Below are 72,089 nucleotides of genomic sequence, written 5' to 3' on the forward strand. Positions count from 1 at the left end.
CTAAAAGTACACTTTCAACTGTTCAGGATTTTGTGTTTATACAACTGTATAAAAGTATATGACATATAAACATAACGGTCGCATCAATGTTATGTGAAGGTGAAACAGTGACGTGTTTAGGTTTTTATCCTGGGGGGATGTGAATTTATCTAGTGGTTACTCTATATAGGGTTCTTTTCTGCTCACCCCTTAAGTTAGGTGAGTTATTATATAATTATAACAGTGTCTACATGACTATATTAATTTTACGTAACAATAAATAGTATAAAATATAAAGAAAAATTATGTTAATATTTCAGAATCAACATTGACCATTAATTATTGTTGTAGCTATTGACGCAATCATTCGTCGTTTTGCAATACTTATTTACGAACATACATCTTTCGTGAGTGACAAAATAGTAAAAAAAAAAAATGTTATGTGAGGGGTAAGATTTATCTCCTATTGCCTATGTATCCCCCTTTTTAAATACGTCACGGGTGTTACTATGTTACTACTAAAATTCTTTTTCAGTAAACATTTTAAATTGTAATTTGTAGCTATTTATGTTTTTCTTTAGGCTAAATGACGTATACTATGTATGCATAATATTTTAGTTTTTGACTTTTTTGTTACCTTTTTTTTGTCAAGAAACAGGATATTATGCATAAGGAGGGTTTCTTCTACTATGTTCTCTTGACGTGTAAAATGAAATTCATGTTCGTTTTGGACACACTGCACGTTTCATAATGATTTTACATTATATACAGTAATACGGGTTTGGGGTTAAATGGTGATAAACTACACGTACTTACTACTTATATAATAACCGATATAATCTAAATAAATAATGCTTCAATATCATACAAAACTGTGTGTCTCTGTGCACAAAATTGATGAACTGATCGCAACCACATAGCGGAAATTCGGTAGTGGTAAACGTTGAAAACATATATAGTTAACACCATCATAATGAAGCTTTTTTAAGTTTAAGTAGTCTTAAAATAGGTTCGATGTACACAAAATTATTTCCTCTCAGTTCACCTTTCGCATTGAAAACAGATACAATAATTGTTATCAGTTTCAATATTCTGATACTAGAAAATTGTCTATTTCCGAAGATTTTGTAGCAATTTCGTAATAAAATTTGTATACCTATTTCTAGACGTTTGAACGAAGTCTCAAAGCCCGGTATTGATAGTATGTTTGTTTCCGGTATAGCAAAAACAAGCAAGTTGCAAATTTTGAAATTGCGTGGTATAACGTAGGAAATTATTGATGTGTGTTTTAAGTTTGTAGCATTAAGTGCTGATGTGCCGTTGCCAACTTGATGGATATATAGGACAGTATTGTTTATTAATACATATATTTGATTTATCTGTTTATCGGAAATAATAGATATTTTTTTTTAGACCACTGAAATTGCAGTTTGATTCTCGAATCAATTTTTTATCGTTTGACTCTCTCTCCTAACTATGTTTAGAGCCTTGTTCTGTATTTATTTGTAAAATAATAATACGATATAAAACTGACCGCTGGGTCTCACTCCAAATGTTAAAATTTTTTCTGATCACACAATAGGATATCATAAGTAGTATTATTCTGTTTAGACTACAGTTTAGATGCATATGGGCTCCCCACCAAAAAAATCTGTCCACGACACTACTCTATTATATAAATATAATATAATGTCCTAAAAATACGCGATAAACCGCCAATGTACGCATATTTTAACGTATTCTTATCAAACGAACAATAAACAAACATTTTATTGCCGTCGCAGATTATATTCTTTGGTCGTAAAAATACTCTTATGGTCCGCTTACATGTATATATAATATATTTTGTGATTTTATTACGCACATACTAACAATGAAATCATTTATATTATACATAATACCTTGTGTGTGTGTGTGTGAGTATGTGTGTGACTATAGTGCGACAGTATGTGTTCACATTTTCATAAGGTACTTCGGGGAGAAAATTTGTTTTAGGGCGAATTTAAACGATTTATGTCGGGGATATACATTATTATTTTTATAGTGAAACTGCTCATAACATTACAGTACGTTAAAGAAACGATGATAATAATAATATATCATATACACACAAAGATTGAAAATTTAATGGGATTTTCTGACATTGTTAAAGGTTAGATGGGAATGAATTTTTATTTGTTTTTTCTTTACGGTCACTGTGTCTTTCAGCAAATGCATTTCCATGGAAACATTTTTCTACATTATATATGATTGATTAACCCCTTAAATATTTGAACTTGAAATTGTGTACCAAACGTTTGTGCGTAGTATTTAAAATTAACTATTTAACATTTAATTTGTATATTAAATAATTATATTTCATGTCTATTTTATACTATATAATATGTACTATTGTAGTTGGCTATTATGTATAATTTATTTATTATCAATCCAAAGTATCTTTCAAATCAAATATGTACGTACTATGTATGAATATCTAAATCAGCTATGTAAATTAGTTATTATTATAAATTATTAAAGCAAAATTCTGATTCTTCAAAAGTATACCCGGTACGGGTAAACAGTAATTCAAGTACGTATTTGTATACCTACTACCTATTTTTGATTTTAGTTTAGTATAGTTCTTGAATATTAATGAACTTTCTAAAAATATATATGGTTTTTTTTTTATTGCCTTCTGTTTGTCTCTATAGTAAAATAAAAATAATATTAGGTAGCAGTGAGCTCCCGCCTTCCACCCCTCTATGCCTATATGACCATGACATCTGTACCGGTACATACGATAAAAATATAAAATACTATTATAATATATTATATTACATATATTTTGTGTAGTCACCTAGCCATCGATGATGTGCAAAATACAATTCGTCTCGAGGGTCAACATCATGATTTTATCTGAAAGTTGAACGTTTTATATAATTTGTTTTACGTGAGAATAAATAATTTTTGGAATATACATTTTCATAAACTATTTAATTCTCTGAACACAAACACTAACCCACGCAATAAAAACATTTTTGAAGTTCCAAACAAAGATTTATGCTACTCATGGTTCTATATACTGCTAAATAAAATAGCTATAATTTATGCAAAGCAAAATTATTTGATCAACAATAATAAAAAAGTGTATTTTTAGAAATTTTTAGATCATTTTAATGGTATAGTTATCATCTCTTTTTTGTTCTATTTATTACAGTATTATAATATTTAAAATATTCAAAAGTGTTTGTTAATACGAAATTTGTTTAAAGTTTTAAATTATTTAGTGTACCTATATTTTGTATGTATCAAAGCAGTAAATAAAATATATTACAAGTTTTTAGAATAGATACCGGAAATACATAACATATGGAGTGTAGTTTATTGTTTTAGATTCTGGTAGAGCTATAAATGTACTGGCTATACACAATAATGTATTGATTTGCGTCTGTGTGTGTGTGTGTTTTAGTGTCTTTTGTTTTTCGTGTCTGAAGACACTTTTTCAGCAAAATAAAAGGTTTCTGGTAGCATATTGGATCTTGTTTTTATGGGGATCAATTCACAAAATATTAAAACTACAGTTTTTTAGACATTTTATAAATAATTTTCAAAATACTTCAGCACATTTTAATTAAATAAAATAAACATTTCCTTTTACATCCTTTCGAGATGTCTCCAGGCCAAAAACCTATAAAAAAAAAAAATAATAATAATTAACTTAGAATTTTCTACTTTTTAGTTTATTTGTTATGTATGTTGATAATTATGTAATTATGTTTCTTTCTATCATACAGTTCAACAATGTATTATAAGCTTCCTGCTCATAATCTAATCTTATAGAGCTAGAGAATTTTATATTTTTTATATTACGCTAAATATCTAATCAATAAAATGGAATATTACTCACAAATGAAAAGACAATTCTTTATTTTTTTAGAAGAACTACTATACAAGTAATTGCTTATCATTTTCATAAATAATAGCAATAATAATAATATAGAATATAACATTAGAACAAATATTACAATATTACAAATTTATAATTAAAGTAAGTATAATATCTAGTAATATAATGATATAATAAAATTAAAATTAATGTTACTAAATTAAGAAATTGATCGATTAAAATATGATAAAAATATCAGATACTTTGGTGTATTGTACGCTTTTAATTTGTCTGCAGTTGTGGTTAAACTGCATAAATCAATTATATTAACTTGTGTTCTATTCAATCACATAGTTTTTTAAGGAATCCTATTCTCAAGCATAGAATATAATATTATCTATGAAGCAGAATTGGCATGGGCGGCCACCAGCTGTCAGGTCGTTCGATTATATTTCTGCGGCGATGACTGTGATAAGTGATGAGTGATGACTGATAATTTAAAATATACTATAGTAATATGTCTAATTATCTATAATCTATATTATATACTTTTTAACATTTTCAACCACGTGAATGCTGCAATTGCTAATCAATAATTATACGCATTTTTTGATTATTTGTCTTTGTATACAAATCTGAAATCATTTATATTATGAATTAAAAATTGTAAATTGTTGTTGAATGATAAATATGTGAAAAATATATACCTACATATATATTTATAGATAAAAAATGAAAAACATTTAATTTTTAAAAAAAATTCTGCTATCAAAATGAATGATGAACTTATATTATTTAGTTTTTAATAAAAGGTTTAAAAATACTCTTAGTAGGCATTATGTAACGTATTTACGTTACGTATTTGTAATAATTTACATAAATTTACATTTAAAAACTACGAAACTCCTAAATGAAATTGAAATTAAAATGTACTTGTATTTTCGTATAGGTTCCTATTTGGTAACTTTTCATAAATGTAATATACTTTGCGTTTTTAATAATCAAATTTGATGTATTTTGTATTTTATGTATGTGAAGAGATGTTACTGTCCACATTTACTTGTTATTAAAGCAATTTAAAAACATAAAAATACTTATAGATATTTACACAATTTTGTTTTATAGGTATTTGAAGATCAAATGTTGCTGAAATTATTGATTATTGGATTTTTAAATGAGAAATAAGTAATAACGTTTTTTAGTTATTTTATTGTGGTTCATAAAATATCAAATGACGAATTTGAAACTTTTCGCCATTAAATATTATTATTTTCTATATTACATGAAATTTTTCAAAAGTTTCAACTAATTTCTAGCTATAAACTTATTTACATCGTTCTAACAGTATATGAAATAATATTTTAATATATATATATATATTAATAGGTACCATATGATTTTTTATCAGGAATGTATTCAAATATATCTGTCTTCATTCAATATAATTTTTGGTTTGTGCAATAATTAATTAAATTAAATTTTAACACATCATTTACACTTTTTACAATGATCTCAGTAAAGATAGATAGACAAAATATTTACAATTGAAACATATAACTATAAATGAAAAAATAATGGAGCTATAATATTTCTTATTTAATTTTAAATTATATATAAATTGTAGATATCCTCTGGGACTATAGTTATTTATAATGAAACTAAATATTTTAAGTTAAAACTTTTCAGAGTCTCTAATAAAATATAATAAAAACGTATGATGAAAGTCCATATGTTTTATTAAACAATATTTTTCTATGATTTTAAAGTTATAAAAACATAATAAAATGTACTGCCTTAACACTGATGTAGTGATGTAGTTACTAGTTTTCCTTGAATCAATCGAAAATATGATTAATTTTTATTGATAAACGAACTTTATTTTCGTTCCTGAGAAGAATATGCATTAGGTAATATGTTCACAAGAGATGTAGTCCTACAGTAATAAAAAACACTCAACTCAAAATAAATTTTAAAATAAAATAGTCACCTTTTTATATGACTCTGTACAATATATTTACTTTGGTTTCCAGTATATTATTACACACTGTAATATCTATCGTAAGTACTTTTGATATCCAAAGCATTTAAAAAATATATATATAATTTCATAGATTTTATTTTAACTGAAGGTCACGCGTAACCCACCATATAGACTTCGGCTTTTTTAATTCTAAAAATCAATTTTTCAAACCGTCTGGCGATAATAATAGGTAGAAAAGAAATCATCATCTCATGATCACGCTTAGAACCTCACGATAAAACTAACTCGTTCTCATGGCCATCCATAACATATTTTCCCCTCCTGGCCACGGATATCTGTGGTGCCACACGATATTCATTTAAATAAAAATATTAATTGTTAACCCGTTCAGAATAGTCATGTCTTAAAAGCCATAAACCTTATTTAAAGATTTTTGTCATCTCTTTGCTGTATAGACATAATATTATTACTGTATATTACTGTAAGAATAATTATATATACTACTGCAGTCTAATATCTATTATACATTTTATGTGAATAAAAATGATTAAGCCTTTTTTCATGACAGTCGAGTATTATAATAAGGATCCTCTGGTAAGTACAGGTTTAATAAAAAAAAAAAAAAAAAACACACATTTTAGGCGACGTGGGTTTACAATACTTTTTTGAAAATGTACCTACCTATAGTTATAGTTTTGTACAACTAAGCTAACGTAAACCAGTTTGTGTTACTTTCCAACTACGGATGGAGCTACACTTTGTTATGATGACGGTCATCTGGGTGCAGCCCCACGAGACCGGTTTTCGGGCGTTATTATTTTTTCGAAGCCGTTGCCAAATTTCAATACAAAATATTATAAAATGTTGCCATGTTCCATCAATAGACAATAGTATATTATGAACTCTTTATAAGAAAATTTAGAAAGAAAAAACAAATGTTTGCGAATTTTATCACTTTGTATTTCTTTAAATGATTTGACAGTCCAGGTATACAGTGTATATATACGAGATATGCATATTCATAGTTCATAATTTTTAAGCTCTAGCATTAGGTCTATAGGACGTCTAGGTACTTAATTACTGTGAAATTACATTTTGAAAATGTTATTCAATTATTAAGACTATGCATGACGTCTGAATACTCTAAGTTATAATTCAAATAGCTGGACAGTATACGTTCAAACATTGTAAATTTTTGTAACGAAACCGTTCTTGTAATGACGTACGGATATTGTATCATGTCAAACAGCTGTACGAGCGCTCACACAATTTCGCGTTTCCAACATATAAGTGCAATCGACGTGATTTGGAAATGCGTTTTTTGTTTGTACTTAGTTCTCACGTGTGTTCTATTCTATTGTTCCAACAATCGTTACTAGCGTAATACGGAACTTGTATCACAAATACATGTATAGACAAAGAGCAGTATATTATATAATTGGCCAATTGTATTGTATAGGTATATAATATATATTACCTATACACTATAATTTCAATTACCTACTTTTTTGTTGTTGTCGGATGATTAAATTATAAACATAAAAATCTTCTTTTTGTAGTAGATGCGAAGTGTGTGGTACACTTGAAAACTTTATGGTTTATATAATATTGTAATAATATAATTTAAGAATTAACATTAAAAAATAATAATAAATAAAATATTAAAACAACAAAACTAACGTGTTTCAGAGTATTGGCCTAGAGAAATCGGGAAATGAACTGGTTGGAAGTATTTGATTATGATATTACACTCGAATTTTAACTATAGGTACACGCTGGTTTAAGATGTCAACAATATTAATTTTTTAAAAAGCCTTGGTTTGCATTGACTTTTTGTCACTTACTACATTGTACTCGTATTTATAATTTAGATAATTTAGAAGTATAATTTTATTTAAACAGCACTGAATTATATTTATTAAAAACTCTTTAGCAAGTCTGGTTGAATATTGAAGATACTTTGTTCGATCATATGCCTACACAATATTAACATCTATGTTATGTATTTATTTCTAAGTAGGGCATAAATAATAAGTACAATTAAAAAACCTAATAATGCAACAAAATTTTAAACTCACTTTTATAATTTTTGTAGAACATTATTTGTTGTTTAAATTTTTAGTGTAACAAAAATGTGGACTGTATAATCAATTTATATGACTTCATTTAATCGTTTAATGTTATTTACTTTTTATTTTTACAAAATAAATTATTTCAGTATTTAAACTATATTACATAACTATAAAAGCGTTTGATTCGATGAGGATAATATGATTCGTAAATAATAATATAAATCTTTTACCTAGTAGGTACTTATATAATAATGAAATAAAACGCAATAAATGTGCATGCTAAAAAATATGAAATTAATAAATAATTTTTATACTTTGGTATATTATATATATGTATTCAAAAATTTCAACATCAATACTAGTAATTAATGAGTATTAAATAATATTTTAAAACAAAATTAAATAAATAAGTATATATACATTCGTTAAAAATTATTTTGAAAATAATAATAATAAAATACCTATAATTTATTATGCTATATTATATTTTGGTTTTTTGTTAATTATTGAGTGGTCGATTTAAAACAATTCCTAATTCCGATACATTTTAAACGTATGTCCATATATTTTTTCAATAGAAGTGACAGTGTTAATTTTTAATTGTATTATGACGATGAAGAGTGTAATTAATTACATTTTATGTATTATTATGTAAACACTTTATAATACTGATATTAAAAACTATGAAATAGGTAATTTTTTTTATTGTTTAAAGTCTAAAATGTATAAATGTTAAGTACTTGTACTTATTTTATTATCAGTTAAGATTTAAGAAAAGAAATATAAAATTGATTTGTTATTATTATTTTAGAATTTAGAATGATTATTCTTCTGCATATGAATAATTAAATATAGGTACCACAGATAACTATAGAACGATAGACTATTGTAATTCATTATATTTCATAAAAAATAATTTCAAATAATCAGCATATTTAACTAATATTTATAAATAGTAATAAATGTGTCGTCCGAAGTATTGATATTTTAAAAAATACTTTTAATTAAATATTAAACAATGTATAGTTGAAAAATTAAACGGATAGATGTTCGAGTGAAAATTAAAACTAAAATTATCCTTGAAATGCTATCTGTTATTGATCGATATTTTATAACGTTCAGTATGTAGGAAATGGCTTTAAATTCAATATACCAATTTATAGTTTTTACATAATTTTTTTTTTCAATACAAATAATTATCATAATGAATTTTAAAATTATTACTAGATTTACCTATAGTTGCTGAAATCCAGAAATAACTTGTATAGAATAGTAATAAAAATATATTTTAGTTAAAACTTAAAAATCATACGACCACAAAATGTTTTTGTGAAATTCATAAATTTAAATTACTCAGTTAATAGATGATAGAAATATAATTATAATTTACATTCTAGACGTTTTTTAGGCTTTGTCTCGGTTCAAGAAAAACCTCGACGTTGACTTATCGTTTAATTCAAAACTATACCATAAAATAAAATCAACTAAAACATTATTTAATAATATTAACAATAATAATAATAATAGTAATGTTTATTACTATAGATTATTTAGGACCTAGAATCATTTTTTAAATATTCCTAATTTTAGGGTCTATATATTAATTAATTGTCATTTTTTATTTTATTTTCCATCAAGAAATTTTTTAGTCATGGAAAGCAATCATATTAATACAATTATTTTCAACATTAATTATAATATTTATTTTTTTATATACGATAACAAAAAGCTATTGATAAATTCAATTGCAACTAATAAAATAAAATAACTTGTTTCCCAACTATTATTTATATGATAGACGATGCCACGATGCTGTTTGGTTATTCGACAAGGGCAATAAGGAAATTACTTTCAAGATTAAAATTGCGTTTTCTTTAAAATGCATGTTTGTCTTTGTTGTCTAAATATAGTTATTGTAAAATAATATCACGATTATAGTACCTATGTATCATTTAATACTTATTGTTTGTGAATCATAAATACCTATAACACTGAATTATTGAACAGCGTAAAACGTAAATAACAATTGTTAGAAGCAGTCGAATCCAAATAATATTACTCTGTATTTAAGCATATAACTGTTTTCTATGAAGCTCGACAAGTGATTGTATTGAACTATTCTTTATAAAAATTAAGCACTACTGCAGATGTCTTAACATTTAGACGATTAATTAGTATAATCGTGTTCATATTATATAATAACAAAGGTCAAGACCCCTCTAAAATTAATGCTTTGATTCGGTGCAAGGTTCCAAAAAAGTTTATACTCAATAATTGATGTCGATTGAATTAAATTTTAGTTCAAGTGTTTAGCAATACATGCAATAAAGTCATAAAATGTTGTTATAATTACTTTGATTTTTCGGAAATCGTTTAAAAACCGTTTCGCGTAGGTTTCGTAATTCTTGATTGTAATTTTTATTCCCAGAAAAATATTTACTTTCTATTGGAAGGACGATGATAAGAAATTATGATTTTTTGCACGTGTTATAATGGGTTAAATAATGATGATTAATGATAATTGATCAGAACCTCGTCAGAACTATATAATATGTATATGTATAATGTATATATAACAAGTGCATGATTACGCACTTATAACCTGTACAGATGAGAGGTAGTACAACTACTATATGATAATATTATTTACGAGTATGGCCAACACGCTATATCAAATTTTAAAATATTCTACTCGCGTTTAGTTTGTTTGTATAGTTTTAATTATTATTTTTTGTTTTTTAAACCAGTGTTTTCCTCTGTCGGAACGGACGCGGCTGTACGGCGGGGTCGTCACAGTACACTGACACAATATATGACGACGGTGACAATTCATTCGAGACTTAACAGTTAACGGCTACCGCATTTTCTTCCAGGACGACGTTCTGACACAACAACGTCTCTTGGCATAACACGACAGCAGCGAAATATCCCGTCAATATATTTTTTTACTATAATATCGTATGGTGTATTCGTTATACACCAATTATTATCATATAAATTCAACACACACACACACACACACACACACACACAGAGACGTACATCGATATGATATACCTAAAAAGCAGTCATACGTGGCAAGCCAATATATATTTATTACTTATTATACTCTATCCAGGCACACAAAATATTATGTCTGTGTCAACGATATCGTGTTGCACGATCATCGTGCCTATGCGTCATATTATTAATATTGTATTATAATATTAGTCATATTATAATCATCGACACAATTTTGCGTTAAACGATTGTTTACTTATACACGCTCTGGTACTAAATAATAATTGTAATTTTCCGTAGCGTTTCGTGTAATTAAACAACATCGCTCTCCGTGAAATTTTATTGTTGATCATAACCGACGACAACCAATTATTGTAAACTAAAACATTGCACACCCATATCGTTGTATAAAATGTTCAATATTTTATTCTTTACGTCTCCAAATCGAAGTCGACTAGCCTGTACAATTTAAATGGTTTTTCTAAAACGTTATGCATGACTATTATACAAATCGCGAAGAGTTAAGAACCCGTGTTCAACATTACGTTTATTAATGAGTAAAACAAATAAATTATGTTTTTATTTTTTTAATAGGCCTTCAGTCAATGTCTGAGGGCTATTTTAGTATTATAATATAGAAAATTTAAGATGTATATTAATATGTTTATACCAAATAGGTTGTTTTTTCATCGTTATCCCGTTGCGAGTCCGTTACATACACGGACGACGATAATAATAATCATCGTGGAAATGGCACTCTAATAGAAACGACTCGCGCGCGAGATACATCCAAGCAACCGGTTTACGGCGCCAACACATTTTGCAAAATCAAAACATGTTTTGTACTTTTTTTTTTTACTATTATTTAGATAACGGTCTGTTTGTGTTGTTTACAACTTTCATTTCTGGAGCCTATTTAATGTACCCGTGCGCTTCCAAATCCTATAGCCCACGATTACTGGCTGTGGTTGTATAGCTAAGTCATCCAGTACGTCTAATATGATATTTTATTAGTTATATACTTATATATTATAATAATATGTATATATATATTAGGTTAAATAATGCACGCGCTTGCATAACATAATATTATCATGACTATACGGCTCTCGGGGGGGAGGGGTCAAAGGTGTTAGTTTGCCCGTTCAGTGGTCGTGTGCGTGCACTTGCAGTGTTCTACATTATTAGAAGAACGTTATCAAACACAATAATAGTTGCGAAGACGCTAACTAAGTCTGATACTTCAACAGCGGTTTTGGTGTGTGCGTGTGCACAATGCACATCTATAGGTAGATAATATATATTATTATAACAGTGTATTGTGTATAATGTACATAATAATATTATGTAGGTAAAAGGTGGTATAATAATATGTATACTCATTACCCGGTGTCGGTGTGCCGGTATCGTCTGTTGAATAAACAACGACAGCCGATTTCTATATGCATCTCGCGCGCGTCGATGTCTTTTGATACGGTAAATACTAAATAGACTGTTGTCGCGTACCTCGTACAAATGGTTATAGGTTATTGTACAAGGAAGGAGTTCTTTCTTTCTTCGTTGCGATTTGCGTGGCTACGCGCCTTATTTGCCCAGTTCTATCAATACCTGTTGTTATTATTATTATTATTTTTTTTTTACCATTGAAAGAGCCATTATCGTCGTGGACGTATTATTGTAAAGTACAAACGTTTAAAGAAATTTTCTTAACCGACTATGCTCCCAAAACCCGCTTTTCTCTATATACCCAAGCAGTATATAATAGTTATTCTTAAGCGCGATTATGGTAATAAATAATAATATAAGCGAAGGTATCAATGGTTTTCACACAAATAAAAGATTATTTAAATAATTAGATCAAATGTATACTAACACACTAAGTGATTATTTTAACAGTGAAAACTCTTGTTTTTTTAATTATAAACATATTTAAAAATTATTTTTTTTTTTTTTACATAATTTAGAGTCTTTAAAGAAGTTCAAAACTAATAGAAGTATTATAATAATAATATGACTTTTACAAAGTTTTTGTTTTTTAGTAAGTAATTGTATATTATTTTAACTTTTTTTTCATATATATAATGACATAGTATTAAGTACCCTGTACCTATTATATTTGTTTGTTAAAATATAAATCATAGTTAAAAATTCATCATATTTTTTAACTATCTTATGCCAATTTGAATCTGTTCCAAATGTTATAAAACTGAGTCTTATAATCTATAGTATGTTCAATTATTACACATAGCAATTTGCAAGTTTAGTACTGCATAAGAGCAAACTACAGATTCTTATCGAATCTAAGTATGATAACTGCTCATAACGATATTATTTTTCAAAAAATATTTGTTCTAAATTTCAAACGGCTAGCACCAATGAAGTGTATTTTTTATTCTCGTATGTTATTTAGTTTTATTTTATCATTCAATTGATTGTACCTATTATTATTTATTATACAATGAAGTGCAATATTATATTAATTGTCATTGATGTAAATGTGTAATCATAAAATCATTTTTAAGCGTAATGTCAATATATCACCAAATATTCGCTATTGATTTTGTACAGACAAAATAGTTACATATTTTATTTTTATAGTAAAATATTATGACACCTTTTTTCCCATTTTTCCAGAAAAACTTAAAATACATATAAATATAGAAAATGTAGGGCTTATTAAAACATACAAGGTTTTAATATGTAGCAAATTATAAATATTTTTTTAAAATTTTCTTTTTCTTTTAAGAAATAGGTAATATTTTAGGTATGTCATATAAATGTACATCATGGGTATACTGTGTTGTAGTAAAATAGAATATTCTTATAAGTATGAATATTGGTCAACGGTCAATATTTGTTAACATAATAATATTGTGTATAGACAAAATAACACCCATCATTCATTATAAAAAAATGTATTGAATCCACAATAAATATTAGTAAATGTAATAGATTATCATAATATTATATGTGTGCGGTATGTATAGTATACACAATATTATTAAAAAAAAACTAAAACATATTATTATGCTGAGAAACGACATTTACTAGAAAAAACGTTCTCTAGAACGTTCTATGTTCTATAGTTAGATCTATAGCACTCTACATTGTAATATATGTGTACACTGAAGTATACACATATACACACATTGATTACCGCGTTTTGGCGATGGGTTAGACTGCACGTATCACCGCGTATATACGAAATCGTATTACACGAAATTACGATGTAGCCGTGTAAAGGTCGTGATTAATACGAAAAAGTAATTTAAAAATTTCATCCTTGGATTTATTAGCCGCCGGGCTTTGAGCCCGTTCGCAACATTAAATACAACACACCTGTAATGCATCGTGTATATACCGCGGTGTATCCGTAGGGTAAATAAAATATATTTTAGGCTCGCGTCGTTATACTTATGTATAATCGAGAGGTTGTGAGATTTAAAACGCATCAACACCATCACCCTGTATACATAATATATACCTACACTCACTCAGAAGGACATACAATCTAGGTATATAGTATAATATAGGTACACGGAGGTTTATATTAAAGTATTAACATCGGGTTTAATTACACACGCACCTTATGAAACACTGTATACTGCTATAATATGTGCCGATTAACACAATCGCCGTTATAATATTATGATTTTCTTTTTGTTGTATCATTTATATGTATATATAGTTACCTACACTCATATATATAATATATATATATATGTTATGATAAGGTCGAACGCGCGCCGATGAGTCATCTCGTACACCGACACACGCACAACACTATAATAATATAATATATTAATATATACATAATGTGTGTGTGTACAACGTCGGCGGCGGCAGCAGCAGGTGTGTGCACGAGGCGACAATAGGTCTGGCCGGGTTCGTTCTCGCGCTGCGTTATTATTATTATTATTATCATCATCATTATGTATTATTATTTTTTATTGCCGCCGACGACCAACTCGACGTCATTGCTGCTGATGTTGATGATGATGCTGTGAACAGGAATGACGGAGCGGTGTGGTCGAAGAAACTCCGTCTTAAGAAATTGCACAAACACACACACACACTCGAGCATCCACCCCATCTGCAGCACAACCAATGTCGTATTGAAATTTGTGAGCGCTCTAACACACACACACACACTATACATTGACGAGAGAATATATTTTTATAAGACGCGAATACGGATATTATACACAGAGAAAAACAGCTGGTGTCTTGAGTCGTTCTCACGGTTTATATGCGTATTTATTATTTTGACGACGATGAAAAAAAAAAAAAAAAAACGACCGTTTTGCCTTGCACGCGATTAGGGGATGTATGTGATGACGGCCGGTCGAACCTGTATGTATATATTATATACATAAATAGATCCACATCAGCTCTACATAATATCATAATAGCGTTGTTAGATTTAATATAATACGACATAATAATAATAAAAAAAAAATTTCTCTAAATTTCTATGTAAGACTTTTTCTTACGCAATAATAGATCGTTGACCGTCGTCACCGCCACCGTACTCATAGGTGTATGTATACTGTACGTCTTACTTCACATCTCTCTCCGTCTTCCTTCCTTCCTGTACGTGTTATTATATACGCACGCACTGTCAAGCAACCACAAACGCTCGTCGTATCGTCATTAACGCGAACATTTTTGTCCAACTAAATTCGCCGTACGTACACGCGACGCGTTGGTTATACGCAATGCAGTAATCTGCAATTCACCGCATTACATATTGTGTATTTCACACACGATTTTTCTAACACGATTTTCCGAACTTAATAATAATGATATATAATATCATATTGTTCATAGTATATGAATATCCGCCTTAGAATAGTTAAAAAAAATTTAAAAAGGCATATTTTTTTGTAATTAAACAACACGATGATGGCGATGGTGTTAAAACAAACCATATCAACGAACATAATCTAGTGTTAGATCTGGGGGAAGGAGGAAATGGGAATATACATGCCCTTGGTCGACATTGGTAGGTAAAGGACGGAGCCCTTATATTTGTAAAAAAAAACAAACAAAAAAAAAAAGCTAGAAATTATTTTATTTTTAATACGGATTCAATAAATTATTAAAAAAAATTAATTTATGGTTTTTAATTGTAATTGTTTTTATATTTTAAATGTTTTTAAGTATGGTATTATGTAGTATGTACATTATATACCGAGACAAAGGTTATTTATATTATCATGTCTCTTTTTTTCATATGTGATTTTTTAACATTGTTGGTATAGCAGCAATGTTCCGCACGAAGGTTACTTAGTTATCACTTTTCGAATATAGACCTGGTAAAAAGGATAAAAATATAAAATATATATCTCCGAAACTTGATCGTGATTAGTCAGCAGATTTGGCATTACTACACTCGTTTTCCTCACACGCATTTAAAACTCACTGTTCACGTTGAAGATGGCGTGTAACTTAAACAAACTTTAGAAAACAGGTTGTACAAAAGCCGATAAGAAAACATGAAATCTTTACGCATGAATATACCCATCTGGTATCAAATGATATTATATATATTTATGTATAAATGAATATATACGTACTTATAAATAAATAAATACGTTTCATGGGTATAATATATTCAATGTTGTGTAAGAAAAAGAGGTCATAAATTTATAACGTTTCAAGAAACGTGTAAACTTCTACAGATTAATTAAATCATTTTCTGACACGTGCTTCCACGAGGAAAAAACAAATGAATTTAGATAAGACATTACAATATTATTAATTTATTACTATATTGTATTACATATAATTTTATTGAGAAATACTTTTATAATTATTGATTGATTATTTACCTATATAAATATTTAAAAAATGAAAAACGTATATAATATTTTTCTTTAAGATTTTTAAACTGATATTTGTACTATATTAATATATGCATTATAGATAGGAAATGTTCGTTGTTTTATTTTCATAAAATATGAACACGTGCAAACTTAGATATGAAAATGACGAGAATATTTTATTACGACAGATTTACTTTCAGATAAAAGTGAATAAAATATGACGCTTATCTATATGCTGTTATAATTAAAGTAGTGGGTAATTGGTTGTCGTTATAATATGTAGTAATATATAATTTTTTTATTTTATTTGTTGTCTTTTATTTAAATAATCTATATTGTACAATAAACTTAATTGATTACAAGAGGGTTTTTACTGAAAACTTGATAGGAGAATCGCTAACTAGATTGAAGCTTGAGCGGTAGATTAGACACCATTTTCTTCTGAATCTTTTTGCGGATTACCAGTCATTGATTTGGTTTTGTTTCATGCTAAACTATTTGGGTGGTTAAAAGTAAATTGTGGTTTATGTTATGGTGATAGGATTTGATAGCAGTTACATAAAAAAGGCATTTTATTATAATAAATTGAAAATGTTATTTTGGGTTTTTTGTATTTTTCTTAGGTTTGATTTTTTGCTATACAACCAAATTGGGTTTGAAAAGGTTTTGTAAAGATTTATTTTAGACTTAGTGTGAGATTAAGTTTCGATTTTGTGCTAAGAAAATATTTATGTATAAATTATTAAGAGTTTAACTCGAGTTAGGAGTTATGGGTATGATGGTCAAATTTAATATTTTGTCAAAATATATTTTGAAGTATTTCATGTTAAATGAGGTTGGAATTTTGGTATTGTTGAATGTAATTAATAAATAAAAAAATAATTATTGTCCTTGATTTACTTGAATTAATTTTAATTTTCCAGCTTTGAGGCCAAATTTCCATACGAGAATGATGAGATTGTAATTGGTAAATAGATTTTCATTAACTGAAAAAATTGAGTTATCATCGGTCTTATTCAGTTGCAAAAGAGTTTAGAGAAGGTTAATATGCAATATAGATGTTGTATTAAAAATATAGGTTAGACGCATTAAAGGTTTTTTTTTAGGGAGATAAAACCTACTTATATTCTATATTCTTAGATAAAATCCTGGAAACTTTAATATTGGGACTGTAGAGATAAGTGTTTAACTTCGGTTGGAGGGAATGTTTTTGGAGATAGTTGTCTTTGTAAAGCGACGGAAAAAAATTTTCAATTTCTTTAGAAAATACTTGGTTGTTAATATAATTTTTATGTGGCTTGAAGACTTGGCTAAATAGGACTTAAAAAGTTCTGCTTTTTTTAGATAGTCATTAGCCCACATGTTTTTGGATTTTTTAAAAAGGTTTTTGTTTAGGAGATTTTTTGCGGCTTTATCTTCCAGATTGAATCATCTTGGACGGAGAGTGATACTATATAGTTTGCGAAGTTCTTTTCTATAAGTATATTCAGAGAGTAAACATTTTAAATATGTAGTTAGATTAGGTAGATGGATTTTGTATGAGTGATATTTAGTGTATTCCAATACTGTTATTGCCCTTCATTTGTCGTTAATTGGAGATCGTATATGAGCAGGAATGTTTAAAAAGAAAGTTGATGTCCGGTAGTTAATAAGTTGTGTTAAGAAGTTGGATCTGCGGGGTAAGTGAATTTTTTATATCTCAGACGATATATTATGTAGTAGATTGTTATCACAAGAATGATTATGATTGGAACAAAAGATTCAGTAAGAATGTTATGCGTTTATGTCCTATCTTACTATGAAGTTATAGTCTAGGTAATCAAAAAATGTTTTCTGTTTTTATGTAATATCTTAGAGGGCAAAAGACAGCAGTTATAGAGAAGAGAGAATGATTTTTGTTTTAGAGATTGTATAAGATTGAAGATTTGAATTTTTATTCAGTTAAAGATGAGGTTGGGGTAATATAATTGAATAAGAGTACAAATAAAAATCGCAAAGCCGTACTTAACCATTGAGGTAATTGAACGCGATTAGTTAATAATCAGGAATATTAAGCATTGAGTAATTTGTGAGGTGAAATTCTCAGATAAGGGCTATATCAATTTTTTTTCGTGAAATATTGTAATTAGTTCATTGATATGATTAGAGTGCCATTGCAGTTTTCACGGGGTACAACAGCAGAGTTTTGTGGCAGATTATTTATTATTGTTGTTTTTAATTAATTGTATGATGATTGAAAAGAGCAGTGATTGTATAGGCCATAGGGTATATCGTGGATTTAAGTTCTGCATTGAAAGAATTATGTTCTGAGCTAATATCCATTTATTGGTTAGAGAATGAAATCGTGTGATTTAGTTAATCACCAGATGTGGTTTGAGAGTAATATTTATTATATTTTATCGGTAGTAGCTGACATAAAGGTCTCCTGTAGACTTACTTCTTGTCGGTGAAGGTTTATATTTTGGGGAAAGGTGTTGAAGTGAGCCTGTTGTTATTTGGGAGTTGCTTATGAATTTTACAGCTTCTGTAGTTGTGAGTTAACTTGTCATAGCGCATAGGCAAATCAACCGGTTTGTTATATATGGACGATTCGTTATCTTTGCCTCAATGGGCATAAAGTTGAGGGTGGCCGTAATTTTGAATTTGAGCCGTCTATACGTCTAGTACGTAGCTATACTGAAAGTTATACGTATACTTATGCGTTTTTTCAGGCTTTCGCATATTCTATAAATATTTTAGACTTTTCCAAATATTAACCTGATGTTTGGTTGGTGAATCGAGTGAAAATCGTAGTGAGAGAGTGTGTTTTAAATCGGATTTTTCTTTGTCGACAATTTTTCCACATCCGGGCTTAGTGGTGTGTCGCATTTAAACGAGCCAAAAGCCCATATTGCCACAAAAAAAACATTATGCGTTCACGCAGTCACTGCGGGAGATTTCCCAAGACTATAATAATATTATTATGTATATATCGATTAATAGTCATTTTTTTGTCCTACGCGTATGTTATTGTTTATGCCAAAATATAAGTTTGCCAAGTGCCGACAATGGCCAATATGGCCGTTCTGAGGATGTAATGTGTTTTTTGTGAACTTTCCATTTACAGTTGATATTTTATATATGTTGGGTAAAATTGATTGCTAAATGTCTTTAGAAATTTTAAACGTTCTCAAATTTCAACTTATATATTACATATTTTTGGTAATGATTCTGGATTGAAATATACAGCGTGCCATTTGTGCCATATTGTGTGAATAGTAAATACTGCAAATCAATGGACTGAAGTCCGTTTTAGGTCTGCGGAAGTATAAATTACTGTACATAAGTATATAGTATAGTGTGTATTCTATATACCTTGAGCATATTCAAGCCGTTTCGAATATCATTTATACATTATATATACTATCAAGTCTTACAGGAATACAAGAATACGTGTTATATGAGCGTTGTGCAGATATGCCATAAGTAAATCGAGTTTTTATTTTGTCGGTTTATGGTAAATTATTAAATACCACATCACTACGTACAGGTGCAATAGCAATAATACATGATAATATCGCATTATTGTACAACAATATTTCCGGTTTTTGAAGGGAAAATAATGGGCAAAATCGATGAAAAGATGCGACCCAAACCTAGCATTGGTATTTACGGTAGTATTCAGATTCCTGCGGCTCACCGGTTGCTTATTGTACAACAATAAGGGGTCAAGTGTTCAAAAATGTATGTTATATACCTACCTTTTTGTTTATTGAATTTTTCTCCGAAAACGTTACTATTATATCAATATTATAAATATCTCAAATAAAAACATTTTTAGGATTATAACCTACATAATATTGTTCAACATTAATACAAAAACTTTCTAGATTATTTCAAAATTAACTCAAAATAGATTAACCATTTCTTCTTTGTAAAATACCTATAGATATCCAAGTATATATAAATTTATAACTGTGATTTAAGATATTATACTAAAAGAGAATAATGAAAGAACAATGGGAATATGTATACATTAAAATTTCTAAAAAAATTTAAGATTCCAGAAAACAACATGATGTACGAATTAAAAGTACCCATAACTCTAAAATATAAAAAATAATACATTAAAGAATATGATATTTTTTATATTTAATTTTTTTAAATAAAATTTAATCAATAATTAATTTAAACAAATTATTATTTGAATATTCATATTTTCAAACACATTTCATTCGAACACATGATCTGCCTTCCCCTTCTGTCCTCGTCAATCGTCATGTGCCTATATATCTAATCTAATGAAAATAAAACAAACACTATAACTGCAGTATAGGACACAAATGAATAAGCGTGTGATATATTATATTTATTATTATCATACTATTATATAATGCGTTTTAATATTATGTGTTTCTATATTTCATATTATAATACTATATGGTTCATATAATCCAAGAGTATTGTACACTGTTGTCTTGACTGGGGAATACGCGTCATTTTGAACTAAAATCAGCAATTTGTGTGTTTTACTCGACAGTTTTTAATTTTTAACGACATCGCGTTTTAACCTCCAGTACTTGGAACCGAAAGGTAGGTATTCAATATCAATATAATATCATATTATTGATATTTATAATACGCAATTTTACGTAGATCTTATATGAATGACGGCTGACTAGGGTCTATAATGATTTATTTTTTCCACTCATCACAATATATTATATAAAACCGTCGTATGCCGACAAACAGTAGATATATATTATATTATATAAGTAGGTATACACCGTTCCGTTTAGGTTCTACTTTATTTATGGTGTTGTTGTTTTTAATTAGAAAAATTGTTGACTCAACGTAAATTTTGAATGTCATAATGGCTGTGCGTGATAAGTATGTCAGCAATAATTGTCGCATGTTAGGATGAGTGATAACGCCACGCACAAAGCCGTCCCAACAGAATTAAAAAAATTCCATCTGTTGATGTTTCGAATCATTAATGTTGGCGGTAAAAAATAATTAAAGCCGAGTACCGGATAGATTAAATCGTACTGATAGCGATCATGGCTTATATATATATTATTTTATTGTGATTTAAATTACAAATGAATAATATATATGTTTATAACGTACGTGTAGACGACTGTTTGGCGTTCGGTTGTGACGTGGGCGTTGGTGCAGCGGCGTCAGAAGGTCTACGTGTATAATATTATATTGTGCTGTTGGCGGCCGGTTAAAACAGATTATTATGGAATTTTTAAAATGAAATTAAATAAGATTCACAACTTAGAAAATGCCGTGATAATTATCCGAGACCGGAAGTCGACGTAGATACATATTATTATACTTATTCAGTAAGAATAACACGGTTAATTATACACGAAAATTTCTACAGAGTTTCTTTGAATATGCCGTGTAAAAGAAATCGTTGGAAATAAAACATATTGGCTGAATCGTATCTTTAACTTAAATTTCACTACGACATTATAAAATCCGAGTGCATTTGGTACCTATATAATTTGTTCTAGGTTGCAGCTGATTCGCATAAGTTTCATAAACCATATACCGACCGTGTTTGACATTTGTAGATATGTGAGTCGTAATATGTATACATATAAATAAAGAACTGAACTAATGAATATAACTGTCGACGAAAGAATAATAATACAATATTATAATTTAGAGAATCTTTACAGATTCTATACAGAAATTAAATTGATCACGATTGTATCAAATTACTTCGAATTACATTATAATGTCTCACATATTTTTGGTTATATTACATAATATATACCTAATATTAATTCGCAACTAAAATAGTTTGAGAACCACTGTTCTATAATATAGTGCGTATTTATGCCAGGAAAGACCATTATATTAGGACAAAAAATGCAGATAACAGGGTAAATAAAAATCCATTCCGAATATTTAAGTAACTGTGTAAAGTATATATGAGTACTTTGAGCGATTGGCACTATAAGTGGGAAATATCTACCTGTTTTAATTTAAATATTGTAGTAGGAGGACGTGTTACTACCAAATGACGTGAAAAATGATTTGATCGTCACAAATTTATGTATATGATATACAATATACATAGGTACAAAAATAACATAATGGATGATAGGTGGGACACAGCACCTACCTCATAATTGTTGCATATGGTTATGATTTATGTGGCTATCTTAAACGTCAACATAGATGTAATAATTCCAGTTAAATCAATTTTGTTTTGTTAATTAGTAGATGATTGTATACAGTATAAATAATAATTATGTATTATCATTTTTTGAAAAATAATTTAATTTATGTACATTGACATAACGATTAAAACGTCTTAGTCGGAAGTGTACGTTAAAAACAAATATATTTTCTTTTTAAACATATTATAATATTATCATTGATAAAAATATTAAAAAGTATGATTTTACCATAAGCCACTAATGTAACACGCATAATCAATGTGGTAACCTATATTCTTTATAAGCACAATATTTCGTGTGTATTAGGCATAGGGATATCCTATACTATATTATCCATGAATATATTATTATCTATGCAAGAGTTACGACCTTTGATTTCCGCTCTGTTGCAGCAGCCCGATAAGAGCTTATATAATTTATGGGTGATTGGGAGTCGAGAGAGTCCGACTTTTAAGCGATCGTTGATACAGAAGTTCATGCAATCTGTGCCTCATCTCTTTATTGCGCTATTCTGCAGTGGCGTGCGGTCGGGGCAAGCTATATGGAAAGAGCAGCATGCCGGCTTTAAAAGAAGAAAAATAAATACATTTGATTAATCGTGTCAATTGGCAATGTGTCATGTTTTGATAGAGGTTTTAATTTTAATTTTAGATATAATATACACTATAATCTGTTTTATTATTATTATTATTATAGTATACTGAAAATTAGAAAAAATAATTGATTTTGTTATTTAGCAGGTATTGACAAAAACGCTCGGGATTTCGATTAGCTGGTTTGTATCATTTTATTTTACAGTTGTTGTGTCCGGGTGTGGTATAGGGCGGGGTGACCATGGTTTTACGCAGCAGTTGAAAACGCTGCACTGAATGATTATAAATGCTTTTAGAAACGGATTTTCGGATACCAAACATTCGATAATTGGATTGTATTTTTTTTTTGTACTCATTAAGCTTCAATTACAACCACACGCATCTGCACTGTATAGATAAATTCTGTTAGATAAAGCGGAACAAGTATCTAAATTTCGTCTCAAAAAAGGTCACAGTCATAATTATGTAAATTGTAGTTAGAGTATTTTGAAACAATATAAATTGTTCTCTAGAATATTTTGTTTATTTTTATTGGGTAAAACAATTTAAAATAAGTAATAATCTGTGATTGAAAAACAAACGTAGGTACCTATACGAGTACCTATGCGAGTACTAGAAAAAATAGATTACAAACAATGTTTGATTATTCACTTAGACTTTTTGTGGAAATTATCATGCACATTTTTACTATAGTTACTTATTTACTATTCATTTAACACATTTTTTAATCAATAACAACAAGCTGTAACATAACAAAGTAATTTTTACTAAACTAATTACGAGGATATTCCCAGTCCTAAATCTGAAAATATTGATTTTGCAAAAATATTTCTAACTCCCTATAGATTTAATTTACTCATGGATAAAAAATATTTATATCACAATTTACATTTATGCTAAATTAACCCAGCCCGTAATTTACATATAATGTTTTATATATAGGTATTTTATATCATATACCCGGCCGCAATTTCGCAATTTCTATAAAAAACTTAAAAATGGGACACAATAATTTACAATAACCCTCGCATACCTATAGGGCTAGTGGAAATTCTTCGGCAAGCACTATATTCAATATTTTTCGTGGTCTAAAATCTAAATTATGTGATTATATTTTTGAACGTCAAACAAATAAACCCTAAATTAAAATTAGTACACGTTATTTAAAAGCGTGGGCGACAATACATCAATAATACTATAATAGATCGATGATGCACTTGTATCTATACTATCTAGATATTGTGTACGTAAAAAACTCAGGTTTTTTGCATGACCATTGTTACCGATACGATGAATCATACGTGCAGATTAAACAGGTGCAACAATTATTATGATTACTCATTCGGTGGAGTAAACCATATTTTGTAAACACAGTCGGTACACTTTTTTGTTTGCTTAATTTTTTAAACGTTTTTAAATACATACTTTATAACATTTAAGTATTATATATAAGCTATACACGTGTCTAGAGAAATTCCTTTTACATAACAATTTCCATCGGAAACGACCGCGGCAACGCGCTTGATGGTCCACGGCGAAACATGGTGTCAGACTCCGACAAGAACACGAGTATTATTGTAATAATGATTAGACCAGAACATCATTGTGTTGTATGCGATTTCGTATCTATGTACTGTGCATAGATATCCGGACATAAACGCAAATGAAATTCTGAAAATTAAATATACCTAGTTACTTGGAAGTTAGGAACCAGCTGCAAGCTGGTATGTGGTAAAGACAAAATGTACAAACTCATTTATTTTATTTATTTATTTCTTCAAATTTTCAATTATAATACTAGGTATTTATCAAAAAAATAATCAAGTATTTTATAAAAATTGTATTCATTCGCAACTCCTTGTACCTACCTAGTATTGAGGAACAAGTATAATGTATAGAAAGTGATTCATTAAAAATGACGTAGATGCTTGTTAGCTGATTGACAATTTAACTGATAAAAAATGTATGATATAGTCGATAAATGTAATATTATATTACTGTTTAGTAAATTATTAGATAGTAGATACTAGTAATAAAAATAAAACAATGCGCGTAATCAATGGTAATATGTTTTATCTACTTACACATACATAATGATATATCGAATATACAATGCACTATATAGTATATTGTACTGATGTATAATGTATACAATTAATAATATATATATATTTTTTAAACTAAAAGTCGATTAATCATAGGTGCCATACAATGTCATATAATAAATACCAAAATGAACATGACTAATTTTTATAAATTAGCGACTTTATGCAATAAATATTATTTTTACAATACACACTTTACTATTTAGTTTTAGTTGTTATTTTTATTATGTTTATTTATACCCATTACCCAGTAAAATAAAACATGTAGTAGGTTATATAAAATGAAAAAGAAGAAAATGTATTTATTATTATGAGAAACTACAGTTGGGGGGGGGGGCATATAGATTTTTGAAAAATTATAAATTCGTTCTCAGATACAATACTTTACAAAGGTATATGACAGACTTGTCATAGGTTGGAATAATATATAATTCAAAGCAGAGACAAAATGTATAAAATGACAAGAACCCTATAAACGCATAAACGAAAATTGTCATCGTAGTCCATTTGTCGAATAAAATCACGATGTAAAAACATGATTTACTCGTAGTTCTTTTATTTGATTATTTGTATAACATTGACTCACGATTCACGAATAATTTAATTCGTTTTCAGCGTGTCATTAAGTCAGAAATGATCAATAATTAAAACAATCTATACAGTTACATATGATATTATGTATGTAATATAATACAGTTTACACACATTATAGTAATTTATACGTATTATCCATGTTTCTGAAGGACAAACGATACGTTTTCGAAATTGTATATTCCTGTTGTATGCGGGAGTAAAGATTATAAGGACGAAAAACATAATAATATAATGTTATATAATATAAAATTTTGATGATGGGTTGTCCTCGATGACATAAGAATTGACATTCAAAATTTGCTTTTCGATAGAAAAATACCAATTAAATTGGCATTGTATATTTGTTGAGCTTTTAATGAATTTACACTGATGTACAAATGAAAAGTTGATTTTTTGCCAAACTATATCGTGTAAATAAATTGGCTTGGGATGACTAACCACGGGCAGCATATTGACACATGCACACACACACGCGCTCATACTAGTTTAAACCAAATTTAAGTACACATTTGCTTAACATTCCACAATGCCATTGTATTTGATTAGTGCATAATGGGTTTTTGACAAAAAAAAATGTATAATATATATGTAATTGTCATCGCCATGTATGTGTTATCACATTATTTCATGTATAATATATATATATATTTAAAAAACAATCGGTAACATTTCGATACGAAATTGTGTCTAGACTATAAAGGAACAAGATAATATTATTATGATCTCATGATTATGATCTATATAGTTTTTATATCGATAATATTTTGTGTACACACTTTAAATGTATGTTGTAAATTATAAAATTACGAATTTAATATTATAATTTGTATTTGATTACATGCAGTTGACAGGAAAAACATAAACTTCACAGCTGCACGTGACTGTTTCAGAAATGAAAAAACATCTTAAGTTATATTACACTAAATTTTAGAGGACATTATAAAAAATGTTTAAGTAACATTCGTTTAATAAGTTTTTACTACCTATTAAAAATGAAGCATATCGTGTACTCGCATCCATAAGCGGCATAGCACTAAGAAAGAAACAAAAATATCAAAAATTTTGCCACCTATTTTTTTTTTTTTTGGTTTTATTTTATTAATTTTAGGTTTCTAAACATAAGTTTAGACACCTTATATCACCGCTGTTGAATCCGTCTGTCTATCTATTCATTAGTTACTTGTAAATAATTATCAACTTACCGTTATTGATATTAAAACATTTATTTATTTTCAGTAGTCTGCACTTTACTTAGTTAGGCTACTTAGGAATATGGAATTATATTTAATTACGTTTTATTAAAATACCTTTAAGAACCACGAATATTTAGTATACTCACAAAGTGAACCTTCCTAACTTGTTTTTTTTTTTTTTTTAATAATTTTAGAGTTTAGACTACATGGTATGAATAATAAAGCGCACGATGCATGAACTAACAGGAAACAGCTAGTTCATATAAAAATGTATATAAGTATAGATAATAATATACCCATGTAGTCTATAAAGTCCTTATCGTTTCTTAAATTATCTCTTAACTTATTGTAGTTTTTGTTTACTTAATTTACAATTTAAATAATAGACAAACAGTATACTTTAAAGCTACAACAATATACAACATGTCCGAAATTTGCATCCGTCAATGACTTATAAATAAAGTTTTTAATAAATATGCAATCGAAACATAAAAAAAAGTCTAAATGCTATAAATAAACTATAAACATGCAAAAATATTTGAATTATAAATTTTAATATTTATATGGTTGTACCATAAATCGGATATGTACCTATTTCATTTTCTGATTTAAACTGATATGCAAAACGATTGAATTCATACCACTATTCCTACTGATCTATATTCTATCATTATATACGTATAATATTATAACCTATAGAGATAACGTTTACAAAGTAAAATAAATAATAATTGGAATAATAAAATTTCAATAAATTTTCCTGTTTTTGCGTTTAACGACTAATGCCGTTTATATTTATTTAATTTGTTAATGTAACACTCGTTGTACCGCGTGTATATGCCATAAGAGCATACTGCGTTAAAATGAATGATTCTATTATTGTGTATATTATTATATTATTACTATGATGGCTTTTGTTTTTAAATATAAAAATATTGTAACAAAATATGGGTAGTTACTTGGTACCTACTGTACCTATTATTTTAGTAGGTGAAATGATAAAATAGGCATATGATCACACAAAAGTATAAAACCCATAATCATTAAATCGGTGCATCTATATACACCCAACCTATGTCATAATTCTTCACATTTGATTGATCGTTTTTTACTTATATATATAATATATGTGTAAGTAATTACCGTCAATAATTAGTGGAGAACTATGATATAGACGATATGAAGGAATATTTTAGCGGGGTGTGCTATCAAACAAGTTGTGAATTTATACCTACTTAGTACCTATCTACGAGTATATTGTCACAGTGTAAGTACTTATATGTATGTATAATGTATATTATTATGTATCATACCCGTGTGAGCCTCATGCAACAAACAAAATATAATACAACGCTCGTTATAATAGTTATTACTTATTTTTATAGTCTAATTTAAATCTTTGTTGAAGCAATCTTTTTCTTTCTTTTTTTTTTTTTAATGTTTTTGATAGGTATATAAATATTGTCAATAGAAATATTAATTTTTTTCTTTAAATTTAAAATAGAATTTCTAGAACGTTCTATCAAACATTTTAAATGTTAAGTTGGCTCTGTCCTCTGTGCAATATTTCTAATGTGATTGATTGATAAATTATAATAGATTAATAACAACAGCCAAACAGGAGCTCTGAATCTATTTATATAAAGATTGGCTGTGTCAACGGTTGATATCAGTTGTACAGAGTAGAAATTATAATTTTGGGCGATTTAACGATTATTAGTTTCTAAATTATTTTACCTGTATTTCCAAAAGCCGATAATCACAGTAGTATAATAAAATATAAATAAAAACTTGGGAAGCCGCTTTGTAGTAATAATTGTAGAGGTCAAGAGTAACTCATCATTGAGTACGTTATTGTAATAGATGTACATAGAATTTGAAAATACGATATAAAATAATAATATAATCATAAATCAGTGCATACGAAAAACAATTTTGAACGTAGACGGATTGTCGGCTTGTAATTAAATTAATTTTTCTATTAATTATACAGTATAGGTTGAACTTATTTTTGCAAAAAAATTAAATCACATAGTATATTAATTATTTTAATTTTGTAAGCAAGTATTACTATATATCTGTTTTAAACTTATGTAATTATAATATGTTAATACCGACCATAGAACAATTTAGGCTCATGGTATAAATAGTTTAAAATTAATCTAAATATTTTGAAAATGTAATCGTGGACTTGTAGAAATTTAATTAACGTAAAGAGGCGAAAAGTATCAAGTTCCTACGAGTACTATTTTTGAATTACATTAAAATAACTAGAATTGTTATTATTACTATATTATTATGTATATAAATGGATAGCACATCCATACACCTATAATATACACTGTGTACTGTGATAGTGTGATCGTCAAACCAATTATCGTTACATTCATTACAATAATGGTTATATATAATATTGTAACTTATGGGTACGGTCTATTAAAAAAAAAAAACATTTTTTAAATTTATTATCTGCCAAATTTTGAATTCAATTAATTTCAATATTATTTCTTTTTTTGTTATTATATTGTAAAAAATATAATAATATTTGTCATATTATGTTTTAAAGCATTTTTTATTCTGTATTAATTAATATTTAATATGATTCAATATTATCAATGATGACTGATGAGGGTACCACAACTTCGATTGCATGTATTAACTTTGGTTTTACTTATTAGTTATTAGTATAATCTTCGATCACATTTGAATACAAATATACAATGCTAAATGTATATCTATTCATGATTCATTTATATAATATTATCTATGGTTATTGGTTATACCTTATACATAAGATGTAAGCATAAATAATATCAGTGACATACCGACCGGGGCCTTGGTTAGGGGTTTAACCCCCCTAAATAATTTTTTTTTTATGTATATAAATGTACCCCTCTCTAAATAAAGCTATACGTACACCACTACTAGTATAACATGTATGCTTAAATCGCTTATTATAATGAATATTAAATATGTACGTCAAAGTTTTTTAATTTTAAAGGAATCCTGATAACTTGAGTAAAGTTTAAAAATTTAAACCTACGTATGATATTCTACTATTGTGATTACCTATAGTGCCTTCAATGTGTATAAAAATTAACTGTATATAGTATTCCATTATTCCATTATTCCATTAAGGTTCTCGGTCTGAAAGTAGGCTGAAATTGATGTAGACATGTAACAGATAAGTGCCGTTTTCCGAAACTCGAAAATACAAAATAATATTATACATGTACAAAATAAAAATATAAGTGTGTATAAGTAAGTATATAGGTATGACTGTAGTTTCATCATGGTGTTTTTTTCTTTTCCATTACAATATTAACCATGTCTTATCCACGTATGGCCAAACCTCTTCGTGGTTTATATATTATAATAATTTGTATCGGTTTATCATTTTGTTAGTTGTTTTATGCGCAACATTAAATTGTTTTTTTAAACTTTTTTTGTAGATAAAAATGTTTGTTTTATTCATCCGATGACTGTGCGTTTTATATTTTTATCCTTCGAAATCCGAAACACCACGTAGACGCACGCCCGTGATATTCTACACAAATATACAAAAAATGTGTCCATTTAATATTATAATATGAAATATTCAAATCTATAGAATGGTAAAAAAATGTTTCAAGCCAAATTTTAATGAAAATGTTAATTTAAAAAATATAGCCGCCATATACTTATTAAAAAACAATGAACACCAGATTTATGTTTTTCATGTATTATTATTATTATTACTGCACATTTGAATGGAAGTAAAGAAACAAAACCGTATATCAAAATGTGTTTTTAATGAAAACTCATATACCCACTACGTCCTACACTCTATAATAAGTAGGTACCTCTTTATATTATGTATATTTTTATACATTATACACAGGCTTAATTATATAGTCCGTAGAATAAAAAAATGAAGGCATATTAATTTACCTACTCATAATGAATATTTACAATAACGACGCTTTTAACGCGATCACGTACCAACACATTCATTTTGTGTGAAATTTACATTAATACAAAAATAATACATACCAAACTCTTAATTACGTTCCGAAAGTTTTTTTGTTATGAGGGCAAGTATGAGAATCAGAAATGTGTTATGCTATCGTACACAAATTCGGCACAATTTATACTTACCTAAAGCAAACGTGGCTTCAGTCAACTACACGAAAACTATGAAACTTAATTGCAATACCACTCAAGTATTTACAAAGCTACAAATTTGTTATCTGGAGAGAAAAATTCTAATTTATTTATTTCTGAGAAATAATTATCCAATTTTATGCCTTAGAACGATAAAAAAGGAGTTTAACATGGTTTTTAACTCGATACAATTTACATTTTTATAGAATAATTATTAAATTGTATATTTTTCTAATAGTACTTTAGAAAAATTATAGGTATCACAGAGAAAATAAGTAAAACGACGAAGATACGTGATGTATTGAAAGATTGAGATAATATGTGTTGTTTAAATATAATTTATAAATACGTCTTGTAATTGTTATACTAATTATGTATTTATGTATAACATACGTGTTTTTATTACACAATGAAATACGAAGTATACTAAAAACTGTAATTTTAAGAGCAGTTAAAGAAACCAGTAAATACTCATTTTATATATTCATAACCAACAGCAATTTTCGAGGTATGTCCGACACACAAATTAGTTTGGGCAAAATGTAAGTTTGTTACAATATAGGTGATTATAAAAACAACAACGTAAATAAAAATAATCTGTATAATATTGTGATTTTTTAGATGGAAAAATCATTATACAACATTACGCCGTCATAATAAGGTTTTTAAAAAATACAAAATGCTTCTTAAAGATTTGGCCAAGACAAATAAGCCGAAAGTATAATACGATATATTATGATACTGTGAATTTTTTTGACTGCAGCTGCAAATCATTGTCTGGGAAACAATAATAATACATATTATGCTATATTATATTATCATTGATAATATCGAATTTTTTATCATATACTTAATATAGGTATTAATATCATTATTAATTTCGCAAATTTCTTATAAATTACATGCGTTATCTAATGCAATTCTGAAAAAATAATATTTGTTGCCGAACATAAACAGCTTTATACGTATTCGCGACTTCCGTTTGTCCGATTTGTCGCATGACGTATGACCTATTGTATTGCACTATATAAATAAATACCTATACGTAATGCATAAACTTATATATAAAAAAAGGAAATATGGTGAAAAAAATAAATGTTTCTATACCTGCAAATAAATTCATGTCCACATCCGGTGATAAAAAAATTTGAGATCCTAATATTTTTATACGTAATTATATGACTGATAAATGTGTCATAATTAAATGTAATTACTAATTTCAGTGTGAAATTGTTTATTACTCTAGACACATGGCATATATAGGTCCCTTAACCTATGTAAAATACTATAATTTAACAGTGGTTCTCAAACTGTTAGCCGCGGTGTGAGAAATTTGACTGTAGGTAAGACATGGAGATAATATGTATATATTTATACCTACTGATTATTTGTATCATTTGATAGGTGGGTATAGTAAATATTATGTAGATATGTAGCTATGTATAGGTATAATAGCATGGTATATCTGTATAGGAATAACATTACGGGGGTGTTTACTCTTTACCTGTATATTTTTCTACACCGCACCTAAACATATATTTAAATTATCTCTGTTCTCATATGCCATTAATATTTTAAAATTTTTATAATAATAATCCAAAATTAATCTTTAGAAAAATGAAACTGAGTACAAATTTGAAGCTTTGATAACTATTTGCAATTAGTTCATGGTTTTTTCAACTGTTACTGGAATTTTCATTAAAACAAGACTATTTGATCACTTCTTCAATGGTATTTCTTAATCGATTTTAAGTCACCATAATGTGGAAAAAGAAAGGTTTTTTGATGATATCATTATTACTGATACTGTGAATAGTATAAGAGTATAACTAATAATTTGTACATTTTTGGAAAAATGTTGGGGTAACCTGTACAATATATATTCAGTTAAAATTTTTAAAACGATTTATGGGGTCATTTTTTTAAGATTTTATCTTTTCAACTAAGAACTCATCAATTAGTTTTATCAATCAACATTAAAACCATGTTATTTATCATAGAAAAGAAAATTAATAACGACATTATAAATAATAATAATAATATATATATAATATTGATAATAGCTTTCAATTTATATTCTATAAATTTATATATTATTTAATGTGATTAATTATACCTATCAAGAATATTGTAATTGTTATGACGGCAGTGGACATTGTTTATTTTGTGATAATGTTAATCATGTTCACCTTGAAATATATACATTCATAGATGTTAATAAATTATAATAAGCATATAACATAGACATTTTTGTAAACGCTAATTTTTATTTTTCATTGATAGGTATTTAAAAAAAAAATCGATCACATTACTATTATTACTATTGTCATCGAATTTCTAAAATAAATAATTAAAAATCATAGTGAATCATAGTGATTAGGCAATTAGCCATTCTGTAATCCATTTTAAAGACGTTCAACACTTGAGTCTAAAATAAAAAACATGGTATCGCATGGGTATTTTACACTGAGATAAGACTCCCCTCACTTATTAAATGAGTAATAATATTATTTATTATAACTTATAAGCCAACAGGGTCTATAAATTATATGTTTGCGTACCTAAATCATACATAGACGTTTGGAGTCGCGTCGCGCCGCAACGATTATCGATAAATTGTATTATATTATTAACATAATCACATCGTTTTAGATTCGACGTTTACGCGCTTCGGCGGTGCGAACGTGCGATTGAGAGCTGTTCGAGTAGACACTATTATTTATTGGATTGGACACGATATTGTCATTAAACCCACATCGAATTACGCATATCCCAAATCTGCTGTTAATCTGTAAACGTACCTATCTATGGTATTAGAATATTATGTCAATCGTTCAATCGTTGGCAAACGTTCGAGTTCTGTTAGTAGTAATATAATGCTCGTTGTATATTATGTCTAATATCAATTTTTATATTTAAGATGGTTGACAGCGACGAGTAATGACGTTTTATAGATCTAAGAGGAGAGAGCTGCTAGAGAGGAAAATTACCTTGAATAGCATATTTTATTTATAGAAAAACTTGAAAAATTACTTATATTTTATTATAATTTTTTGCACATGCATGCATGCACGTATACACTATATGCAGTGTTCTGTATCGAAATGATACACGTTGTTAGTCAGACGAATGTTATATTGTTTTACGCTTTGATTATATGTAAGAGCTTTAATTCTTGTATAATTAAGGAACCGTAAGAAATAATTATTGTAAACCGTTTATGATCATTGATCATTATAAATTATAATAACTACCATAGGATTGGTAAGTGTAAAGTCATACCTATATACCGTCCACGGACGAAAAAATATTATCATATTATTATGTGAAAACTACAGCTATAATATTATACATATATGCATTGAGTATAATATTATTATATGTTATCCGGTATATTATCATACGTACTTAATATATAATTATGATATGTAAAATATATGTATTTATATAATATCAATCGGTAATTATTTATATAATGTTATAATTTTAAATTTTAAAATATTGTATCGTGCGTTGATTTTTAATGAATAATGATTAATAGTACTATGTTTATATCTAATCTATCTACTTAGAAATATTTAGGACCTCAGTCGCCGAAATATTAGGAAATGTACACATTAAGTACTTTTCCTTTTCATCCGTTTTACATACATAACAGTTCGGTAGATATATACAGAGATGCAGAGTAATATAGTTTATTTAACACTTCAATTTTTCATTTTCATACCTCACATTATCTTGTTTTTGTTTTTATAATTTGATTTCAACGTAAATTATATAGATCCTTTTCACGTTTGTTTATAATTATTTTAACGTTTTGAAATGTCGGAAGCCCTAGGGACGACCGGTTTTAATGATTTTTAATAGGTACTGTAGTATATGCAGAAAAAGGTAACTGAGGTCCTAAACCGGCTGAAGAGTTGTAGCTCACGACTTTGTTCCATATAATATTATTATACAGTATAAAAAAATAATTAATAACGATAATAATCGTAAACCTAAACTAAATTACAGGGATGGTTTCTGAACATAATAGTTACATAGGATATTCCTACGATTTACTCCTATTCTCGTAATAAAATGGTTTAAAAAACGGAAAAAATAGTAAAAATTAGATTTCCCGGTACAGACAATCTCTGCCCAAAATTTGCACGTGCAGATAACTTTGTTTAATATTCTTACAATATACTTAAAAAATTTAAATAATCTTTTGGCTTAAAACGTATATTATCATGCGATTTAATATTTAAAATCAAATATATATATTACCTATTTTGTGGAGTGTTTGCTGTAATAAGTACTCAGTTATCAGCTGGTTTATTTTTAAGTGTTCTAATATGCATTTTGTTACATAACCACCGAATTAGATTACTATTTTAATTTTTAACAAATTGTAAAAAAAAACGTCTCAATTAATTTATCTAAATATAGGTATAGGTGCACGCGCGCGCTCGAGATACGGAAATACGTTTACGAGGTCTAATTTAGAATTTGTCATTCACCAAAAAGAGTTTTTCTTTTTCTCGGATAAATTGAACAAATTTCACGTACACATACGTATTATATTATATATTTCCGCATTACTTTAGCAATTTATTGTTCTGTAATTTTTTTCGGATCTCGATAGTGAAATATAAGGATATAATCATGGTACAGATTTACTAGCATATTTTAGATTTGTGTATCTTTTTATGAAATACCAAGAAATAATAAGCTGAGTTAGACAAAAATTTGTTTTATGATGCAAAAAAGTGAAATTTAAAACGATTTTGTATATTTTTTTTTTGTTTTTAGACAATTTTTAAATTATTTTTAGTTGTCATATTCCATGAATTTATGATTCTATATTTTGGTGTTATATTATGACGTATAATAATAATGAAATATAATAGTTTTATTTTCATTTTAATTAACTTTCTCTTCTCGTCTATAGAACCTTTCAGTATTTTTTTTAGTGTATATTTTAATATAGATACATTCTATATCTTTTCGGTCAACTTGTTTTGTTTACTTCGTTTTTATCGTTTTTTCGCATTGCTATAAATTATAACAAAATATTTTGTTTTCATAATTCACGAAATAATCTCAGAGGCTCAGATTTCAGATAACATTCGTAGTTAAGTAGATATTTTGTCATTATTTAATTCATATTTTATGTTTAGATGTTTTTAAGTAGGAGATAGATCTCCTACCTACCTACTATAAAACCGTGACATTGATTATTACTATCCTTTAACTATATGTATATGTAATTTCTTTTTCGTGGGGATCGCAAATTATTTGGAAAATTATGACATTTAAATTCACTAAATAATACATTATTTGAAATCGAATTATTTTATTATTCAGATTTTTTCTAAGCAAATAATTAAATCGTTTGAAATTAAAATTGTTGTAATCAATTATCTAATTTTAGATTTATATTTAAATCGGAGCAACGAATGTGATGATTTTATACAACGATGTGTTTTTTAAATAAATTTTTTTTTGTGTCTATCGACACCTTTTAGTGAAGTAAATATTCTTCATTTTAAAACTTGAGAGTTGAGTTTTTGGTAGATAATTATTGAATATTATTGGGGCACAAGTCAAACGTAAACAATTCTAAAAACTTAAAAATTTTTTATTTTAATTCCCCCAAATACTTTTAATGTCCTTTTTAATTATGTTTTTTTTTTTTAACATTCGTGAATTATGTGGTATTTAAATGGTATTTACTCAGAAAAATAATTATAGGTTCGTGAACTTAGCTAGTCGCCATAATGACATCGACTTGATGCCATGGTTGTTGAGAACGGATTCGTGTAGTTTCATATATAGAAAACAAAAGAGATACAATAATACAAACCTAGTTTCGTCTTCCAAATTATATTAATTAATGACACTGATTTTTAAATCAAAATTGCATGTGTCATGAATAATTTATCATGTTATACACGTTTGGTTATACGATTTGATTGTACTTTTCAGATTAATTGCAATGCAATATAATTATTATTTATTGATATTATTACTCATATTATACTTCTATATTATTATAATTGGACTGAGATATGAGACTATTATTTTATCACGGCTGATTATTTTATACAAACGATTAAAAGCGGTATAATTATAATTTACATGAACTACTATGTAATTTACCATATTAAAATATTTATTATGTCATTATTTTTATTTTTTTTTTTTTTATGCACTAATAAATTATTTACTTTGACTGAACAATCTGTTTTTGTACACTTGTTGATTTAAATTCGTTTTTGTGATGGAGACTAAATGCAAAAAATCATCTCGATTAGTAATTATATATGTATATAATTTATATTTATACTTATTATATATATTTCTAGCGTTGAAATTAAATTTACGTTCTATCTTTCTACTTATCCCTTTGTCTTTTAAATATTAAAATTTAGTCGTACGTCATAATATAAAGCTTTTTAAAGTGGTTGTTTATTAGTTAAACATATTTTATTAAAATATGAAAATGGTTCCGTGACGAACGCAATAGTAAACCTTTAAACATTTTTCATTTTAGGTAATGTAAATCGTCAAGTATTAATGGATTTTCCATAGTGAAGTTTACAGCCTACAAGTCTTTCTCGTGAGTCATCATCTAATCATGATTGTTAATAACAATTTTTTATAAAATTAATCTTAATAATAATAATAAAATTTACAAAGCAACATTTTATTTTAATAAGTATAGTTATAGATAGTACCTATGTATATATACCTACCTATTATTATATTATTTTTGCTCGATTTCAATTATTTTTGATTACCATCTTTTATATGTAATGACAAATAATTATTTATTTTTAATTGGTGTTTAAAAATATGATGTCCTCATTATAGACCGATCATCGTACTGTTTTTATATCTGAAAACGCGATCGAATAGTACAAAATAATTAAAAAATAAATGATAATAATATTTTTAATGGCTTGCTCGAAATTATCCTAGAGCTTAACGAATACAAAAACCAAGGTTAGGTATTACTGTTTAAAAACTTAGCTTTCCAGATTTAAATTGGATTACTTAAAAATGTTTTTCTTATTTTTAAAATATTCTGACATTATTTTTGATAGTTACACATGTGAATAATTAAAAATGCATTGAATAAGTTTTTACTTCAGGACTATTGTTTAGCTGTTGAGTATTTATCACACAAATGTAGATAAATTTACATAAATGCCAATAATATATTTAAAACAATAAAGTAAAAAATAGTGATAATAAAATCCTTATAAGTGTTTAATGAACAGTCGTAACTTGCAGAAGTAAAATAAAAATAAAAATATGAAAGAATAATATTATAAAATGCGGACTTGATGGACCACGACCTTTTTATACCTAAAACATAAACAATAACAAACTTAATTAAATAAATATATGCAATTCGTGTACTTTTGTGGCTGTACATATATTATTATAATATTTTTTAGTTATACATAATCATGTATATTATTATGCAGTCTCCGGATCTTAAAAAGTGAAAATAAAAATACTAAATAAGTGAAGTATAAAATAATTATTAATATCATATTTGTTCAAGCTTATTTGTTGAGCCTTTGTTTTTTTACTTTCGTTATATTAAAAAACATAATTAAATAAACCTAATAATTATTATACTTACATAGTACTTACATTAACAAATTTTAAATACTAATAGGTATTAATTATATTTAACTATATTAAATCATTATTATAATTATTTGGTTGTTACATGTTTAATGTTTGTTTATGCTGTTGGGATTCGACTTGAATACAAATAACATTTTTATTGGATTCCCAAACAATTGATATGTGTTTAATATAGTAGATTCGTCGTAATCGATTATTTTCCATCGGGCAATAACCTAGAAACACTTTAACTGAGCTAATATTATAATTTTCTTCCAGATGCACACGAGGCATACTAGACATATACAGCCTCTCCAATCTCCACGAAACCGGTGCGTGCAACGTCTGACCCCCCGGACACCGATTTTCGAATTGATCGCGCGGACAATACAATTAATCTGGCGCTTCGTAATGAATTGGTAAAATGTTGTTTACATTTGTAGTGTGCTGCTCAAGACTAGATTTTTTTTTTACGTTTCCGCGTAGGTACCTAAATGTGTATTATAATGGTCGTTAGGTTTTATGACAAAATGCAAATGCCACTGATGGCGAGCCGCTATGAATCTATATATAACTATATAAACTATAAACATCTCGTTTCATTTTTTACACTTACTTGACTTTATATATAAATTCATCGTCCAAACCTGTTATGCAAAACCCGCGGATATTACTAAATGTTATTTATTAATGACAGTCCTAGAATGTCCATTGCTGCCAATGTATACATATATAGTACACGTCTGTGCTAACGTCCACCTGCACATATACCTGTACAGCTATATAATTTATTATCCTATAATTATTATTATATAAATAATACAAGCATATATTAAGGCTACCCTGTGGACTTACTTATTTATTCGCATGAATATCCTATTAACCGTGGTGCAGTGTAACATAATTATTTGATAAATCGGAAATTTCCGATTGATCGTTTGACATAATGTATTTTGATAAAATAAAAATCATCACACCTCGTATCACCGTTGTGGCACGATGGTCACGTAAAATCATTTATTGGTTATATTTATTAGTACTCATTATATAATTTTACGTAAATTTTTCGGTGCAAAATACTGGATGTATATATGTATTATGTATAATTATCATCTAAGGCCAGTCATGCCTTAAATTTTTTCAAGGGCTTAGGGTGAAACATTGTATGTCCATACCGATATTGCCATTGGGAATAATAGAAGTGATGTCTTAACCATCACCATTCTTCATAATTTTAGTTGAACTATAAAAGCTCAAAACTTATTTAGAACAAGGACGATAGTATAATTTTATCGGTGCCATAAAAATAATACATTTTTATTGATTTACCTGTTATACCGTAATCTAAAAGAGAATTGTACTCAAAAGAACATACAATACATTTTTCATTTAGCTCTCTTATTATTTTATTGAGTTGTTGGAAATACTATTTTAATAACTCGTTGCAGCGTAGCGTTTTCAAATGTAATGCAATCTGTTGAGCTTATATGAATTATTAAGTCGTGTATAAAATAAACTCATGTATTAAAAAATTATTTTATAATAATAAAATAATGAACAAAACATTTAATTTTTATTAAAAATTTCGGCCGTGATGTTTTTTTTTTTTGTAAAACATAATCATCTGTACCATTAGTAGAGTAAATACTTCGTCCCCTAGAGAAAAAAAAATAGAAAAATAATTGTATAAGATCTCAATGACACTATAGATATTATCTATACTATGTCGTATGATTATTGATCATTTATTGTTATAAGCTAGTCAACTAAATGTCTAAATAATAGAAAAACAGTTATAGTTAAGCTTAAAATTGAAATTAAATAACAACATCCAATTTTTTTCTTATTAAATTTGTTCTATATACAATTTTTTTAACACCTTTCAACATCAATCGGTATATAACGATGAATATTCACAAATGTCAAACTGGTGATCCTTTTCTGTGTCATTTAATTTCTCAGAATTAACTCTTTTAATCTAATATTATAGCAGAAATAATTATGCAAGCAACGTTACTAGTAATTTGTAATTATAAAATAATATATTAAAAATTATTAAATATAAAATGGTAAAATGATAAGGATTTAATTATTAAATTTTAAATTACGATTTACGAGTCATGATAAAAATGAAAATTCTGTCAACAGTAACAGCTAATTAAAAGTTATACCATTGATAAAAATACCTATTATCATTCATGATTATAATATATTATTGTGTATTTATGACTATAACATAACCGCGATTGTCACATAGGTATTTACTATGATATCAAAACAATTTATTAAATTTTATTTTATTTTTATACTATCCAGTTAGATAAGATAATATTACTTATCTTGAAGTATATAAAATATTATTGGTGTTATGTCTCTGTCTAATTACAACAATTTTTGTGTTTTAAATAAAAAATATTGTTAATTTTATTGTATTTTAGTTTTAGTTTGATTAATTTAGTAGTCAATCAGTAAAAACTAAAGGTACATACACAAATAAATATCCATCGATCACCTCTATTTCCCTTCCCTTGCAGTATACGCCACTAAATTGTACTGTGTAGTTTTAATTCCATGAGCGGTACATTTTGCATAGTTTTAATTATAAGATCCAAATATTAGGTGGAAATGAAATCACTTGAACGCAAAACGTAGACTGATGATGTAAATCGCTTTACTATCGATTATTAACATGATTCATTGTGAATATACTTATATAGTTATAAACTAGTCTACGATTTACATATTATACATTATTGGTGTGCAGGAATCGCGTTAGACGCCCCTTCGAGACAAATGCTTAATTACTATTTTAGCGATTTGTGTTAATTACGAAGTTATTTGACAAGACCGTCTTCTATGGGGTAGTTATCGGATTCCACACACACACACACACACACACACACACACACACACACACATATTATATATATAGTTAATATTGATTATAAGCTTTTAATGTGAATTACAGACTATACAGTGACGATATAAGACTGTAATATATTATTATATTACGCAGTCTGCTACTTGTGATCAAACGTCATTCAATCGTATTGTATAATATGTGTACGTATTTATAGAAACATTTAACTCATTGTAAATATAAATAACTAATAACTAAGAATATAAATCTTCTAGAATAAAAAAAAAACAAGAACAATTTGAGTTATATAATGATCATCATATCTGTTACCTTTGGTGACGCATTTGTTGCTTACATTTTAAATTAGCTTTCAGTGATTAGTAGGTATTACACTTTGTGGTTACGAACTTTTGATTTCTGTGTTGTATATAGATTATGAAACATAACACTCTGTGAAAATGTAGAACTGTAATAAACGACTGCATTCGAATCTAAATTTCACATTAACAATGAGTAACATATACTGTAATGTGGAGAAGTACAAACTAATCAGACTCATATCGCAAAAGTTGTCTTTAAAAATGTAAAATGTAAATTGTACACATAACTTTTGATTGGAAGATGAAGGTAAGATTAGGCGTAAAAGGTATAATTACCAAAACTAGTTAAAAACAAAATCTTGTAAAGTCCACACAAAAAGAACTGTCAGGCTATATACCTAATACTACTATAATACGAAATATATATTATATGTTATAAATTTATAATATATTATATTAATATGAATGTATAATAAATAAATAAAAAAAATTTAAATGAACTATTTAATTTTTTAAATTAAAATAATAAAGTGCAGATATGCACAAAGTATATATTGAAAGTGTCAGGTTATCTATAATTAGATTACTGCAGTGTCATAAGTCAGCAGGACGGAAAGCTCTAGGGGTCATCCAGCTTTGCAAATCTATTATGTCGTTTTAATAATTATATTATACATTTAAATCATTACATCATATAATTTTCAGTGAATTTGAGTAATAAACAAGTATGTCTATTAATGAGTTGACAAAAAAGGTTTATTTTCACAATTTATTCTATGTATGGTGCATTATAAATTATAAACAAACTATACTACCTACATCCATAGAAAATCTATTTAAAGTATAACGTATATAGGGACTTGTAGCATGTTAGTATAATATAGCCTATTTGCATATTTAATTAAAATCGTAATCGACCATCCTCGCGTTTTGAGTATTAATTTGTAGTGTACCTTTTTAAATACCACTATTATGTCATGTTAAATAGTAGGTAGTAGATATTCAATCAAGAATAAAATTATGCACAGCCACGATTAATTTACATTACCAATTTTTATCGTTTATCAATAGTTATGAATAATAAGCATATAGTTTTATATAATATTAATATTTCGAACGAATTTATCGAGGTAAAAAAAAATCCGTTTCTATATGTAATTATATTTTATTTTAATTATTCGAGTACATGTATATTGTATAAATTATATTATAATACCATCATTTGCTATATATTATTATATTATTATATACTATGCAATTTAAATTATTTCCAACTCCGCAGTTATGTATATATTTGTTTTCAATTTTTTGCGTTTTATATGGTCTTAGATGATACTAGCTATATAGACATATAGTAGTAAGTGATAGTTTACTTATAGTTAGCGTTGTATGATAGAGCTTCTAAAACCAAATCGATACGCGTGGATACGGTATGTGTTGTAGGTGATTATACATTATATCGGATTAATCATTAAATCACTAGGCAGGAATGTGTTTCAATTGAAGGGTGTCAAAAATAAATGTATAAAATAATATAACTAAATAAAAGAAAGAAATTATTAATTTATAAAAAATAGTAACTATATTGGTAATTATTATTTATTTTAAAATATGATAAATTAAAGATTGTTTAATTTTTTTTTTTAGTGATTAAAATAGATAATTTATATTGTAAGTGGAAGTTATGAATGATATCTAATATAAAATCAACGTGACGTGGTTAATACATCGATTTATTTATCAAGCCGTTACACATATTGTCAATAAATATGATAATACGAATAACTATATAATATTATCTAGTGGCATTTTGGTAAGCCACAAATTCTTTTATTTGTATTATGAACAGAGCGATAAATGTATTGATTTTTACAAAACTGCGTTTTGAGTCTTATTATAGAAAAAATAAATACTTGGATTTTTAAACATTGAGGTTTTTTTCTGGTAGAAAAATAGATCTAGTTCATATTTTAGGAGATTAAAAAGTAAAATATATCCATATAAATACTTGAATTTTTTTATAAAACGTTTACATTGATATTTTCTTTAAACGGTGTAATTTTAAAAATATTTTAAATCTTTTTGAGATGTTTAATAATTATCGATTTGTTATTTTTCCTATAAATATTAATAAAAATATTTTTGAAAATTTTATTCAAGATTTCTTTTAAAGTTGTTTTTATAGCTGTTTATAAAATATTAATTTGAAGTTTATATTTAATACAATTCGTCAAATCCACGAGAATTTGTAAATTGTTTTGTAGTTCAAAATATATGAAATGTTCAATTTTTATGTTGCTAAAATTTGAAAATTTAATATCATAGTAGTAAGAATTTCATATACTGTACAAAAAAAAAAATCTAAAAAAAATATAGGACATTTTCTTTTATATGAATTTTAAGTTTTAATGTGGACGAAATTAGATATTTAAACAACAATCGATTGTTATTTAAATATATTCGTGAGTACTTGAATATTTTAACGTATTATTATATTTTTGTACACACTTAAAAAGTCAATGTTTTCTTTAAAAATTAATTCAACCTAACCAATTTTTTAGAATCAATATTAATACATCACAAAATATATACTTAGTAATATACACTGACAAACTGTCATAGTTTAGAGTCGTTTTTTGTAGACAATGATTTATCATTGAATTCCATTATAACAAATATATTACAGTGACGTTCGATGACGAGGTACATTCGACACTTCCAACTGTACAGCAAAGCGGTTACCTACTATCACCCTTTTTTAATTTTACGTTTATTAATATCTGTTGATAAGTACAGTGTAATATAGTATACTTATTACTTATTACCTACAAATATTATTCAACCAACCAGAGCAAACAATAACTTTTGTTTAAACAAATAATTTGAACAATTTTTGACAGATAATTAAGGTGTAACTATATTATTTGGTGCGTAATTTTAAGTATATTCTACTAGCATATAATAAATAAAAATAAAAAAAAAACAGTGAGTATAGTAACTACTGTAACTATGTTATCTTTCATTAAACAAAATGACCTTGAATCTGTATCCCCTAGTTTAACAATAGTTTATCGAATTTGTTTATTAACTGTCTTGACTAATTATGGCTCTGAGTCCTGAGGAACAGTTTTTCTCATTAACATATTTGTGCAAATACACTTACTAATTTTTGTGGTTAGTAAAAACTTAATATAAATAAAAATACTTATAGGTACAAAACATAAAACATATATTTTAAAGTTAATTTTAACCGTCGGAGAAGAGGTAAATACCAAAACAATTATTTGCTTCGAGAATAATTTCATAGGTTATATAGTAGCGCAACTAGAAAAAAATTTCGGGGGGGGGGGGGGGGTCGGGTTACATTAATACAATATACAATATATAATATATAGTATATCGTTAGGTGTACCGACGTGAAGGAGTACTGTGGTTTCGGTTTTTTTTTTGGGGGGGGGGTTATAGCCCCTTAACCCCACTCCTGGTTGCGCCACTGAGGTTATAAGAAATAAAATATAGGTGTAAAATACTAAAATGTGTTTAATGACAAACTATAGTTTGACAACTTAATACATTTTGAAACCGCTGTATTCTGTTGTAAACGAAAACTGAAAAATACGTTATGTGTCAAAGCTATATACTTTGTTTGGTATGTATAATATACTATAAATACAATTATGAATTATATATTTTTACTTCTCTAATGAAGTGTAATAATTTAAAAAACTTATCTCAAAAATATCATTAGATAAATATTTATTGGTTTGTAAAATGCGGTCTGTTAAAATTAGAATGCCAAACTTTGACAAGGCTTATATATATATATGTAATAGGACAATTAGTTTTGGTTTTTTCTGTAATTGATTAAAAACATTGGCAAGTAGAGAGTGAAATAAAGATTAATGAATAACAGTATGAATTTTGTTTCTCCCACTGACCGCGATGTTTATCGGTGTGTGTCGTATTATACATATACTTAGATGTACATTGTATATACCTGTAATACGGTGATATTACTTATACAGTATACTTATTATAATAAAGCACTTATGTAAATAGTCAACCAACAAAGACCAACACTTAAGTACGATTAATATTAAATCTATAATTTATCTTATATTGTAACAATTTCTATCTACTTCAAAGTTCAAAGGACCTATGCAAATGTAATTTGCGCTAAAACAAAAAACAAAAATAATTTTTCCATAACCTGACCAAATATTTGATTCAAGGATTTTTGATACTTGGCCTCCGAAATATTTGAACTAAATTGAATAATTTTATATCAATTATTGCATCCTAAAAAAAAAATTAGATCCGATCCGGCTCCAATAAATAATGGTATTTTTCAGTAACTGAGTATAAATTTAATATTGTAAAGAAAATTTTAAAATTGTATAACGTTTCCATAATACATGCCCTATTTTAACATAATATTCATCTATATGGTCATTGTTGTATGTGATGTTTGTTAGTATTTCATCGAATTTCACCTTGGCAGTCTTTTATTAGACTGGGGTTTGTCAAAAATATTAGTATTGTTATTGGTCAAATGTTTATTAGTTGTTCATCAAATAATTGGTCTTATGCGCGCTTATGCTTTATCTCCTTATTTAGAGCTTACTAATTTAAATCATACTGCAACTGGTAACTGAGTTTTTAAACAATTATCTATTAATTCATTGATTCTTATGAACTATTTTAGCTCTGATGAAGTTTTTAAGTAAATTTGGCGAAGCCAGTCGTTTTATTGTAGTATACATATTTTTATCTTCAGTTTAATGTATTTATTGCTTGTTTAATTTGTTTTTTTTTATTCTTACAGATATTCTTAATATTTTTTTCAACAATGATTTACTGTTTTTAAATTTGTATTTAATTAGCTATTGCATGTTTGTACGATCTATATTGACTACAATTAATGGTTTACCGTCTTATAGCGGCACCTTTGGACGTCACTGAAATTCTCAATTATTTAATATTGTAATATTACCAATATTACACATTATGAGCTATAATTATTTTATTTATTTAATGCTATCGTATAATAGAACTAATAAAAGCTGTATAATAATCTATAATGCATTAATACTATAATAATAGGTGTTTTATCTATGATTTTGATATTACCTACTAATATATGAATACCCACTCATTATACTTGCTATATTATATTATACTAGTAAGTATTTATAAGTTAGCTTAGAATAAAGTCATATATAGTATTCTTATATAAAAAATTTCCTTAAAGTCTTAATTTTAAATACTTTTCACTTAACATTAAACAACATAAATTTAATTTAATATAGATAAAAAACTCGTACTGTCGCTGACTCAACATTTTTAAGTATACAAATCTGAAATCAAAGTATTCTTAGCATAGTTGAATATTATCTGTAATTCATTGTAGAGAAGAAGAATTTATAACGAAATTTAAACTGAGGGATGAAATATGGAAAATATAAAAAGTGGAGGGATGGCTACTTATTCCTTTTACTTCGTCCACTTTATTAAATGTAATTTTAATCTATAGTAGTTGTTTCTATATTGTACTTATATGGTTCCGTTGTATAGGTATTTAAACCATCGGTAGGTACCATATAATTCGTCGTTCATTCTCTATGAATTGATATTTATTCGTTAGAAAAAAAAAAAAAACGATTGATTCATTATCATAATATATCTAGATATCTATGTATAGAAATAAATACATTCATCGATAATCGTCTTAGATACCGTATAATATCGAGAGGAAACAAATAAGAGTAAAATAAAAACACCGGACACATTCACTTGTGCTCCACCGGCTATATATTAAGGTATTTGGCCATATACTCCGCCTCTATACGGAGAACAGTTAAAATGATTAGCAGAGATCTCGAGAGCTTCTGTGACTGAGTTTATTATGTAACCAAAGCTGTGCCGTGTTAGAAACTAATGAACAAGTAGCCACTCGAAATCGAGTCAAGTGGACGAGGATGAGAAAAAAAAAATAGAAAAATATGAAGAAAAAAAGAAAAGGTTAATCTGTATGACGTCAATGCGAAGCCATTGATAATAATATTATACATTTAAAACACTTACTAATGTATATACCTACTGAAATACATACATATAGTTAATATAATAATAACACTCACATGTATTCTACACGATAAAACACGCCGCAGGGCATGCCGTTAATACGGATATAATTGGTTTATCCGTCACGAACAAAAAACTCCTGAAGTAGTTTATAGTTTTATACATTAATAATATATTTTATAATATAAGTAGATAGATATTATTTTGTCGAGTTGCGTGCATTATAATGATACTAAAAGACATCATCGATCGATCCCTAGCTTTTGGGCCTTCGCTGCTGTAGGTATCCTCAATTATTGACAATTCTTCGCGGGACAATTAATGTGACAACGAATGGTTATTGATCGGTCTTATATTATAGAAAACGACTGATCTCATATTATTATTACAACTTATTTATAATATATGTATAATGTAATATTATGTATAGTAAGATGGTTGCGAGGAAGTTCTCAGAAAAATAAATATAATGAAGATTGCATGCTTGCGTTGACAGAGTGATAATGAATAATGGTTGACGAAATTCAATTGGTCGTAATCCTTCGCATTACATACATTTCATTTCATATTAAATACTAGTATATTATATTATACATATACACGTATTCGAAAACCGTAAAAAATGTATATATTTAGCTAGCTCACCCAAATATTATCGATGGGTACTCAATTTTTTCATACTTAAATTTCATTGAAATCGACCTATGTATGTATATATTATTGTATGCTGTATAATATAATATTGTGTACTATATTAATTATAAACTGTAAATTAATTGTACATTTCAATTTTAATCCGTATTTATGAATTTTGTAGTTAGTGGAAATTAATTGTTAATATTGTACCTATATCTAGTGCTTGAATTGAAAACAATTAAAAGGAAATATAATTAAAATATGTAGGAACTTGAGTATTTAAATGTCTTATGGATTGGGATATAAACATAAGAAGTATACATAATTAATATATGTATTTTTTTAAAAAAGCCACTTAAACTTCTGTAAACTTTTTTAGGATATTTAGTTCTAAAATTATTATTTATATTGCATTTATATAAGTAATTTATATTATATAGTATTTGGTAAATCATACATTATATGTATAATACATTTTAGAAATAAATATAAATGCAATTAATTAATACTTCCATAAAGTAATTTTATCAAACAGTTTCAGAGAAAATGACCTCTTAACTAAAAACCTTCTACGAGTTCGAACATGATAATTATTTTTCGGTAGTTTTCTGCGTTCTACCATTATCTCAAAAGCAATTTGGAAAAATCGAGTGTAGTACCACCCTACCCGTGCCAAAATGTATAGGCATTAAAGAAATGATCCGAACAATCCGATATTTTTTAAATCGATGGTGGATTTAAACTATAACGGAAATATAAGTATATTAAGGAATCAATCCATTTTCAATATTTTCTATATGCTCTCAAATTTCGATTTGAGTTGTTTGCTTTTTGCTTTCAATACAATTCACACAATAAAACCGAAAATGTATACTCATAATTTAAAAAAGTACATTATATTAATATCATTCAAAACATATTATAATAGTAGTAATATACATATACAATTAGAATGGGTCAAATGTATTTGTTTATATATGATAATTATTAGATACTTATATTAAACAACAGCAGCGAGTTAAAGGTTAATCATTTTAAATATGAGCGGTATTAAATTACCGGAAATCTCAACGGTTATAATATCGCGTGCACGTCATAAACATGTGACGAAAAAACGTAATTACAATTATAATATTATTATTAAATACACAAATCTGCAATTTTGTTGGTCACGTGTTTTCTTTAATAAAATAATACCTAATATGCAAACCGTGATATAAATCCAATCACCAGACTCGTTTATTTGTGCGAACAATCGTTTATGATAATATTCCGTATACATGTTCACACACGTACCTAAACCTTATATTTGCGATAATGAGACTTAAACGCGTCAGCTTTATTATATACAATGGATTGTATAGATTGGTACAGTATATACATTGTGATAAAGGCTGTACGACACGTACGAATCGAACGCTAAACCATCATTAACTACGCAATTTGGTGTACAGGACTACGGCGAAATAGTCGCGTTGAAATATACATTTAAGTATATATACATATATAAATTGTAAATGGTTGGTTTAATGGTGGCCTGCCGAATTTTCACATTTTTCTTTTCCCGTGTGTTATAGGCTTATAGGAAAACACGGTGTCGTATATTTATATACTATTTTCTACGGACAGCGGTCGGTGTAAAAGGAACATTAGTTAAACCCGCGGCCTATAGTAGCGAATTCAACTACAGCACTCGACAACATTATTGCTGTAGTCGTTTTTTTCAATAATTCGACGGGAGTGTAAAAAAAAAAACACAATTTATTATTTATACGTATTTTATCGTGACAGATGAAATATATATAGACAACGAAAATAAAACTACAGTTTGCAATGTTATAAATACACACACACATATATATATATACACTAGAACATATATACTTCCATATTATAATAATAATAAAAAAAAATTGATGATGAAAAAATGTTTAAAATATGGATCGCTCTACGCGAGTCTGAATAATACAGCGGATCATTACACATATATACACACCGAGTTTAGATGTGTAATCCAAAGAGTCTGTGCATATTATGTATATTCGAGGTTCAATGGCCAAGAGACTATAATATAAAATGTAAATGCGCGAGAGTGATACGTGTACGTGTGTAAGAGAGATAAAGATGGCGTTTTTAACGAACACCGGCCTTCTGTATAGTGCCTTTTTCGAAAGGTTTCAGACGAGGGGTCATTATTCGGCCGTGACGTCTCTTACAAAGGTACAAACACAAATACATACATATAATATATATAAATATTATACGTGAATATACACACACACACACACATATTATTTATATATTTAATAATCCACGACGGGATTTGGAACCAATTATATGTATTTTTTCCAGTGATGTATTTTGATATTTTATTTTATTGCAATAATATAAATAATAATAGTTATGTCGGCACGTATGCAGCTATAAATAGGTGTGTATATTTGGAGCTTGAGGGATAAAAAAAACCGACGATCTAGCAACTATATAATACTATATATTATAATATATATATATCATAAGATAGCTATTAGCTATACATATATTATATAATTACCTACATAATTGATTTTTTTCGTTTCGGTCTAGACGATTAGCTTTGATTTTATAAAGCAATGTCAGCGCGTACAAAATATAGCAAAGATATTTCAAAGTTTTATCAATTAATGTTGAATGTTGTAAGTCGTATAGAATAAGTGTAATAATATAATATACATATATTTATATTATGTCTATTGTCTACGGACAAAATATGTTACAATATTGTCCAAACGTCTAATCTAAATCTACTTGAAAAGCTTATAGTCTTATAATAATTGATCTCATTTTAGATACAGCTGCGTCATGGATTCATAAGGTATAAATATTCTTTCGGATTTGTCGTTTTGAATTCAGTTTTTATCTATATTTTGGTATAATTCGATTATTTTGAAGTATCGAATGTATTTTGTTTTATTGTTACTGTTTATCTACTGTCTTTCACATTATTGTACGTATTTTCAATTTCATGTTCTGAAAAAGAATCTTATTCTAAATAATTTGACTGTTATATTTGACACAGAAGAAAATAAAACAAGTAGCTTATTTACGATTCTGATCAAAAATTAAGTATTGTATTATTGTGCAATGTAAAAGACTTTATATCTCTCAGACCTCAGTTGCAGTCATGTTTCCAAAGATTTTTTTAAAATTATTTTTACATTTTTTTTTTTTTTCTATGTAATTAAAATGACTAACGCGCACGATTTATGTATATATTGTATACGAACACCACGATCGCGGGCGGACACACACGTGACATGCAAACTGACTGACCAGCGTTATTACAGGTGATGGGTGAAAGGGGTGGGATGAATTAAAGTCGACGATTTATTTTTTCAGGCGAATGACCTTTTTGCTGTACAACACGAACACGTATCCACGTTTGGTACACTTTGTTAGGTCGTCGTATATTTTAAATATTAACAATCGTAAAAATCGATTTAATAATCATTATTATATTTAATAATATTTTTGTTGCTGTACCATATTCAATTAGGTATCATCGTTTGCCTGAGTTTTATATACTTTTCACATTATTATATATTATGCATATTATAGCATATACATAAAACGACAAAACACATACATTGCTTAGCTTAAAAGTCTCCTTTACTGAATTTACCGAAAACAGTGAGTGTCATCAAGTCAGATACCACTTTTTCCATACAACTCATCACTATTTTGTAGTTAGTCGCGAACAGTATATTTTATTTTGTAATCTCAATTTTTTCATACACATATATTAGATGTAGTTAACAGTATTACTAGTTTTTACTATAACCAGCTATTTTAGCTTATTTTTAATACAATTTTACCAGAAAAGTTATTAATAAATACAAAAAAAAAAAATTATAGTCCATTAATTGTTTCTCTCAAAAACTGAAATGTAATTAATTATGTTAAATTATGGTAAATTAATGTAGTTTTGATAATAATATAACATTTTTTTTTTTTTTTATCAATTACAGATAATTTCGCAGTCGATAATGTTATACAAAAATAGTAACAAAGTATATAATCATAATAGTATAGTATACTATATTGTCTGTTTTAATATATTTTTTTCGTTATCACATTTTTTTTTATTACGTTTTACGAGTTATTAATATTATGATGCAAAACCGGACTTGGATCTGCTTAAATTAGATAGCAAACACAAAGTTACAATATTCACAGCTGTTAGTTGCTGTACGTTCTAGTAATATTTAAGTACAATTAGTCGACATATTACTGTGTAGTGTGTAGTATACAATTGTATATATAAAACATATTGTGAACATATTACGTAAAGGTGACTAACCTATTAGTCGATCATTATCATTTTTCGCCAAACATGGAAAAGTGGGAAAAATTAAATATTCGTTATCTTTAAAGACTATAATAATAATATATAGTCTTTGGTAGGTATAAAATAATAAATTACTTTAAAAAATGTATATCACAAGCATTTATTAAAAAAAAAACTATATAATAGTGAACTTAAATGTACTCGGTGTAGCTTAAATAAAATCATTAAAAATCTCTAAACTTAAGTACAACATACAGAAATATATCAACAAATTTAATAACTTTTTGAAGCTCGTCATTAAGTCATAGTATTTCAAATCGATGTAAAGTTAATATGTTATTTTTTCGTCTCGTAAAGGTTAGTCTTCGTCCTAAGTCAAAAACATTGCGTTGTGTAATGATCATATAATAGTAATGATAGGTAGAACCTGTAATAAATATCATAATAATATATATTACGTTTTGTAAACCGAGGATCTATTGTCACACACGTTATTGTACCACACGTAATATATGAATTTCACAGGTGTGATCGTGACGATCTATATATACATCGTCGGGTTCAGGTGTTTTGTATAGATGTTATATGTATAACTAGGTCCTTTATGTAGATTGTAAAAGACTAAAATGAAAAAAAAAAGAGAGAAATAAATAAAAACCTCCACCGCTCCGTAAACCGTATTTTATCCAATAAAATAATATGTAGATTTATATATACGCCGACCTACCTGAATAATATTATTATCCTCAAGAATCGAAAACCCCCGAATCATTTGTACACTGGCTATAAATGTATGATGTATATAATAATATAATATATATTTATATGCGTGAACACGATTTCCAATTTGGGTTGCGTGCGTCCCGAGACGAAAGAGGACGACAAAAAAAAAATCAACCGATAAAAGGAAAATATATATTATGTGTTGTAGTGAATTCAAAACGCTCCGTATATTTAGGTGTATGTACATACATATATATTTATACGTAACCTAAAAGTACCTTTTTTATTGATATTAAATTCTTCAGCAGCATAGGTCAATAGCAGGCATTTACATTTACATTGATATTAATTAATATTAACTATTTGCTTCACTATATATAATGGTAGTACAACGTAGGGTTTGCATAGATTTGTATTTTTTCTTTACAGTTATTTTTATTTTTAACTTTAGAAAATCAATATCAAAATTTGATACTTGATTTAAAATAAAGTAATAATTTGTCTACTTATTTTTTTTTTTAGGTTGGCACTTGGTTCTTAATGCATACAGTACAATTATTTAAATATTAAAAGTGAGTGGGAGATTGTCGAAGAAATTTACTTGTAGTTAATGTAGTTTACGAATTGATGAGTAAAGAAAGGGTATATCTTTTGTATTTTTTTAGTTTGAGTTAAAGTTTAGATTATATAATAGTTTATATGAAATAATATATTCATACAAAATTAGGCTGAGGAAAAAAATGTTAGTTTTGTTGTTTTATTATCAGCACCTTTATAGGTAAGTAAAATATTTAAAAAATTTGATTATTCAGATTTTCAATTTCGTATTTATAATATACCTACCTTATGAAATGTTTGTTATATTGAATGAACTCCAATATATTGAACCAGGTCGAATGGAAACTTGTGCTTGTTTAATTTAAGATCAACTATTTATATGAATAGCATTGTAAAAATTTAAATTATCTATTGTACAATATATTGTTAAAACTGGTCAAGTTATATGAATATTATTTTAATTTGGTAAAGTTAGAAATAAATTTAAAAAGTTGAAATTGTCAATTTTATTTTTGAAATAATTTCATGAATTTGATTTCATTTTTACATATAAAGTATGACCTTGCCAAATAGACAACAATATAAGTTTTGCTTGATCAATTTGTTACAGGTGCCAACATAAAATATTGAAATTAAAAATAAATATTATTATTTTTAATGACCTATTCATAAATATGTACGAATGAAAAAAAAATACTTATTTCTGATAAAGATTTCATATTTAACTCTGACGGGATTCAATTATAAGCCAATTCGTTTTTTATGTAACTTTTGTATAATTGAGTTATCTATACAAAAATAAAAAAGGCTCGCTAATATTCTCAACCTTGAATTTAAATTAAATATTATTTATCGTCTATTGTTGTTTTATAAATGAAATAATAAAATACTATAAAACGATATTTTAATAAAAAAAAAATACACACATTAATATTAATTGTAAGCAATTTTTAAGTTCAAAGTTGTACATAATGAACAATATTTTATTATTATTATTACGATATTATTTCAATACACAATCAGCTATTATAATATGTTTTAATTGTAGAATATTTGTTTTTTTTATGGTTTAAATTAATATAACAATACAAATTTGTTCTATACAAATCACAAGTATTATAATTGTAAATTAATTTTCTACTAAAAATAAATACCTATAAATTTATCAATGATTGAAGTGAATGTTTTACAAGTATACTAATTATACTCGTATATTATGAATTATTGTTTATTGGAAATTTTTTGTTAATATAACCGTAGAAAATTAGCTAACTTTAATTCGGTAAATAAATTTAGTAATAATTTGCAAATTCATTCGAATTATCAGTTGAATTTTTTTTCCTGTAGAGTACGAAATTGTAAAATGATATAATCCATTAAATTCATAAATTCATTCCATTTTCCATGTATATATATATATCCGAATAATTAAAAGTATTGAACAGTAATAGTTTATCGTTTAAAGCGTGTCGTTGTCGATTGTCGAATGACAAAATTGGTTAGGTAATATACAAATCCTAAGTACCTACTTTCCTCAGCTGCTTGTATCGTGTACCTATATTATATAGTATACAAAATGCACACATTGTAATGTCATATGTTTAAAAATCAAAAGCCGTTATGGTTCTTTAAGTTATATTTTATATTATATCATTAGCAGTAATCATCATGCATTATCATCATCGCTATTTCTACAAGGTTTCTTATATACACACACTATAGGTATATGTCATGTTTATGTGTAAATTTACACGCATTGGTATATGTGTACATATATACAAGTATAGGTGAGGTACCTATACATAATATTATTTTGTTTCACGAGCTTAACGCTATATTATTGTTTTGAAGTGTTACGAAAATGTCATTATTTATTCTCTTGATCCACGCGTAGCACCTTCCTGTATAGCTATAAAGCAACACACAGGTATTGCCGTATATATTATATACTAATACTATCTACCAATATCAGTTATATACCTCTACCTGAACTGCAATCGAACGCAGTTTGTAATAACAATAATAATAATGTATTCCTTGCACAATATTATACGTGTGGCACGTATAGGTACGTCGTCTATAGAATTAATGACAAATCGTACTGCACGATCAGTCGTGGATTCTTATAAGCATTATAAACCTACGTATAGAAACCCACTGCCAAAAAATTATTGATGAGTTTTGAAGTATCGGAAATCCAGGTTTAAAAATTAAGATAAAGATACAATATTAAAATATTAAATAAAATTATTTGTATTTTATTATTATATCTATCTACGTATTGTGTTTATTGAGAACGAATTTATCTACATTACCGCAATTACCTAAATAGAAACGAAACTTGAAATAATCGTCCAATGGCGACGATTAATAATTAAAATATTACGATTTGGCAGTGGTAGACCGATTTGATAGATAACTCGGACAATAGAATTATGGAATGGGTACAGTGGTCGGCGTATGACTTGCTCGCGTGTTTATAGTTACGTCATGATCGGATTATCACCATTATTGTCATCGATCCAACCGGAGCAGACAATCAGGTTTCAAGTGTAAAAAAAAAAAAAATAAATAAACGCTCTTCTATTCGATTATAATATACCCGAATACCTCTCATAATATACATCATAAATAGGCATATTTATTATTTATATATTTTATACACTTTCATTTCGTTACGAAGCGGAACAAATGTGCGTATAATTAAATAATTAATAGGTACACATATACTATACGCATATTAATTATTTTTACCAAATAATCATTATAATATAGATCTATAGGTGTAGCCTTTAAGTACCTACATGGTCGCGTAAACATTATTATACATACGTATAGGTACGTTCATATATATATATATTATATATTATTATAATGGGTATATAAGTACGAGTTACCGTAATGTTTTTAATGAACGCTCATTGCTTGTCCACTCCATCCTAGTCTTCCCTTAAAAATAGTAGAAAAGCCAAACCTTTTCAATAACCTCTTCAGCAATAATTAATCTTCCTCATTAACAACGAAAGCATTTCATATTTGAAATAATTAAGGGGTAAAATGCACGTAAATTGTGTGGTTTCGCTACTATAAGCTTAAATATAATTTGTCATCATACAACATATACCATTCTGTGTTAATAATTTGATATTGATTAGGTATTTAAATAAAGATAAAATTGGAGAACTTGTGGTGCTCACTGATGTATAGTGCGTTTCGAGTGTATACTGTCATTATGTAATTCTAATTTTACAATAAAACACAAAGCGTATAATATACATGTATGACAAATCGTTACCTACATAATTAGTAATTATACTATAAGTACAGTGTACTTACTTAATAAATATTGGTATTGTAAAAAATATTATATAATGATAATAATAATTTAATAATGACTATAAATTATCAGTTGAAAAACATTAATTTTCTGCTTTCTATAATATTTCCAATACATCGCAATACAGCCATAATCTCATATAATATAATATTTTCATCAAATTACTTAAACGATTCTATCGCATGGTAATTGCGGCTACTTTTAAGATGTCTTAGGAGTGAGAAGAATACCTCATATGTTAGTACAGCACTACACGGTTGGACATATTTTTGTTAGTGGGTTCAATATAAAAACTTTATATCAGACTTCGATCTAGAATATTATATTTCCGGGATAGGGAGAGGGGCGATGATCATATTTATTATCAATAACAGTCACAGGGACCGTGTGCGTATCTTACTTTATCGAAAACAGACATTTTGGAATTCACCAGAGTCTATACGGAATTTTATCCATCGCCCCGGATTCGCGCCTGCTTTTTATACATATCGACTAATGATAAATATAAAATTTATCATGAATAATGAATATATTAACATAATGGGTATATAGCTGGAATACGTTGTCATTATAATTATAGATACTTCCTAAGTCCTAATAGGTACATAACACGCGGAAAGCTAATGTTCTGCGTCAATAACACAATACAGCATTTTTGATTTCGGTTAATCGTGCCCATTCGCAGTGTAGCATAATAATTTATAATAGGTATATCTCCTCGTTGAGCTGGATAGCAACATGACGAGTAAATTTTTCTTAACAAGACCAGATTACATTTCGCTTCGATCACAGTATAATGACAGATTAAATGAAATTGTGGTATACGCATCAATATTAAGTAATATAATATATTATGTATTTAATTATAAAATATTAAATTTAACACGAGATATTAACGAGTTTTAGATGTCGAATAGTAGTTTTTTGCACATATTCGTTAGCTAGATTATATTATATTATGGAAATTATTAAGAAACAATTGACATCAATAACGATATTAAAGCTGACCGTTGAGCAACAAATTCTAGAAACATAATCAGCAATACATTTGTTCACTGGCCTTTTTATTTCTCCCGCATAAAACACAAATAATATTGAGCTCTGAATCCAAATCATTCAAAGGTGTTGAGATATAAACTGCAGACGCATAAAAAATAGTCGTCTTATATAATAAAATATAGTGAATAAACTGTTGATAATAAAATTATATTATTATCTAATTAATGTAATAATATGTTAATAATATGGCATAGGACCGATTGAGGAGTATATAGAATGCTGTGTCGGTGTGTGTGTGTAGCTTACTAAACTTGTGCCAGCTCACAATATTAATATAATATGGTGTATTATAATGTGTATCGGTTTTTGTGCCTTATGTTCTTACATGCATGGCATATGCGCACATTAAAGGTACAACAAAGTGTTTTTTTCACCGTCGAGTTTCAACAAAACCCGATGCACAATATCAATCTATTATATAATATATCCATAATACATCTATACAATATTCACATATAAGCATTATACTATTGTAAGGTCAGTTGTTATTAAATACTAAATACTCCAATATTCCCGGTGCTGCAGAGGCGTATTTTCAGTGGGCGCCCCGGAATCAATAAAACGCGTATTATTATAACTTATTATTACTAATATTTTATATATTACTATTGGGTGCACTTTTCCGCGAAACTCAATTAAAAAAATACACATAATAAAATATCTCATAGGTTTTGAAATATCGTAAACAAGAGGTTTTATATTATACGACGTGACTTGAAGAAACGGTCTCTATTTTAGCTGCGGTTTGTACAGGTTTAACCGCATCGCTATAGAGAAACACACAACGAAAGGTAGTGCACTTAAAATTTCATTTTATATAATTTAAAAATACTTACTAAACAAACTTTGTTCATTGATAATATAAAAACGTTATTTTTTTTCTTTATAATCTTCAGTTAGTAGATCTAGCTGGTCTACGGACAAGGCTGCAAGTTGAAATCAAAATCAATTTTGTTAATAACTAAATTAAATGTTGAACAAGTACTGCCATTTTTTCCTTTCAAATTATTTTTAAAAATACTGAGAATTTTGTCTACGCACTAACTAGTTCTAATTATTATCTATCAAATGCCACCCTCAAACTCGAAGATTCATTTTTCTGATCCATAACAAGATTAACAAGACATTTTCACACACACCCACACATACAAAAACACAAAAATAAAAATATAAAAAATATATACATACATTATTGAAAAATTAATAAATTTATATTGTTCCGCTCAGAATTTAAAATATAATCGATCATTCATCATATACTTTGATATATTCTCTCAAGTGCTTGTAAAATAATGTATGAAGGACTACAGTTAGCACGAAGTTAAAAGAAGCTTCGATATAGTGTAAATTGTACATATATATATGTATATTGTACATATATTATATGGTCTATGGAAACACTTAATAGTTTTGTTGTAATAACTGCCAATAAAATATACAGGGAATGACTGGTTCTTGTGTGCTGCATTATAGAACAATAGTCCAACGTTTTGCGTTGTTGTGGTGTGCCGATGTGCCATCGATATAGGTACGTATATGTTATTACAATAATTAAGAATATGATGATATTTTTTTTATTCTAAAGTAGAATATAATATTTTATTCAACTAGTATAATAATAAATTGTTATAAATGGAAACGTGAATTTTATTGTTATATCGAGTTTTCTAGAAATTCGATTACTCATTTGTACAGTTGTATGTATATAGGTGTCAAAAAAAAAAAAAGGAAGATTAGACACGATTTACATTTTATATTACATATTAAAATATCGCAAACATTACGTAACACGCAATATTGTGACGAATTTTACTGTTACCGTTAATTTTTCAGGAAGTATAGGTAATATTATATTCGAACGAACTCGCGTAATATTGTGTAACAATGGAGATGGGAGTACTGGCAATAATAAATAATAATTTTAATACAATAAATTTCGGCAGCATAGCATATTTTGTCAGTTGTCTGCAGGCATAGTGACTTATGTGTTTCAAATGTTTCAATATAATATACCTATAGGTTAGGTTAAGTATATGAAAGGCGTAACAATTTTGGCGTAAACGTAAACTATTGTATACAACAATATATAAACTATAAATTGTGTAAATAATATAATATTAATATATTACATTATTTAATAGTATTTATATTTTATTTTATAATTGCTTTAAAATAATATAATTGGGAAAACATGAGTTGGGTCTATGGTTATATTTTAACTTGATGTTATCTTTGTTACCCAACTCAAGTTCAACGGTGTATTCGAAAAGTTGTCGCCGGATGACATATTGTAGCTTGCTAGTTGTCAGTAGACCGGTGTCCGGCACGTATCAAGGGTAGAATAGTGTCCGTTTAATAAAATATAAAATACAATAATTATAATCGTACCACAAATGGTTGTTTAAGTGTTTATGCAAAATTAAATGCTAGTTTTAGTACAGCTTATTTCAACATTTGTGTGTTATAAGAAAATTTACTTAGAATTCAGAGTGAAATTTATATTTTACTCCGAAGCTCCACAACACAGCCGAGTAAAAAAACATCGGGAAAAGAACAATTTTTAAGAGAAAGATGGTTTGTGGAGAACTGACGCGGTTAACTTTTGTGTAACGTTTTGTGTCAGTTTAATATAAAATGTCCAATGTTCTGAAATATTAGTAAAATGTAGGCCAATATATTATAATACATACGTGTATAATATTTACAATGTATATACGGTTCAGCCGATTTAGAACTAACAATCGGTTGCTTACTCTAATAAAATTATATTGTGAAATATCATTTTAATATTTTGAAATGAAACGTATCTTAAATAATTTGATACCATTCTATCAAATTGTGCACACAAATATATAAATATATTTATATATTTAATATTATAATATATGTACCAGATTACACACACATAGAGTACAAAGAACTCGTACACCAATACTTGTTTGTTTAATAACTATGTTATAGTCATTATTCATTATTACATACACGGGGAGTGTCGCGAAGATTTGACAATATTTAACATTGAAATTGCATTAAGATCTCATTGTACACTCTGTAGAATAATATATACGCTTCGTGTTTCAACAAGTCTTCGACAACGGATTGTCAAACAGGTTTATTACTATAGATATTTTTTTTACACACACACATAAACATATAAACGCATTATATTATATAATATCATCTTATAACTTATAAATATATATATATTATGGGCGTTCACGCACACGGTTTGATATACAATACAATAATAATACGTTCTTTGTGCTACCAGCAGTATACCTGTACATGAAGTAAAATCCTAACAATGTTACATGAGAGTGGTCCGAAGATCTACATGGCATGTATATATATATATATATATATATATATATATGTATATAGGTACATGTTTTCAGGTGGACCCCGATTTAAGTGCCATGGCAATTTGGCATACCCAATACCAACGTCTTTTATTTACACGCGACTGCAGCGGATCCACCAAGTGCAGTTTTATTTATATTTTAAATCTATTGTATACAGAGTGATCACCAAGCATGCTTATTCGTTTTTTCCTCTATTATGCGATTATTCAAAATCTGATTTTTAAATATATCCAAAAAGACAAAATTTTTTAATTCTTGAGATAACAATATAAACTTATATTTTTTGAACGAGAATCTCTCTTCGCTGTGAATTATTTACGATATAAATGTTCGACATTTTATATGTAGATACCAGGGATAACACGTTCATAATTACGGAGATGTAGGTTATATGGTGATTTGAAAATTTTAGTATTTAGTTTTTTAATCTATCAAAATTTATGTTTCGCAAAAATGGTCAAACTATAATGAATGATAGATTTAATATTACATTTTATTTAGTAATTTACATTTTTGTTAAATCATTGTAAGGACTGTTAACGTTATTAAAAAACATTTTAATAAGTTAAAAACTACTTGATCGAATTTATAATTATGTATTTACATCTAAATTTTCAGAAAAATGATCCACATAATAATTTATAGTGAATAGGGTGGTTATAATTTAAAAAAATACAAGTCTATATCGTTACTAAACACTCCTTAAATAGTACAAACAAGTTTTAATAATTCTAAAAGATGGTATTAACTATTAAGTATATATAAAACTTCCAAGAATTATAATTTGAAAAAATTATTATAAAAGGAAAAATGGGGTAGTGTATGCTTGGTGAATCTTCCTGTATACGTATTATACGAGTATGTTATTACCTAAGAAGTGAAGGTCCTTCGACCTTTTTGTATATAATATTTAATGCAATGACTGCAGGTAAATAATCCATACTTTACAGACGAACAGGAATAATATCGAATTATTAAATACAAACCCCGATAAGCATTATATAAGAATTCAAACTTTATGCTAAAAACTGTAGCAGTTAAAATTTACGTAAATATTTGTAAGTCATAACTCATGAATCATAGTGCTATCCTCGCATCTGCATATTTAGTCTGTAGTTTGCGATAGGTGAGTATACAATTATTATATGGTTTTGTAGGTACGTTCTCAATCCTTTCTGTATTATCGTTTTAAGTTTAAAAATGTTTTTTTTTGTTTTTTAATATATATTGATTTTTAGAACATAAAGATAGTTTCATGGAATTCTTGTAGAAACTACGCGATATACGTATATTATATAAAGTAATAATGGATTATATTTTGGACTTGTCGATATTTATAGCATGAAAATCATTAAATACTTCGATGAAAAGTAAGTGAAGTTTATCCTACTTTATTATATATTCATTATTTATATACAAATGATCTGAAAAGACCACGTCCTTGCATTATCCTTTAACGAGTTTTACGTATTTATAGCATAGCATGAGTAATTATACATAAGTATTAATTATCTCGATAGGACATCAGACAATTTATAAGTGTACAATTTATTAACATGAAATTATAAATTGTTTGTAACATAGAACTTGTCCTTTTTGTTTTTTTACAAATCCCAATCTATAATTTTCATCGGTCCATACTTGTTGTGTCTATTTAGTTTTCTATTAATCAGGAACCAAAAAAAAAAAAAAAATTAATACCTAGAGTGGTATTTAATATTTGCATATTCCTTGTGTGTATACAATATAAAATAATATAATTGTCGAAAATTGCGTAACGTTCATATGATTTTAGTCTAGTCAATCATCCATAATTCGTTCGAGTAACATTTTATGTTTCTACAGCGTTAAAGTTTAAAATCCGGCTTACAAGTTATGCAGGGCAGATTTTATATCAAACTTTTTAGTAACCATAGTTTTGTGCTGAGTTAAAACTTAAATTTTAAATAATAAACGATCTAATGATACTTAAAAATGATTTAAATATGAGAAGGTAAAATTACATTACTATACTATATATGAGACATAGAAGAACATCTCACATATTATACATTAATTCCTACACTGCTATTCGGGATAAAAATCGATGTACTTATATAGTCACATAGAATAATATATTAAATACATATACGGGACAAAGTAATTGATTAAAATTTAAATAAAAATTTCACAATATGATTGTATAGAGTTTTTGATAATTAAGTCACCGTAATAAGCCACAGAAAATCTAATCAATAATTTATAATATATATACTTATGTTAGTTTTATTTCTAATGATAATTAATAATATTAATAATGAATTAAGTATCTCAATACGAAAAATTAACAAATGTTTACCAACTAAACATAGGTTGTCAGTCCTAACTCTTTCGCCTGTATCTAATTATCTTGTATGAGCATAATACATGTCATTATAATTGTTAATACTATTATTTATAGTTAATATTATTGCTTATTATGGCTATTAATTATTTAATTTCACTTGTGTATGGAATAGATACCTATATAGATTAATGTCTCGAGTAAAAATTGAAAATAACTCGATAAAATTAGGTATATAGTTTATTAGGTGTATAAACAGTGAATTATAAAAAATTGTATTATATATATGTTTTTTTCGCATTAATTGTTTTATTTGGCAGAATGATCTAGAACAAAGATCTATAGTTGGATTCATAGAGTACCTACCCATTCGATAACGGTTTAAAAAGTTTCAACAAACGTAAGTACCTATATAGGTATATCGTTTAATAATATGTTATTTATGGAATATGTCCGTACGTATTACTGCTGGTACTTGTAAATGCAGTAGACTGTGACGATTGACGAGGATACATACATATTGCAATACATATAGGTACAATAGGTACATAATAGTATTGTATGATTACAATTTACAACTAGGTACTAATAAATTACATTCGTTGTTGGTTTTTATAAGATGTATATATTGTTTAAACCTACACAATCATTGAAAACCTTTTCGACCGAATATGCACTCGTTTTGTTCACAAAAATCTTGATAATTCTTGGGTTTTCGCATAAATTAGTTTAAGTTAAACAACTTAAAACTGATTAAAGGTCACTAATAATTATTATTATTAAAGACGTATTATGCCATTTGCAAGTTAATTAAACAAATAAAACTAATTAAATAAAAAGAGGAAAATAGGCAACAGTTGTGCTGTACAATTGGTGTAGCCTTGAGCGTACTTTGGTGATAAATGATTACCTACACACAAAAAACAATTTTTAGCGAAAATAATCTGTCAGTCAAAATACTAGTAAGTATGTCATCATATTTATTATATTATTAATACTTAATTATTATAATATTGTACAAAATATTTTAATCTATGATTATATTATTGTTATTAACATTTAAGTCAAAATAAAGACTGAATTATCTTTAGAACAATTCCTAACTAGATCATTCTACAGTAAAAATGGCGTGAATAGATTCATGATTTTAATAGCAAACAATTGATCTAAATTCTAAATTTATTGAAAATATCATTGTGTTTTTAAATTTTATTAATTGTATGTTTAACTTTAAATAGTTATAAAAAAAAATAATGCTTGAATATTTTTAATATTTTAATTAGTTTTCAGGTTAAAATAAAATAAGAAAATCGATTTTATTTTAAAATAGTTTTTTCTTATTTTTATTTTTGAATTTTAAATTTCTATCTTTTAAAAATTAAAATTATTGACTAAACTCACTTCTCTATTAGAAAAAATATTGAAGTTGCAAATCAAAGCAAATTATCTCTGTTAAAAATCGTGTAGATCTACAAGTTACGTAACGTCGATAATCTACCTCAAACTTATAGTTTACTTATGGATTATAAATAACATGATATATACCTTTAATATAAGATTTACCTACTATAGTAAGATATATTACATTTCTTATTTCATATTAAATACAATCTTTTGGACCAAATATCTTCAGCTCTCATTTTTTAGTTGAAACCCGATCATCTAAATCACTGATCAATTCCATTATCACTTCAAAAATATTGAGAATTCTGGAACCACGACGAGCGTGAGAATTATATAGGTATAACATTATAATATTATATGTTTCTGTCGCTTGGCAGATTCAAAGCATAGTGAAATCAATACACAGTCTACCTATGGTCTCCAATCACTATAATTATTTACAAAAATGTATGTAAGTATAATATATTTTATAATACAATATAATATAGATCAGTAGATAATAATTGTATTGCAGTCAGTGAGTACCAGATTATAAATTTAAACATATTGGTGCAATATTACTCGATATCTACTCTCAAAATTATCTAATTTAGTGATTTGTTGTATTTATCTACATCACAACCAATAATAATAATAATAATAATAATAATGATATAATTATAAGGATTTACGTGTCTCTTGATGCATATTGTACATATGTACCTATATGAAATTATTTGTAGATAAAATAAAATTGTTGTGGTATTAGTAACAAAATATTAAATTGTAATATTTGAATGCATTATTTTTTTTTTAATGAGTGGTTAATTGTTAATACCTTTTTAGGTACTATCATATTCGAAATAATAATGTAATAAGAAGCTACCAATGTAATAAATAATTAAAACAGGCAAGTGGACAGATGGATTAAATTCTTCAAATGCTATCACCCATTAGATGTTTGATATCCGTTTTCAATCTGATATTGGTAGAGTTTTGTTATTTTAAAAGTGTATTAATATTATATAGTATGAACCTAAACATTAATAATTGCTCAGTGATGAAATTATAATAATTATCTATTAATTTTGTATAAATAAATATTATTGATTATTTGCAAGTGTTATCATCTGTAAATAAAAAAATTATTGTTATTAGAAAATCAGGCGTATACAGGCGTATATACGTCTTATAGAAAAAAATGGTTCATGCTGTGCAATTTAGAACTTGATTGTATCACATCCCAACTAAGCGTACTACGAATATATCATTTTCAAAGACGCATGAAAGTTACACGTTGCATACTTCGGTTTATGACCCACTCAAATCAAAATACCTATTTGAATATTTGAGGTCCAATTGCTCGGCGGAGAAGGACTCGTAAGGGTCTGTTTAATTACAACAGCCTATGTTACCATGACATATCGACGATTCAATACATACAGATTAAATAATACTATCTATTATGCAATAATTTTTAAATATCAGCTCGATACACGCATATAACTCTGTCACAGAGTCGATGGTAAAAAATCATTTGGCTTCGGTCCTATTTTCTGTCAATTGCAGCTCGTCGTAAGATATACATAAATCCATTGACATAAAGAAAGACGTATAAACGATAGTAGTTTAAAACTGAAGATTGTATTTTTTGCAAATTTTAGTAGTTGTAATTTATGCCATCGATATTGACATTTTGGCGCGTGTGTGTAATCTGCATAAAAATATAAGAAAACAATACGTAATAAGTCATAAGTGCCACATCTAAATATTCATTTTGGTTACTGTATTACGACTAAAAATAAAACGGCATAATATTCTGTAATATACAATATCCTTTCAATTTCAAAGGTTAATATTAAATTAATTAAATTTACCCATCTCTCACCGGTATAGCACATAAAACTTGAATAAATAACTTTGACTATTAATGACACGAACAAATGGACAATTAATTATAAAATTCCTGATTTTTAAAATTTACCTATAAATTATCATTAACTGAAATATTACTCATATGTATACAAACTATGTACATAATACCTATATATATATACATATAATTACAATTAGGTTACTTGTTTTATTTTACTAGATGTACATTTTGTTCATTTTCTTGAAATACACATATTTAAAAATTAATTTGATTGATGAATAATTTAAAATACACATACCTAAATAAGATTTTAAAAATAATACTTGTTTATTATTTTAAAATGGAACAAATTAAATATTTATAGGTTCAAGATTGCGCAGTTTATATAACGCCATTTCATCTACAGTTTTTTGTGGCACATTTACCAAAATTAATTTTTAAACATGGCAAAAATTACATTTTTTATGGTTATTTTTAGCACTAATTACATACGCTCTTTAATATTTATAATTATCGTGGAAGGTTTTTTTTTCATTAAATTTTGGGTTCTGTTGTTCACTTCGTATGAATGTATAGATATTCTTTTTTCTATCTCGTAGCAGTATATTATTGTACTTTAGTTGGAACATTTGATCTGAATTTTAAGGTTGAAATTATAATTATTTCTTATTTTCACAAATAAAAACATAAATTAAATATTATATTATTACATCACATACTGGTCATAATATATAATAACATAGTTAATAGCTATGCTATATTTTAAAATGTACAGTAAGAAATTTTTAAAACCACTCATTATAGTTTTTAACATAGGGCTGAAAAAATTTGGCACTCCATACTTCAATAATATATTTTATAATATAATAGAGTAATAAACTAACATTTTTTTTCTGAGGCCTCATTACTTTTGATGATTTTATTTTTGTATTATACTTTGAATAACACATCATCAAAATTATTCATCTATTGTCTAATCTCCTGCAGTCTTTTTGAAAAATAAAAATAAATGTACACTAAGAATTGAAATTTTAAAACAACTAACAATTGCATTTTCAAAAGTTAATACTGTTTTTAACATTTTCATGATTATATGTTAATCTTTAATTTAATATAAGCTAACTTATATGTTACCACTGTAAAATATTGGATAAATTTGAGATTTAAAAACTTGTTCCGATTGATAATTAGTATCCAATTGATAACAATAAAATCAACATGATGTGAAATGGATACTTAAATACATAATAATTATTGATTAATTAAATTTATGTTGACGGTTAGAAATTTGGAATATACACAGATGACAGCAGTAAAGATGTATTATTTAGTTAGACAATAGACGTTGAAAAAATATAATGAAATTATTTAGAATATGAATTTACATTTAAATTAAATTTCATAAATATTTCAAGTTTTTAGGCAAGTAATTGATTTTTGTGTTTACAATTGTCCATTTTAATTTAAAACTGTGCATATTGGTTAGAACTGCCTCTTAATGCAAACTCTGATGTTTATAACATGTTTTATATTATTATATTATAATATATATACTCACGAATCACGAATAAATCTTACCGTATTTTGCATAGGATTTATTTGGTTTTTCAAGAAATTCGTTCGTTTTCATAAAAAAAAAAAAAAAAAAATAGAATAACTAGCTTAATAGGCTATATTTTTGAGATATAAGAGTTACTAAATATTTTCAAGTCAATATATCTTTTTGATTTTGGAAAAAAAAATTTAAATAATACAATATTATGTGTATTGTAGTTTACTTCTCCATTAATTCATAACTCTTTAAAAAAAAACATGTATGTATATAAATGATAAAAACAATTAAAATAAGATATAATTCATTTTTGTTTATATAGTTTGAAGTTATAATACATGGTGCATGGAAAAGGGTTTTCTATTTGTTAAAGAATTATACAGATTTTACTATAATATGAAACCAGATCTGACTATAAGTCATAATCTACAATCGAACGTAAATTATTGTTATTATCTTCACGTTCATCCGATGCTGTTGTTGGACGTCATTATAACTATACTATACTATATTTATCATTTTCTATGTCATGATTTATAAACACAAAGAAGTATATATAAAATTATTGCAGTTGAAGATAAATGAGTATAATATTATTATATTTTATACATTAATATTTTTATTTTCAAGTTGATTTTTTACGAGGCTTAAGGCTTAGTATTGGTGATGCTGGCTGGTGGGCTAAACAATAAGAATAATTGGTACATAAGAAAGAGTATAATATATTGTGTGTATAATGTATATACCTACTATAATTATAAAGTACAATAGAATTTACTGATAAACAACGTATAGTATTATTGAAAACTGTTAATTTAATGACAGAGAACGCATTGATGTTTTAGATTTTACTATAGACATTGTTAAAATTGTACGTTTCGTACTTATTGTATGGTAATTAATATTTTTTAAATACCACTAATGAAATAAATTTAAAAAAAATGAATTTTTGTTGGATATTATATATATATTTTGATAAAAATAACTGTTAATATATAACAGTTATTCAAAAAACCCGTATTGACTATAGACTACGAAATTGCTTATTGACATGCGTGTGATGTTGCTCCCAACCATGACCAAATTTTTCCAAGCAAAATGTTAGCTATTATATAGTATTTGAACTATAAGTAATTATAAGTTAATTCATATTAGTAAGTCGATCATTTTGAATGTATCCAGAAAGTTAAATTTTGGGCAGCAGCGTACATACCCGCTCTGATAAATTGCTTAGAAAAAATTTAATTGTAAGATCGTTCCTAGAATTTTTAAATTAACTATATTAATGTGAACAGTAGGGGACACAGTAAACTTAAAAAAGTAGGGAGTAAATTTAAAATTACAAACAGTTAATGAGCTTTAATTTACAATTTATTTGGAGCGATAGTAATTTGCTATAGTAATGATGAGAGAGGGGAGCCTTCGATCGAACTTTAACAACTTCCCACGAAGATTTAGTCAACTTTCAAATCCTGATTATAAATTGTTAAAGCTATACATTACTTAAATGAAAACCCAAGATAATAAAATACTATTATATTGTTCAAATTTGTAATAAATTAAAAGTGTTTCAAATACTTTATAGGTATAACTTAATAATTTAGTATTATACATTTTATTAAAATATCTATAATATAATCTATAACTATATATTTATTAATTTAAATGATTTTTCAAATTTGAAATTATTGTATAGGTACTTTTATTTTATTAAAATAACCAAAGTAAAAATCCTAATAAACTATTTGTTTAGAAAGAGATTTAATTTTTTACTTAAATTTGTAGTTTGAAGTATACAATTTATTTTATGCTTTTTTCGTATTATATTTTCTTTTATTTGCATCTTAAGCTTTTATATTTCAAACTGTTTAGTGTGTGTACTGAATGTGTAATAAGATACATTTCACTGTAAATACTATCTATGTGAACAAATTTAGTTTGCTGATTCAAACTGTCAAAAACTTAAACGATAACATTATTCTTGCTTCAAATAGCACTAAATGGCCCAAATAAATGTATAATACTACTTATTCTAATACTAGTATCACATATCACACATTTTATGATCTTTTTCCTATCGATTTATTGTTCAGTGAAGGTTATATACTATGCTATTAGTTTGGTTACAACAAAAATATTGAAATTCAACATTTATTTTGCAAATTACTAGTAATTTTTAATGAAAAACATTGTTATATATTGATAATTATTTTAATATGTTGTCATTTTAGATGGTATTTTATTATATATTGTCATATGACGCACCATAACATATAGTAATATTAATGACACAATTTAATCATAAGTAAACTATATTGAAATTATTATGACGAAAAATTATACTCAACCACAATATTAGCTATATTTATTATACAATAGTAACTAAAAAATATTAATACATTAATACTATAATAAAATTAGTTAAAAAAAATACTATTAATTTCAGCCGAAGATGAATTAAACAATTTGAGTAATAGGTATATTATTAATAAATAAGCATTTTTAATGTATAAAATATCATTATAAAT

At 26.8% G+C, this 72,089-nt stretch overlaps 1 long non-coding RNA gene across 1 annotated transcript; it reads left to right on the top strand.

Moving 5' to 3' along the window:
* The first annotated feature begins 5,720 nt into the window (after window positions 1–5,720).
* Window positions 5,721–55,103, top strand: LOC126550183 (uncharacterized). Its single transcript, XR_007604220.1, has 3 exons — window positions 5,721–7,596; window positions 39,441–39,580; window positions 54,634–55,103. It is a non-coding gene; the product is annotated as an uncharacterized LOC126550183 (long non-coding RNA).
* Window positions 55,104–72,089: the final 16,986 nt, after the last annotated feature.

The sequence above is a fragment of the Aphis gossypii genome, chromosome 2 (genome assembly GCF_020184175.1).
Source record: "Aphis gossypii isolate Hap1 chromosome 2, ASM2018417v2, whole genome shotgun sequence".
In the NCBI taxonomy this organism is placed as follows: domain Eukaryota; kingdom Metazoa; phylum Arthropoda; class Insecta; order Hemiptera; family Aphididae; genus Aphis; species Aphis gossypii.